Below are 72,089 nucleotides of genomic sequence, written 5' to 3' on the forward strand. Positions count from 1 at the left end.
ATGTCCCCAAGAGAGCCCCTCTACGAGCTTAATGTATCTCTTAATGTGTCCATACAAAATGACTAATATTATTGTGGCACTGTTGTGGCACTCTCGTCCTGTTGTACATCGATTTGTTCGAGCGGGTACCAGTAACAACTCTATTGTGAGACTTGTTTTACTGTTTTTTGCATATTGAATATGCCCTGAGGAGCTTGCCAGGCTCTGCCATGTAGGCAGGATACTCTCAGTAGCTTGCGGAGCTCTCCGAGAGGGACGGAGGAATTGAACCTAGGTCAACCACGTTCAAGACAAACGCCTTATCTGATGTGCAATCGCTATAGTCTAACTAATATTATTAAGAAGTAGAAATAACATGAATGTTTAAATGGTTGTTGGACCAAGGAAAGGAGAAGCACACCCCCAGATGGTATTTCCCCTTGAGCAGATCTCAGAGTATTTCTTTGTCTTATCAGAAGGAAGGTCTTTCATATGTTGATTGTGCCACCTCACTTCTGTGTAGTTGCTACCCCAAATGCTTGAAGGTTTGTCAGGAGACCAAGGCTGTGAGAAGCAGAGTGCATGAGGGACAGTGTGACACTGGAATGGGGCACTTAGTGAGGTTGGAACAGGTTCATGTGGAGAATGGAATAAACTGCCACTGGTCACCAACCACCCTGGCCCTCTTTTCTTTCTTCGTCCACCTATTGCCATTGGCAGTCCAAGGTGTAAGAAGCGGCTCCAAGACCATTGAATGCAGAAGGTGATAGAACGCAGCAGTTTTGAATTTATTTTTTGAATACACAGTTGAATCACGTGCAAATAAAATCATGATGCCTTGGAGTGTGTTCTATACACTTGAAAAAGGTTGATGATTTCATTTCATGATGATTCCACTCATGTTTAATATGTGACATTACAGCTAAAATTCATAGTAACATGGGACAACTCAAGAGGTTATTTACTTTTCAGATAATGGCAATAAACCAGGGACCGGGGGTTATAAAATATTTGCATACAAAATAAATATTCTAGTTCCTATTAGATATTAGACTTTCTAACAAGAAAGTTATAAAAATCACACTAAAATAAGTAAACCTTCTCCCTATGAGTCTGTCTAGTGTACCTTCTCACCACCGATATTCCCAATTTTCTCACCCATAAGTCACGTGGGATATACTTGATGTTACATTTCTTGATATTGCTCTAAAATTTTCTTCCTATCAAAGTAGAGCTCAGAGACATTGCACACAGTACCAATATTCTTCTAGAAAGCCTTTGGAGTATTGAATGTCATGCCAGACTTTCTGGAATATGTAATGGTGAGTAGAAAACTCAATCGATAGGTAAATATTAGATGACTGTGCTGATACCTAGCTGAGTCTGTAAAAAAAAGTCAGTGGTAGGTTTTGCGTTTTCAGAAAAAATATAACTTCTATAGGAGATAGAAAATGTAGCTTTAGTATTGATAGGATTCCTCCATTTGTTTCATAGAATATTTTCTTCACACTGTCCAAGGTGCCTGAGATAAGGGAAGAAGAGTTTCCTCTGTGAGTTCAAATAGAACATCCACGTATAGAGAGATCAGTACAGATTGGAAGAGAACTCTGGAAAATGTTATATAACCTCTCCAAATGGGTCAAAGGTAAGTAAAATATGACATATTACTTCCGATTTTCCCAAAATTTTAAGCATCTCTGAGGACAGGTCAACCCTACAGATAGTCAAGACTGATAGTCTGTGATTTCGGGGACTTGTTCTTGTACAATTTCGACTCACCTTGTGAGTCTCATGAGTCTGAGGGATATAAATTCCTTAGAATGGTCCCATCCTTAGTGTTGACAACATTGATTTTACGAAAATGGGATTTTGAGGACAAATTTTATTTTGGGGTAAATATCTCAAAATGGAGATTTGGGCTTCAAATAGGAAGATACATTGAGATGTCTGGAACTTGCACCCCAGTTAAAAGTGAATGTGCCGAAGGAGGAACACTGATTGGCTGTAACAGGCTGAGATATCAGGAATCCTAGACAATCACTGCTGAACAGTGAAAGGAATTGGAGGCAAGTTCTCATAGATGTAGACAACCAGAAGGCTAAAAACAAATAATCTGTGATCATTTATTTCATCTTGTTTAATGATGCTAAAAACCATGTTGGGCTGGAGCGGTAGAGCAGCAGGTAGGGCGTTCCCCTTGCTCGTGGCCTTCTGGGGTTTAATTCCTCTGCCCCTCTGGAAGAGCCCGACAAGCTACCAAGAGTATCTCACCCACATCAGAACCAGGCAAGCTACTCGTGGCCTATTCGATATGCCAAAATCAGTAACAACTCTAACAATGGAGAAGTTACTGTTGCCCGCTTGAGCAAATCGATGAGCAATGGTATGACAGTGACAGTAAGAGTGATAAGCCATGTTGTTCCAAGTAATTTAATTTTTAAAAAAGATATAATAAATTCCTATATGGCAAGAAAAAAATCTTTGTAACTTGCCATGTATTTGTATATAACTAAGCTCTACAATGGAATACAGTCAAAGAATAAAATCAATTTCTTAACTTCTATATTTTTCTTCTTTGCTTTTCTATGGACATTTCAGTATCTTATAATTGTCATCCACTTCACTTAATTTTGTCTCAATTATCTGGAATTTTTCAAAAGGAAAGATATTTTGATTAAATTCTATCATTTGATAGAGAATCCAGTCCAGAAAACAAAAAGAAAAAAAATTATCTGATACATGTGGACTTCCTTCACCCTCAGAGTACTGAAGCTGAAATCAAAATCTTAATATCCCAAACAACCCTGAATAGGTGGTAAGATTTAAATTTATTTCTGTCCTTTAAAAACTTAGACTCATCTACTGACCATGGCCTAACCTATGTAAATATCTATGCAAATACCACTATCTACAGTATATGGAACAAGATGATCATCTAAATGGAGATTTCAGATAACAATGTGTTAAATCCAATGATTAACTCCATATATTTTACACATGTGGCATTTTGTATGTATTGCCCATCAGGACCCGTCATTTAGTACCATGAACTTTATTAGAAAGTGTCAATGTAAGACAATGTGAGTTATCTCTAAATAGAGTGCTAGAAATGATGCTTTTAGTGCAGAGTCGCTAAATTAGAATCACAGAATGAAATAGTACCCTTAAAAACCATCTGGTACAGTGCTGGGAACATGAGCATAGCCAGGTATAGCTCTGGTAGGCTTTCCTATTGAATCAGACCTCTGGACTATTATTGCAGAGTGACACCCAGACTGGCAGAATTCTGGGAAGACAACTCCCAGAAAAATGAAAAAACATAAATGCAATATCTACCGAATAATGTCATCAAGATTTGAAATGTTTCAATATCAAGCTGTTTTTTTTTTCCTTTTGGTTTTGGGCCACACCTGGCTAGTCAAGTATCACCTCTGGTGGTGCTCAGGGGTCACTATGGGGTGTCAGGGATAGAATGCGGGTTGCACCATGTACTAGACAACCATCCTCCTTGCTCTACTATCTCTCCAGGCCCACAGAACAAGACTTTAAGTCATTTTTCAAAAACAATTTGTCCCTTCTTTAAGGAGAATGTTTTAAGGAAAACCAATTTTCTATTTTCCAACAGGAATCAATTGTTATCGTGCTCTACAAATCACATATAATGTATATACTCCTTTATGAGTATATAAGTATACTCTTTAATTCTGCAGTAATGTCAAATAAAAGGTGTAGGATGACATTACTTTGTCCTCTCCCCCCATTGCCAGGAGGAGCTTGTCCTGGTTTTTCCCCCAGTTTAGGCTTACCCCAGTCAAGGTGTTCCCGAATGTCTCCCATCCCGTTGTTTAGCTGTAATCACAACTCTATGCTATCTTCGCCAAAAAGAGTTAATCAGCTTCTTCCCCTAATCTGACTCTGCTAATTTGTAAGGTCAGACCTTCCTAGGATACCGAATTTATATATATTAATATTGTTATTCTCCTCCCCTTATGGCTTTTGAATAATTTACTTTAAATCAATGTCCATTTTGTATAGACACGGGAAGACAATATTATGCTTTTGTAACTTGAGACTTAATTGGCTTCGAGTATTATTCATAGCCAGGCATCTACTTTCTCCACTTAAGCCTCAGTTGCCTCAGTTACTAGCACCCCAAAAGCAGGGTCCCGACAAGGGACGGGATGGATCCAGGGCAAGCAGTGAAGTTATGTGCTACCCTGGCATCGAGATGGGCCTGGCCAAAGTGCCTAATTCTTAACTATAGGTTAAGAGCTTGATCATAGACAAATGCTGTCATGATCCAAAAGTAAAGATGAGACTAGGACCCTGCTAGGGATACGAAAGACTGATCTGGCCTGAGCACTGTAGTATGAGTTTGAGATGGCCCCAGGAGAGCAATTCTTTAAGCTTTAATGCATTTCTTATTGTGTCCACACAAAATGATTAATATTATGCATTCTTATATGTTTACTGGTTGAGGAGAGGAGAAACACTCTCATGGGACTCCACCCTTGGGTGGATCTTCCTGCTGAAAGAGAGTCAATCCTAGGAGAAACATCCCATGAGGGAAAGGAACCTTACCCTATTGATTGTGACCACACCTTTGTGTACGCCCCAAACCCCTCATGCTGGGGGGATTTAACTACGCTGTAAGAGTGGATTGGGGGGCCAGATCCAGAGATCCACTTTGACTGTGTGTGTACAGTTGCTTTGAGCAAGTTGTTTTACTTAGGAACAGAGAAACTCATTCTTAGCATATATGTACATTTTGACTCTTTTCTTTTTAAGTGAATTACCTTAAGATACACAGTTACAAAGTTATTCATGATTGAGTTTTAGTCATATAATGTTCCAACACCCTTCCCTTCACCTGTGCACATTTCCTACCTCCAGTGTCCCCAGTTTTCATCCTGCCATACTGCCATCACCTCCTCCACCCAGCTTGCCTCTACAGCTCGAACTTTTACTGTTTCTCTCTCTCTCTTTCTCTCTCTCTCTCTCTCCATCTCCCCGTCTCCCTGTATCATTCTGCCTCCTTTTCCCTACCCCTCTTCCTCTCTCTTTCTCTCCATATTTTTCCTTTTGGGCCTTATATTTTGCAATAAAGATACTCAAAGGTTATCACTACTTGTTTGCATCCACAGTGATCATCTCCAATTCTCATTGTCACCGTGGTCTCCACTGTGTCCTAACTTCCACCCTGAACTCCACACTGCCACACACACTCATGGCAAACTTCCAACCATAAATTAGTTCCCTGGCTCTCATTTCTCCTGTCCTTGGGTATTAGTCGCATACTATATTTTGCTTATATCCACAAGTGAGTGAAATCTCTACACTTTGTTCTTAAGTGAATACTGTTCTCTAACAAAACTCTGTAATCTTTATTATTTGACCTGAGTTTGTATTTACTATTGTGGGACATAAAAACCTGTCCTAGTATCACGGTATCACTGTCATCCCATTGGTCATCGATTTGCTCGAGTGGGCACCAGTAACATCTTGATTGTGAGACTTGTTACTATTTTTGGCATATCAAATACACCACGGAGAGTTTGCTAAGCTCTGCTGTGCAGGCGGGATACTCTCGGTAACTCACTGGGCTCTCTGGAGGAATAGAAGAATTGAACCAGGGTTGGCTGCGTGCAAGGCGATTGCCCTACCTGCTATGCTATCGCTCCAGCCTTTCCTGTCCTACTATCTGTTATTAAATGTTTTAGTCCTGAATGAATTCTCCCAAAAATTGCACAAGACACTGCAAGGGACATTCAATGGAGGATTGTTTCAGCATTTCCTGCTCAAAGAAAAGGTTTTTATTAACTAAGAAGAAATAACTGGTGGGAATTTACCTAGGCTGAGTAATTATTTCATAAAACTGAATCCATTGAAAAGAGGAAAACGGGTTAGTATATGTCCTTTGTAACTAAGTAACTTCCCGCTAAATCATCTTTGCTTTAGGAGGAATCATTTTTTGTGCTATTTGCTTAGAGTCTTTATAATCATTCATTTAATGCAAATCTATTAGATATATACTAAGCTTAGCATCTGGCTAGGTTATGTAAAAATATGTGAAGAAAGCAATGAAAATATCTAGTCACAGATTTTGAATGCTTTTCTTTGAACTGGATACGAGCATAAAGACATTGTGCTCTTTTTCTTACAAATACCACAAATCCTTTTTACAAAGTTTTTAAAAGCATGCTGACTATGTGTACAGATCAGAATCTTCACCAATACAGAAATAAGGCCTGAGAGGCTCACAGAAAGAGGCCTTTGGGAAAGTGAAGATGTGGGAGCCAGTTACCTCATCATAAAAGGAGACAAGTCCGGCCTCATAGTGCACAAAAACCGCTATATAGTTAACATTCTGCAGAGGAAGAGGAGTTAGGGGAGATGTAAGAGCTATATAGCCATCATCTTTGCAATGTCTGATGGCCCAGAATCCAGACTCAGGATCCCATCTCATGTCTTTGTCTCTTGACACGTTTTCCAGACAAACTCCGACATCCCATTCAGGTCCGCTTACACTATATATTCCAAAGTAATGTTTCCCTGAGGTGATGGTCTCACATCCCAGGACACAGGGTAAGTCTTTAAACCTAGTAGGAGTCTCATGCTTCACTTGGGGGGATCCGCCAGTTGCCTTTTTTTCATCCTCGTTCAGAAGTAGGTTATTGTGAGCTGTATCTGGATCTAGAGTGACTTTAACTGCAAATATTAAATAAATTAAAAACATTAGAAAAGAAAATGGCATGGTTACTTCATACTTATTACTCAGTATATTCCAAATATCAGCCCATGCTCAAAAGAAAAAATTGCTCTGATAGCCATTCTAGACATTTTATCAAAAGTCATTATCACCTGTCACTTGTCATCTTGTTGTTCATTGAATTGCTCAAGCAGGCTCCAGTAACGTCCCCATTTGTCCCTGTTGCGTAATCGTGTAGTACAATGGCGTATTGAGGACTCTTTTTGGGTCACAGGAATGAGATCCATTATTGTTACTGTTTTTGGCATATCAAATACATCACATCACAAGTAGCTTTCCAGGCTCTGCCGTACCAAAATTCATTATATAAAGTAAAATAGAAATCATATTGTTAACAAACAATGGTGAGGATGATAGAAGAGCTAGTATATGATTAATATTGGGCAGGACTATCATGTGGCATTATAAAATATCTGGTAATATCAGCAATATACTACTAAGGCTATAATTTACTCTCCTATTCTTATTCAACATTATTTCTATCTTTCTCACTGTAATATCAACAAAAGAACAGATGAACATATTTAACATCTTTCCTTACTCTCATCTCCTATGCCCTCCAATGTTTCCAAGTGACACTAACACAGAATCAGAATGGGGAAAGACAGATATTTAAATACTTGGTTATTGATACATATGATGCCATTAGGACACATGGGCAGTCAGCAACTTTAAGGATACACGCTCTTTGGTTTCTCATGAACCATAAGGGTTAGTACAAGATGATGTACCAAGCACAAATATCCACAAAAATAATCTGAGTAAAGAAAGAATAAACTAGGATAGTCATAGAGGTACTACCCTACAGAACAATTAAAAAGTAGAACATGATAACAGATTGAAACTAGTGACTTAGTCACGTGGTCACCTAATGTGATTAAACACCTTGATTAACACCAAGCAGGCCAGAAGCATACAGGAAATAAAGAATGCAGAAACACTCCTTAGCTGTACTTTCTCTTGTGTTTTTCTCCAGACCACTCCCCACCTTGTAATGCCTTGGCTATATGACCTCAGGATCTACAGGAAACCAGATTCCTTGCTTCTATCTTAGCTCTTTTTACTCAGCCAATGAGAGTGCTGTGGAGAATGTGTGAAACTAAGAGGTGGAGTGGCAGTCATTACTATGGAAGCTTCTCCCCAGTGCTCTGAGGGTCTGCACTTCTCTCCTCAGTCACACTCTCTCCTGTTCTTCAGATTCCTCCACCTGTATTTGAGGCCCAGAATGGTGAGGACTCCCTGACTATCTTTGCTCTGGGTGTTTCAGTGTTCTTAAGTCATTATCAAAATCTATTTTTTTAACTCACTTATGAAACTCTCCTCAATGAATTCTTTTTTTTTTTTTTTTTTTTGCTTTTTGGGTCACACCTGGCGATGCACAGGGGTTACTCCTGGCTCTGCACTCAGGAACTACCGCTGGCCGTGCTCAGGGAACCATATGGGATGCTGGGATTTGAACCCGGGTCGGCCGCGTGCAAGGCAAACGCCCTACCCGCTGTGCTATCTCTCCAGCCCCTCCTCAATGAATTCTTAATAGGAGTTGATGGAATACATTTGGATTTTTATTTTTGTACTTCGAATGGTTAAAAAATAGACATTGTTTGAAAACTCATCAAAATTGGCTAATGCAAAGAAAATCAAAAAAGTGGGGGGAAACATTCTTTTTCATAGAAGACATGCAGATAACAAAAAAGGATATAAAAAATGATCTCCATCATTTACTATCAGGACAATTCATATCATATAGCAATGACATATCATTTTATACCAGTGAGAAAAAAAACAGCACTATTGGGCAAATGTGGGAAAAGGAAGCTTCAATGACTGTTGCTGGGCAGCAGGTTTGGTTCAACCATTTTAGAAAATGGAGAAATATCAGAAAATAAGAATTAAGCTTCCATATGACACAGTTTGTACACTTCTGGGCACCTAAGCTAAAAGCCCAAAATTTCTTTTTTTTTCCCAGAATTTTTTTTTAATTTTATTTTTTTTATTGAATCACCATGTGGAAAATTACAAAAGTTTCAGGTTTAAGTCTCAGTTATACAATGCTCAAACACCCATCCCTAAACCAGTGCAAATATTCCACCACCAAGAATCACGGTATACTTCCCCCCTTTCCCCCACCTCCAAAGCCCCCCACCCCGCATGTGTAACTGGTAAATTTCAATTTACTTTCACTTTACTTTGATTACATTCAATATTTCAACAAAAATTTCACTATTATTGATTTGGAGTTCCTCCCCCCTAAAGTCGACCTGCTGAAAAGAAAGCATTTGGTAATTTGTTTTCCATTGCTGAGAATGAAGAGATATGAGGTCAGGAGGCCACACTAGCAGCAGCATAGTTTTGGATTTCTGTATTTTAGTATTTTAGTAACTAAGTCCAGAGAAATGTCTGCCAGGAATCGCAACATTGTAAGCTTGTACCTCTCAGCTACTTTATATTCCACATATGAGTGCGATCTTTCTATGTCTGTCTCTTTCTTTCTGACTCATTTCAATCAGCATGATACTTTCCATGTTGATCCACTTATATGCAAACTTCATGACTTCATGTTTTCTGACAGCTACATAGTATTCCATTGTGTAAATATACCAGTTTTTTTAGCCAATCATCTGTTTTCGGCCACTCTGGGTTTTTTCATATTGTGGCTATTGTAAACAGACCGGCAATGAACATCGAAATGCTTTTGTTATTTGGGATGTGGGCCAGTCTCTGTGGTGTGAGATGATATCTCATTGTTGTTTTGATCTGCATCTCCCTGATGATTAGTGATGTTGAACATTTTCTCATGTGCCTCTCAGCCATTCGGATTTCTTCTTTGGGAAAGTTTCTGTTCATTTCATCACCCCATTTTTTGATCGGGTTAAAGCCCTAAATTTCTATTGAAAAATACATTATCACTCCTATGTTCATTACAGCACTAGTAACAGTAGTGAACATCTGAAACAATCCAAGTTTCCAAGAACAGATAACTGATAAAGTATTTTATACACACAAGAGAATGCTGCTCAGCTATAAGATTTAATTATGCAATTTTCAGACTGAAGTCAACAGAAGGTGTAAGACAGATACAGAATAATTTTTCTTATATACGGAACATAAAAAAACTTTGTAAGAGAATAATATTAAATATGCAAAAAAAAAAAACCCAGAGTCTGTGATATGAGCTACATAACCACGCTTACCATGGTGGGAATATGGACAGATAGGGTTTGAGGACAGTACCTTTGTAATGAAGGGGATAGTGGAGGGAAATGGACATTTTGGTGGAGTGTGTGGAGTTGAAATGCTCTATGCTTGCAATCCTATAATTGACAGCATTCAAAATGACAACGAGTAACACTGAATCTTAAAAATAAATAAAATGCGGCATTTTGTCTCTCCGGCCAACATGCCGTCCAGACCCGAAAACTCAGGGGCCACATAAGCTACTGCCACTGCTGCATCAGCAAGCCAGGAAGCACCCTGGAGGTCGGTGTGACGCTGGTGGCATGCATCACCTCAGGATCAACTTTGACAAATACCATCCAGGTTACTTTGGGAAAGTGGGTATGAGGCATTATCACTTAAAGAGAAACCAAAGCTACTGCCCAACTGTCAATCTTGACAAACTGTGGACCTTGGTCAGTGAGCAGACACGGGTTAATGCTGCCAAAAACAAGACTGGAGCAGCCCCTATCATTGATGTGGTGCGGTCGGGCTACTACAAAGTTCTCTGGAAGGGAAAGCTCTGGAAGCAGCCTGTCATCGTGAAAGCCAAAGTCTTCAGCAGAAGAGCTGAGAAGATTAAGAAAGTGGGAGGGACCTGTGTCCTGGTAGCTTGAAGTCACCTAAAAGAAGGATCATTAAATGCTACACTGCTTTTCTTTTTAAAAAATAAATTGACCTGACACCATGCACAAAAGTCAGATCAAAATGGATTAAAGACCTCAACATTAGACCACAAACCATAAGGTACATTGAAGACAAGGTCGGCGAAACCCTCCACGATATTGAAGATAAAGGTATCTTCAAAGGTGACACAGAACTAAGCAATCTAGAAAAAACAGAGATCAACAAATGGGACTACATTAAACTAAAAAGCTTCTGCACCGCAAGAGATACAGTGACCAGAATCCAAAGACTATCCACAGAATGGGAAAGGATATTTACACAATACCCATCAGATAAGGGGTTGATATCAATGGTATATAAAGCACTGGTTGAGCTCTACAAGAAGAAAACATCCAACCCCATCAAAAAATGGGGCAAAGAAATGAACAGAAACTTTACCAAGGAAGAAATACGAATGGCCAAAAGGCACATGAAAAAGTGCTCTACATCACTAATCATCAGAGAGATGCAGATCAAAACAACCATGAGATACCACCTCACACCACAGAGACTAGCACACATCCAAAAGAACAAAAGCAACCGCTGTTGGAGAGGATGTGGGGAGAAAGGGACCCTTCTTCACTGCTGGTGGGAATGCCGACTGGTTCAGCCCTTCTGGAAAACAATTTGGACGACTCTCAAAAAATTAGATATTGAATTCCCATTTGACCCAGCAATACCACTGCTGGGAATATATCCCAGAGAGGCAAAAAAGTACAATCGAAACAACATCTGCACATGTATGTTCATCGCAGCACTGTTTACAATAGCCAGAATCTGGAAAAAACCCGAATGCCCCAGAACGGATGACTGGTTGAGGAAACTTTGGTACATCTATACAATGGAATACTATGCAGCTGTTAGAAAAAAGGAGGTCAAGAATTTTGTAGTTAAGTGGATGGGCATGAAAAGTTTCATGCTGAGTGAAATGAGTCAGAAAGAGAGAGACAGACATAGAAAGATTGCACTCATCTATGGTATATAGAATAACAGAGTGGGAGACTAACACCCAAGAACTGTAGAAATAAGTACCAGGAGGTTGACTCCATGGCTTCGAGGCTGGCCTCACGTTCCGGGGAAAGGTCAACTCAGAGAAGAGATCACCAACTACATTGTAGTCGAAGGCCATGTGGGGGAAGGGAGTTGCGGGCTGAATGAGGGCTAGAGACTGAGCACAGCGGCCACTCAACACCTTTATTGCAAACCACAACAGCTAATTAGAGAGAGAGAAAACAGAAGGGAATGCCTTGCCACAGTGGCAGGGTGGGGTGGGGGGGAGATGGGATTGGGGAGGGTGGGAGGGACACTGGGTTTACGGGTGGTGGAGAATGGGCACTGGTGAAGGGATGGGTTCCCAACTTTGTATGAGGGAAGTATAAGCACAAAAGTGTATAAATCTGTAACTGTACCCTCACGGTGATTCTCTAATTAAAAATAAATAAATTAAAAAAAAAAGAATCCAAATGAAGGGGAGAAGTTTAAACAGATTTCTCAAGCTTAGGAAGTGCTCTCTGATGCAAAGAAAGGGGTTTTACATGACAAAGGAGGAGAACAGGCAATTAAAGAAGGTGGAGTAGGTGGTAGGTTGGCTCCCCCATGAACATCTTTGATATGATTTTTGGAGAAGGAGGAAGGATGCAGAGAGAAAGGAGAGATAAAAATGTTGTTCATCAACTCTCTGGAACCTTAGAAGATTTATATAATGCTGCAACAAGAGAGCTAACCCTGCAGAAGAACGTGATCTGTGACAAATGTGAAGGCCACGGTGGTAAGAAAGGAGCAGAAGAGTGCTGTCCCAATTGCTGAGCTACTAGAATGCAAATACATATTGATCAGATCCAGCCTGGAATGGTACGGCAAATTCAGTCTGTGTGCATGGAATGCCAGGGCCATGGGAACAGACCAGTCCTAAGGACAGATGTAAAAGCTGCAATGGAAAAAGAAGATTCTGGAGTTCACATTGACAAAGGCATGAAAGATGGCCAGAAGATAACATTCAATAATGAAGGAGACCAAGAACCCAGACTGGAGTCAGGAGACTTTATCATTGTTTTAGATGAGTAGGACCATGCTGTTTTCACTAGGCGGGAGAAGACATTTTCACGTGTGGACATACAGTTGGTTGAAGCATTGGGTGGCTTCCAAAAGCCAATATCTACTCTTGCCAACAAAACTACAGTAATCACTTCTCATCCAGGTCAGATTGTGAACTGCGGTGATATCAAGTGTGTGCTGAATGAAGGCATGCCAACTTACCATAGACCATATGTAAAGGGTCGCCTAATCATTGAGTTTAAGGTAAACTTTCCTGACAATGGCTTTCTCTCTCCTGATAAACTCTCCTTGCTGGAAAATCTCCTTCCTGAGAGGAAGTAGAAGAGACTGATGAAATGGACCAAGTAGAACTGGTGGACTTTGATCCAAATCAGGAAAGATGGTGCCATTACAACAGACAAGCCTATGAGGATGATGAGCACCATCCAAGGGGTGGTGTTCAGTGTCAGACCTCTTAGTGGGCCAGTGAGCTACACACAGTGCTGTCATTTCACGTGCAGTAGTGAATGAGTGAGGCTATCAACAATAACACTCACTACTCGCAGTTGTTTTGTTTTAAAATTCAACTATAGTAGTGTTTTAAAAGTTAAATGAAGAATAAACTCAAATACGAAAGCTCTAAATAACTAAGTAAAATGCACAGAACAAATATGTATGCATGATAATTGAAGTAGTACATCAAGTATGCTACTTCTTTATATGTTATATAAATATTTATATCCAGCGCTGAAGTGACAGTAAAGTGCTTAGAATCCTTTTGCAAGTGGCTGACCTGGCTTTAATCCCCAGCGTCTCAGAAGGGTTTCCGAACTCATCTAGGAGTGATACCTGAGCTAACAGCGAGAATTGGAAAAACTAAATTTTTTTCTTTTTTTTTTCTTTTTGGCTCAGACCCGGCATTGCACAGGGGTTATTCCTGGCTCATGCACTCAGAAATTCTCCTAGCGGTGCTCAGGGGGACCATATGGGATGATGGGAATCGAACCTGGGTCAGCCGTGTTTAAGGCAAACACCCTACCTGCTATGCTATCACACCAGCCCCGGAAAAAATTAAAATTGTTTTAGAAAAAATATTCAATGTTTAAAACAAAATGTTTTATAAAATAGTATTTGCCTCGTTAATATATGATGAAAATACTGCAATGGTTTCATCTCATCTAGAGGAAGAGTGCAATATTGTCATCAGGAGATCTGGTTGAACACTAGTTAGAGTAATGGAGAAAAACATTATCTGCAGAGACACACTTAACAGCATTCAACTCTTTTGGTAGGTGAGGAGGTCTGAATTATAAGAAGCTTTTCCCTCACCTAAATAGGAATTGCTTACATCATCACCCCAGTTGTTTCATGATGCTCTTAGAGAATAAAAATATGAATTTTCTTCTGTGAAACATGTGGAGTAAAGCATGTCTGAACTCAGAACAGTTTTTATGTCATAAATGCAAAACAATGTCTCTATACTCTAAGCATATGGACACACCCAGTGCTAAATCAGTGCTCATCTCACCTGCACTCCTACAACTAATCTAAGTGAAATAAAGACAAAATACTGTCCAATGAAAGCAATTTAGTTTTGGTCACTGAGGCTCTCAAACCAACAATGGCTGTAATAATCCCCCTCTGTGGGCAACTTTGTATAACAACTTTCAGGCCCAGAGATCTACCATGCACAAGTTATAGTGAACTTATACAGTAAAATTAATGGGTTCCAAAAGGAGAGAGAACAAAAGGGAATGCCCAGCCACAGAGGCAGGGTGGGGTGGTGGCCGATGGGGTGGGTGGTGAGAGTGATACTGGGATCATTTGTGGAGGAGAATGGGCACTGGTGGAGGGATGGGTAAACTATCACTGTATGAGTGAAATGCAAGCACAAAAGTTCATAAGTTTGTAACTGCACATCACAGTGATTCTCTAATAAAAATTTTTAAAAATAATGGGTTTCATGATTATTATTATAATTTATTGTACGCAGTGCTAATGATGCCATCAGATTAGTCCTAGAGACTCTCGCCTTTTGATCTCACTTTGAAGAAACAATTGACCATGTGCAGAGGCTCATGCACAAGCACTTGAGAGTTTCTTCAGGAAACACAGGGAGGCATCTGGCCTGCAACTAGCAGAGAGCTAGTGCCGGGGTCCCACATGCATCATGAAGTGAATTCTGCCAACAATCACAATGAGCTTGGAAGCAGATTGTGTCAGTTTCCAGAAAAAACCACGGCCCAGCAGTCATGTATATTGAAATTTGTTAGACTCTGTTTAAGATTCCTCTGAGCTGTGGTCATTTTACTGAAATTTGTGAGATATTCTTTTCATCTGTTTTGGGAAAGGGAGGGAGTTGATACCACACCCCACTGTGTTCAGGACTTACTCCTAACTCTGCACTTAGTGGCCAATCCTGGCAGAACTCAGGGACCATACCAGATGCCAGGGATCTACCACAAGTTGGCTCTATGCAAGGCAAACACTCGACTAGCGATACTATTCTCAGGACTGAAGCTGCATTACTATTAACTACTATGTTTTCATTAAATTAAAAACAAAATTTTTCAGAGCAGTTCTTATTTTATAGCCTAACAAATCATAAAAATATATTCGTTTTCAAAGTTTTTTTTAAGAAAATTTATTCGTAGGTTACAATGAAAATAGTTATGAAAAGAAGTAAAAACAAAGAAACAGGAAGTTTTTGACTAGGTAGCACTAAGTTTTCAAATGGTTTAAATCTTTATTGTGTTACCTGGCCTAGCCATAAAACCGCTGACAGAACAGACTTCACTTCACTTTCTACAATTACTTTGGGAATTGAATGACATAAAATTATCATTATTATTCATAACTCTTTCTCCATGATTTGCACAAAGACACTCCACTGATTATCAAATGACACCCATATACAGGTATGTGTATCAAAAATAAACATTTATTTTAATTCTCTACACGTGCATACATTTTGAAGAAACAGGGCAGCAGGCCAATTGTCCAAATTCCTCACCACACTCACTGTCACTGTAGTCCCACTGTTCATCGATTTCCTTGAGCAGGCACCAGTAATGTCTCCATTGTGAGACTTGTTGTTACTGTTTTGGGCATATCGAATATGTCTATACAAAAAGGACTTTGCTTTAAACTAAAGCATTCAAAAGACATACGGAGAGGATAAGGCAATATTTTACTCATAGATATAAAATCACAGATTTCTTAGGAATCTGACCTTACAAGTTAATGGAGTCAAATTAGGGGTAAATGGTGATAGACTGGTTGGGGAAGAAAGCATGGAGAGAAGTTTACAGATAAACACAGTGGAATGGAAGTGCCTAGGGAGCACTGGGATTAACTTGTTTCCTGAGGCAAGAGGAACAGGATATACCAATGTTGTCCTAAAGTGTTTAGAGCACAATTCTAATCAACACAGAGGAATGGAAATGCTTCAGGAGCACTGTGATGGGTATTACCAAATATACCTAAATTCTTTGTGGCAATCCCTTGGCAATCAAAGGACAAGCCAATGTTATCCTACATACATGCTGCTGGGAGTTGTTGTCATGACCCTACCCATGACTATTAAATTGAGAAAAGAAGGAAATACACTCAGAAAACATTAAAAACTCACACGAAGAGATCAGCACAGATCTCTTGAAAAGATATCTTGAAAAGATATCCTATAAGCCCCCTGACTTGTTAAATTTGAGTATAGACTTGGATTAAATCAATGTTACCAGAAAAACTCTGAGCTTCTCTCCTGTGCAGTCTGGTCAATGCAGAAATAGACCTAAGTGTGCAATTGTAGAGGTTGTTACACTATCCTCTGCTTATCCTCAGCACTTTTTGAATATGAATTTCAACTTCAGACATCTTGTTCCTCACAAAGATTAGTTTCTGAGGATGGAAATTGACCGTCCAGACCCTGCATTGTGGTAAATTCTGGGACATCTGTCTACACCTCAAACAGAAAGTACCTTGAGATGTTTAAAGCTTGTACAATAGTCAAGATGGATCTAAGGAAGGAAACAGCTAATTCTGCTTTTCCTAACTGATATTTGGACCTCTCAACAATTACTTTTGAGTTGTTAATAAAGAGGAGTTCAATTCTCATAGTTGTAGCCAAGTAGTAGTATTAAAAGAAATAATTTGGGGAGAATCAATTTAGTGTAATACAGTAGTACTATCACAAGGGTTTTAGATTAGCTTAAATTTTAAACATTTAAATTTATTGTCTCATTTTAATGACACTCATCTCATTTGTTATTTACTGTGGGTGCTGGTCTAACTGGCAGTTCAAACAGAAAAGAGATCATAGCTGCAGAAATTTTTCCTGGATATTATCTGAGAGAGAGAAAACAGATGTTATTTCTCATGCAAATTACAAATAAACAGACAGAATATGAGGAAGTTTTTTAAATACTTTACCAATAACCTAAAACCATCACAAATACTTTGTTTCCAATTAAATGCTTGTAACTAAGAAGCAACACTTAGGAATTAGGGCTGAAAATGAAGAAGATTCAGTGGATTCATATTTGACTAATGAAAATCCTTCTTTATATTAAATCTACCCTTACCTCCAAAGAACAATAATATCAGTTCAATGTAGCTAGGGAGATCCCTCTAGGGTGACAATGTAACATAAAACAACCATAAAGGTCGATTCTCTTATCCTCCCTATCTGAGGGAAGGATAATTAGTCTGAGGGGAGAAATAGGGTAGGTCCTAGATCAGAGAAGATGACTCAGAAAAAATGAATCTGCAATGCAGACTCCCTAATAAGAGCCCATAACCAAATACCTTCACCAGTTATGAATAGAATGGATGATTGAAGCCTTAGCCTCTAGGAGTGATTCCTGAGTGCAGAGCCAAAAACAAGCCCTCATTTAAATCCAAATATCATTTTTTTTTCCAAATGAGCTGGTTTAATTTCAGATGGTACAGAATAAGGGATGGACCAGACACTTGAGGAAAGTACACTTTGGCAGGGTCTGGGCTAGGTTTACTGACTTCAGTGCTACAGTAAAAATAGCTGAGAACCAGAGAATGAGAAGCCTTATGAATTCTTTCTCTTCTTTTAAAAAAAATTTTTTTTACAGAAGTTTATTCTTAAGTGCACAACAGGTTCCAAAACACTTCATTCTAGGTACTGCTGGCAACCGAGGTTACACAGGGAATCCAGATGTTTAATCAGTAATAGAATTAAAGATCACCATTATCTCCAGCACAAGAAACAGCTTACTTTTTGCCAGACTTCTTAGTTCCACCAGGGGGCCCTTCCCCATGGCCTTGGCTTTTAGTTCCTCGAGTTTCTTCTGCTCCTCCTTCTGTTTCTGCTTGAATGCCTTATCTTCCTAGTCCATTTCCTTGGCCTGTTTCTTGGGCTGCTTCAGGGCCTTCTTCTTGCCACCTTTGGGGCCCGACGTGACACCTGCCGCCCCTCACCCAAATCCAAATACCATGATCAAAAAGGCAATGGCAATGTAATGAAACCACCAGAAGTTCAAATCTCTTTCATTATGATAACAGCTGGCAATGCTTATTTGGACATAGAACTTCAAGCAAGGCACTGTGGAGAATATCCACATATGACCCCTTCCCACAGTCATTCAGAGTTCTTTATCCTCTAGAGAAACTCACAGTCTCTTCTAAACATGCTCCTTTCTTTGTCTTTCCTTATAATTAAATTATTTCATTTAAAGCAAACAAAAATACAGTGATAACAGCCTTTAACCTGTGTACACTTTAAATAGTTGACGATTCCATTTCATGGGGATTTCATTCATGTTCAATAAGTGACATTGCAATTAATATTTATACTAAAATGGGACAAAGAGGTTATTATCCTTTGAGTTTATGGTAATAAGCTGTAGGTCAAGCGCTTAAAGTGTTCGCACACAAAATAAATATACACATTCATATTTAGACACTAGAGTTTCTAAGAGGCATAGTATGAAAATGATATTATAATAAATAAACTTTCTGTCTATGAGTCTGTCAAGGAAACATAAGTAAACTTGTTTGCCTAATAATCCTCCACATAAACACTCCTGTACCATCTGGGAAATACTTTACTTTATTTTTAATTTCTATAAATTTGTTCATGGTGATTTATTACATTCAATATTGTAGCACAAATCCCACCACCACTGCATCTTCCCACCACCATTATTTCCTATTTTCCAAATCACAACACATTGGGGTAATTCTTGATGTCCCATAACTTAATATCCATCTAAATTTTCTTCCTATCAAAGTAGATCCAGAAACATTGCACACAGTACCAATATTCTTATAGAAAGAATTTGGTGTCTTGAATGCCATAAGAGACTTCCTGGAAAAAATAGAGTCCAGAAACTTCATCACTGGAACATTCCATTACATCTTATGTCCCCACTCCCCTTTCCACCTAAATTCATAGAGCACTTATAAGTTCAAGGTGTCTGTCACATCCTACACAGAAAAATTATATATATGTGTATATATATATATATGTTGGTATGGAACATAGCATTTCATGGGAATTTTCTCTAAAAACTAGCCTTTCAAATTATAAATACAACAGATCCAAACTCAGATAATGATGGTTTCTCAGGGAATGATTCTCAGTGTCTAGGATACTAACCATATGACTTAGTGCCATTAACCACACAGTGTTTATGCCTTAATGAAGCTAAGAAGTTGTAGAAGCAGCAATCACATTTGTCTGTGGGCTACTTGGGGAAACAGTCTGGGAATTTGCCCTTTTGCAAATTTGCAAGTTTTGAATCCAATAACCTCCTTCGTCAGAGGATCCCATACTAGACATTGTTCACTACAAAGATCCTCTTTGATGAATCCATGCCATGGTCTTGAGACTGATTCATTGAAGTGGTGGATGTGGGAAAATCCATTTTACATTTTCAATCATCAATGGAACTACCAGCGCACTTATAGTACTTAGATGAAAGAGTGCAAAAGAATGGCAGGAGCCATAGCACAATAGATAGAGCATTTTCCTTGCACGCATCGTACCTGCGTTCAATCCCTTACATCCCATATGGTTCCCACACCACTGACGAAGTCATTCTAGAGCGCAGAGACAGGAGTAGCCCTTGAGCATCACAGGTATACACAAAAAGTAAAAACTAAAAATAAAAATGTGCAAAGTATTTCTATAAGGGACTAAACCTTCAATCTAGCTAAAAGAAGGTCACTGACCATACATTAGAAAAAGACACAAGAACAAGTTGGGGGAAGGGTATCAATCATTAAGGCTGCCCAACTTTATCCTCAACTAGCCCTATGAAATATGTTTCATGATAAAGTCTGACAGTGAGTATGGGCAGGTGAGACCAGAGTTATGAAACTATAGTCAACTTTCTCTCAAGGAAAAATTCTTTGATTAGAATCTGTCAATTTGAAAATATTTATTATTATCAAACAGAGAATCCAGGTCCTCAAAACCATAGACTATTATTGAATATGTGTGAGCTCCCTATACTTTCAAAGTTCTCTACCTGGAAGCTGTCAGTGAAATAAAGAACTTGATCTCCTAAACAACCCTGAATTGCTGGTAAGATTATTAATTTCTTTTTTGTCCCTTAGATACTGAGATTCATCTGCTGACCATAGCCTATGCTATTTACATCACTATACTCTTTTCAGAGAAAAACTGTACATGGGGCAAGATAATCATCTAAAAGGAGATTTCCTATAATAATGTGTTGAATCCAATGACCACTAACATAGTTTGGCACATGTGGCACATTGTATGTAGGACCAATCAGGAGGTGTAGGTTCATGCTATTAAATCTATGAGAAAGCAACATCAGAAGGACAGTTTGTGGTGTATGAAAGAAAGGGCTGAACTGATGGTTTTTGTGCAGAGACTCTGATTTTGAACCATAAAACCACACTGCCCCCTAAGCACCATATAAAGTAGTACAGGGGCGCTTATCATTGCCAGGTAAAGCTCCAGGGAGTGGGCCTTTCTCTTGAGAATTCCTGGATCTATTATTGCAGAGAGTGACATCGGACTACAGAAGAATTCTGGAAAGACAACTCTAAAAAAATGAGAAGTGCTGAAATACAAATGGTATATATAATAATGTTATTATGATTAACTTTTAAATATTTCAATGTCAAATGCCTTTTTACTCTCAGTTTGAGCCACACCTGGCTGCAGTTAAGGACCACCTCTGGGGGTAGGAAGAGAACTGGATGGGGTGGCAGGTCCATGCTCTACTATTTCTCCCGCCTCGCAGTATAAGTTGTTGAGAAATTTTTCAAATACAGTTTCTCGCTTCTTCATGGAGTACATTTTAAGGTGAGCCAATTTTCTTTTTCCTCAATAGCAGTTAATTGTTATTATGCTCTTCACTGTAGCACTGTCCTCCCGTTGTTCATCAATTTGCTTGAGCAGGTACCATTGTGAGACATTTTACTGTTTTTGGCATATCGAATACTCCACGGGAAGCTTGCCAGGCTCTGCTGTCTGGCGGGATACTCTTGGTAGCTTGCCGGGCTCTCCGAGAGGGACGAGGAATTGAATCCTAGTCGGCCTCATGCAAGGCAAATGCTATACCTGCTGTGCTGTCAGCTCTATAAAAACAATATAATGTGTATATATATATATATATGTGTGTGTGTGTGTGTGTGTGTGTGTATACACACTTGTATGAGTAGATAGATATGCTCTTATATTCTCCATTACTGCAGAAATGCTCTGTGACCTTTTCTCCGGAACAGTGTGTTGTTCTGCAACAGGCCAAGTCCTTTACATAAATGAATGTCAAAGATTATGACAACATCCTGACTGCGGTCATGTGGATGCCCTGTACTGCATCTGGTGTTCACCATTTCAAAGGGTTGTGTGATGTGCTCCAATTCTTGAGCTCCTCTTGAATTTAACATCCAGGTACAAGAATGCATCATTCGAATCTTAGCATTCGGGAGTCCCCTCTCCACTCCAGGATCCAGCAGGAGCATCAGCTTTGCAAACACAAGTGAGACACTTGCCATTCTGGGGCTTCTCTGTACCTCAACTCGAAATGTCCCGTTCCTTATTTTCATTTTACAGGGTAGCCTCAGCTCTCTCCCCTCTGGAGAAACCCAAATCTTCTCTTGAAAACCTGTTTCTCTCCCCTGCTGATTATCCTATTGCTATGGGGAGGCTGGAGGGAGAAAGAGAGAGGCACGCAGATGTCTAGGTCATTTAGCTGATCATTTTACAACTTGCCAACACAAGGAACAGACGCTCAGAAAATCAAAACAGATAAAGAGGAGACACAGAAAACATAGAAGGGATGCAGGAGAGGAGATTTCTCTTTGATCCTTCACATAGGCGTGTCAGAGAACAGGAAAAGCACTCTGCCTTCTTCCTTTAGGGGACCCTGAAAATTCTGAAATCAGTCCAGGTTATTCCTTTATGTCAAGTGCAGAAGAATTTTCTTTTCCGTTGGCAGCGTAGGCTGAGAAGAGACAAACAGGTCCCCATTCTTGGTGGATCGCCTGCAACTTCCAGCATCTTGGCTGAGCAAAGGCTCAATTTACTCTGCCACATGAGACCGGAAATTTTCTGGGTCAGTCAATGGGACCCTTGAGGAAAAAGCAATATTCAGGGCTGAAGAGAGAGTACATCAGGTTTAGTTCTCTGCCTTCACACAGCCCAGAGTTTGATCCCAAGAGCACATATGTGTCCCCAACTCGCAACAGATTGATTCCTGATGCAGAACCAGGAGCACAGCTGTGTATGGGCACACCCTACCATTGCACATGCTCCTCCTCCAAAGGGAAAAAATATTCTGCACCTGTGTCTCCTCTCCTTATTAATTCACCCTAATTCTATCACTGTTTGATAGTAACCCTAAGTGTTTTAGGCTTCATCAATCAATTGCCCCTTTTCCTGGCCCAGAGAAGCAGCAGTGCTCTGGTGAGAACCTCTAATCCCCAAGTTTATCTTCAACCTTTCCTTTCTATTAGTGACTAAGTGAACACTTCTGGTAATTTCGGACTTAGTATTGTCAGTTAACTACTTGCTTTTCTATTTTCCCTATATTTTTCATTTTATTATAGAGCAATGTTGTTCATACAAACACAGAAAGATCGTTCATGCTATGTTCCTAATATCTGGTTGTTGATTGACTCAGATATATCTACTCTTGGGTAGCCATACTTGATTTAGGCTTTGGTTGCCATAGTTCCTAACATCCCACAAAAGGAGGCTCTACTATGGGACTCAGATAGACCCAGGGCAAGCAGATTCCATACCCTGACATTGAAACATGACAATCTAGAAAGCATAAAAGCACAGTCTTAATGTGTTTAATTAATTATTAAATCATGCAAACCATCAGGATTTAATAATCAGGACATCCAAGTGGAAGATAAGCTCTCCTGTAGTGGGGTCCTAGTCTGGGATTTCCAGCAAAGCCCAGAGGGCTTTCCCTAGGTGCCTAGGGAACTAAGTCTTGGAATCTATATCTCTTTAGTGTATTTATCTAGATAACTTCAAGTATTATTAAGAAGTAAACTTAATTTTTTAATAGAACAGATGAGAAATGGAAAATCAATATGGATGTTCCTGGGAGACAGGGTCTCCTTGAGTTAATCCTCCCAAGAGGATTGCCTCCACTGAAACCGTTTACCTCTGTAAACATCAATCACACCTGCATGTAGTCCCATACCTCAACTGCTACAGATGTTCTGTAAGTATTCTAACAGCTCTGCATTAAACAGGCTATATTGATGATTAAATTGTGGCCCCCTGTCTATTTGTTCATCTGCTGGGGAGACCTGGGAGGCGGCTCGCTGCCACCAAACACATCGCACATCCTCATTGTGCAGTCACAGGTATATAAATTAGAAATTGGAAATAAAGAGTTCTTCTTTCTCTGTTTACGTTATATTTTTATTTATTTATTATTGAATTACTATGTGAAAATTTACAAAGTTTTCAGGCTTAAGTCTCAGTTACACAATGCTCGTACACCCATCCCTTCTCCAGTACACATATTCCACCACCAAGAACCACAGTAAACCTTCCCCCAAGGCCCCAGCCCCCCAGCCCCCCACCCCACCTGTGTAGCTCATAAATTTCACTTTACTTTCTCTTTACTTTGATTTCATTCAAACAAAAAACTCACTATTATTGTTTGGAGTTTTCCCCCATCCCCCAGAGTCGGACCTGCTGGAAAGGAAGCATTTGATAATTTGTTTTCCATTGCTGAGAATGAAGAGATAGGAGGTTGTGTGGCCACAATAGTGGCTGCGAGGTTCTGGATTTCTGTATTTTAGTATTTTAGTAACTAAGTTCAGAGAGATTTCTGCCCGAAGTTGCATCATTGCTAGATCCTACCTCTCTTCTAATTTATATTCCACATATGAGTGCAATCTTTCTATGTCTGTCTCTTTCTTTCTGACTCATTTCACTCAACATGACACTTTCCATGTTGATCTAATTATATGCAAATTTCATGACTTCATGTTTTCTGACAGCTGCATAGTATTCTATTGTGTATATGTACCAGAGTTTCTTTAACCAGTCATCTGTTTGGGGGCACTCTCAACATCAGACCAGAATCCATAAGGCACACTGAAGACAAGGTCGGCAAAACCCTCCATGACATTGTAGCCAACAGTATTGTCAAATCTGACACGCCACTGGCCAAGCAAGTGAAAACAGAGATAAATAAATGGGACTACCTTAAACTAATAAGCTTCTGCACCTCAAAAGTTACAGTGGCCAAACTACAAAGACAGCCTACAGAATGGGAAAGGATATTTACCCACTACCCATCCGATAAGGGGTTGATATCAAGGATATACAAGGCACTGGTTGAACTCCACAAGAAGAAAGCTGCCGACCCGATCAAAAAATGGGGTGATCAAATGAACAGAAACTTCCCCAAAGAAGAAATCCTAATGGCTGAGAGGCACGTGAGAAAATGCTCCACATCACTAATCATCAGGGAGATGCAGATCAAAACAACAATGAGATATCATCTCACACCACAGAGACTTGCCCACATCCAAAAAAACAAAAGCGAGTGGTGTTGGTGTGGATGTGGGGAGAAAGAGACTCTTCTTCACTGCTGGTGGGAATGCTGACTTGTTCAGCACTTTTGGAAAACTATATGGGCGATTTTCAAAAAATTAGAAATTGAGCTCCTATTTGACCCAACAATACCACTCCTTGGAATATACCCCGGAGAGGGAAAAAGATATAGTGGAAAAGACATTTGCATTTCTATGTAAATTGCAGCACTGTTTACAATGGCTACAATATGTTACATTTTGACTCAGACTGTGTAGAGTTGCTTTGAGCTGTCCTACTTAGGAACAATGCTACTCATTCTCAGCATATATGTACACTCAGTTGAATTTTTCCTTTATATCAATTTACCATAAGACATAAAGTTACAAAGTTGTTCAATATTTCCTTCAGTCATACAATTTGTCAACTCCCTGTCCCTTCAACAATGTACCTTTCTTACCTCCAATGTCCCCAGTTTCCATCCTGCCATACCCCCACCACACCCAGCCTATTTCTACAGGAAGAACTTTTACTTTTCTTCTCTGTCTGTCCTGTGTGTATGTCTCTTCCCTTTTGGGCATTATGGTTTGCAAAACAAATGCTGGAGATTACCATTTATATCTGTGTCCCTCCTTTCAGCTCTTGTTTGCATCCAAAGTGATCACCTCCAACTATAGTTGTCACAGTGATCTCTTCTCTGTCCTCACATCCCCTCACACACCCTGCTTCAACAAACACTTCTGACAAGCTTCCAAAGATGGAACAGTCCACCTGGCCCTCATTTCTCCTGTCTTGGGTTTTAGTCTTATGCTAAGTTTATTTTTTTTAATCCCAGAAGTGAGAGCAATCTATACACTTTCTTTCTTTCTTTCTTTCTTTCTTTCTTTCTTTCTTTCTTTCTTTCTTTCTTTCTTTCTTTCTTTCTTTCTTTCTTTCTTTCTTTCTTTCTTTCTTTCTTTCTTTCTTTCTTCCTTCCTTCCTTCCTTCCTTCCTTCCTTCCTTCCTTCCTTCCTTCCTTCCTTCCTTCCTTCCTTTCTTTCTTTCTTTCTTTCTTTCTTTCTTTCTTTCTTTTTTTCTTTCTTTCTTTCTTTCTTTCTTTCTTTCTTTCTTTCTTTCTTTCTTCCTTCCTTTCTTTCTTTCTTTCTTTCTTTCTTTCTTTCTTTCTTTCTTTCTTTCTTTCTTTCTTTCATTTAGTCACAGTGAGATAGTTACAAGGTTTCATGTTTGTGCTATAATCAGACAATGATCAAACACCCATCCCTCCACCAGTGCACCTTCCCCACCACCAATATCCCTGGTATACTCCCACTTTCCCACCCTCCCCGAATAGAGAAGGGATCACTAAGAAAATGATAGTTGGAGGAATCAGTCAGGATGGGAGATGTCTGAGGAAAGTAGATAATGCACTTTCTTTCTTAAGTGAATGCTATTCTTTATTAAAACTATATTTTTATTTCTCCAAACTGAGCTTGTATTTACTCTTGTGAGTCACATAAACCTGTCCTGGAATCGGGGAGGACCTGCTTTAGTTCTGACTGTATTCTCCAAACATTTTCACAAGACACTGTAACTGTAAGGGAGATTGAATGGGGATTATTTCCACATTTTCATGATCAAAAAGCTTTGAATTTCTAAGAAATCACTGTTGTGAATTTACCTAGGCCAAGTATTGATTTCATAAAACTGAATCCAATATATGGAGTTAAATGGACAGTGTATGGTCTTTGATATTAATTCATTTCCCTCTAAAGCAGGTTCCTCATTCGTGGTACTTGCTTAGAGTCTTTATATATTCATACATTTGATGCAAAACTATTACTGTTAGGGACAGCAGATCTCTGCCCGGGGGAGGCTCGGAGAGATAAAAGAACAAAACCAAGACAACTCTTTCTGCAAATGCATGGGGTTTATTTAAGCCAATATAGCTATATTGGGACCTTCAATTGTGCCTCAATAGGGTGGCATAACTGAAGGCCTGAACCTCCAAAAAGCAGGCTGTATTTATACCCTTTTGGGGGAGAAATGAAAATCTCACATATCAAAGGGAATCACATAGGTCACTTAATTTGCATATCTAAACATTTGTTGACAAATGAAAATCTCACATATCTATATATCAAAGGGGATCACACATATTGGGGGAAAATTACATGTATTGAATCAAAGGAGAATCATACATATCAAAGAAAATCACAGGTATTGGATCAATAGGAAAACCATACAAAAGGGAAAACCACACCTATTTCACTTAATATGCTAATTTCAACATTTGTTGACTGTTCTGAGCAGATGTTTGTTTACAGTTCCTTGGGGCAGTTTGTTGGCCCATTTGGTGACAGAGTCCTGCCCAGCAGTAGGTCCTGAAAACATCTTTCAAAGCAGTCAAGTAGTTACAAAGGGCAACTTCAGTGGTTAACCCTTAACCTGCCCTTCAGTTCTTGACTCTTAACTTGCCCTCCTCTTCATTACGTATCTACTAGAGCTTAGCAACATTCTAGGTTATGGGAAATAATGAAGGCAATAATCAAAATTTCTTTCATCACAGAATTTAAATCATATTCCTTTGAACTGGATACAAGAATAAGAGCACCGTACTTTTTCCTAAAAATCTCAAAATCTTTCTCTTTTAATTTTATACAAATATGGATTAGTTAGTGAATGAAAATACAAGAACCTCCACTGATACAGAAATAAGGCCTGACAGGCTCAGGGAAAGAGGCCTTTGGGAAGGTGAAGATGTGGGAGGAAGTTCCCAAGTCGTAAAAGGAGACACGTCCAGCCTCATAGTCCAGGAAAACTCCTATACAATAAAGGGGCTGCTGCATATTGAGAGGTGTTAGGGGTGACGTAAGAGCTACATAGTTATCATCTTCGCAGTGTCTGATGGCCCAGAATCCAGTCTCAGGAACCCGTGTCTTGTCATTGTCTCTTGGCACATTTTCCAGACAAACCCCGACATCCCACAGAGATCCAGTTATTTCAAACTTCCCAAGGAAATTTTTGCCTGAGGTGAAGGTCTCACATCCCAGGACACAGGGTAAGTCTTTAAACCTAGCAGGAGTGTCAGGCTTCACTTGGGGCCTTCCACCAGTCACCATGATTTTATTCATCTCCACAAGTAGGTCACTGTGAGCTGTATCTGGATCTAGAGTAACATTAGCTGCAAAAAAATTAACAAATTAAAAAACAACAGATAGCAAATTAATATGGTTACTTCATGCTTAATACTCAGTAATATTCAAATTTTATCAGTCAATGATTGAGAAAAAATTTATGTCTGACAGCCTTGATGAAAATTTAATGAAAATTATTGGTAAGAAATGATATAAAATCAGATCTGACACAAATACTGGTGTGTAGGATTGAAAAGTGAGTATGTGCTTAGAACTGGGCAGGACTGTATTTCTGTAGGATTGTAAAATATCTGGTGGTAGCAACAATAGACCAAAAAAGCTCTGATTCCTACCTGTGCTTATTTAACATGATTTCCATCTTTCTCACACTAATAAATGCCAAAGATAAGATGAATGTATTTGACATATTTACTTATTCTCTTCTCCATAGTCCTCCCTATTTTCCCAAATGACAAACACAATATCAGAATGGAAAAATTCATTTAATTCCATACTTGGCTATTGAAGACAAAGAATGCTATTGGGGCCTTAGAGCACATAGATACAGATAGACTTTAAGGATTCATTCTCTTGGATTTCCCATACACCATAGGATAGGTTCAAGGTGATGTCCCAAGGACAACTAAACCAAAAAATTGATGTCAGTAGACTTAAATAAAGAAAAAAATAGAATAGTCAAAATGCTACTAGCCAATAGCACAATGTAAAAGTTAAAACATAATAAGAAGTTGTTCTAATAGAAAGCTAGTCACTTAGTTGCCTAAAGTGTCCTTGGTTAAAGGTTAAACACCAAGCAGAATAATAAAGAATGCAGACATACTTCTTAGCTGTATTTTTTTTTCTCCAGATCACTCCCCACCTTTTAATGACTCATTTTTCTAACCTCAGGACCATTACAAACCAGCTTTGTTCCTTCTACCTCACTTCATTTTTCTTAGCCAATGAGAGTCCTGGGGAGAACTTGTGAAACTAAGAGGTGGAGTGGCAGTCACTACAATGGAAGCTTCTTCCCAGTGCTCGGAGAGTCTGCACTTCTCTCTCTCAGGTCACACTCTCTCCTGTTCTTCAGATCCATTCACCTGTATTGAGGCTCTGCACGGTGAGAACTTTCTGACTATCTCAGCTCTGATTGCTTCAGTATGCCTTATTTATTGTTCTAAATTTATTATTGTTTAGCACATTTATTAAACTATCCTCAATGTGTTCTTAACAGGAGATGACTGACCACATTTGAATACTTTGAATGGTAAAAAAATAAACCTTGTGAGAAAACCCAAGCAAAATGAGGAGATTAAAGAAAAACCAAAATAAAAAGAGGGGGGTGGTGTTCAATCGATAAAAGACAACAGACTTTTCCTCACAGAAGTCATGCAGATGACAAAGACATGAAAATGTTCTCCATCATTTACTATCAGGGAAATTCATATCATAATTATATGATGTAATTATGATATAATTACGAGCAATGAGATTTCATCTCACATCAGTGAACCTGACAAAGAGTTAAAAAAGCAAAACAACCAGTATTGGAATGGATGTGGGGAAAAGGAATATTCTTCCATTATGTCTGGGAAGGTTTTTTAGTTCAACCTTCTGGAAATGGACACTGTCACTGCAACTGTCATCCCATTGCTAATCGATTTGTTCGAGCGAGCACCAGTAACGTCTCTCATTGTGAGACTTATTATTACTGTTTTTGGCATATCGAATACACCACGGGTAGTTTGCCAGGCGCTACTGTGCAGGCGCGATACTCTAGGTAGTTTGCTGGGCTCTCTGAGAGGGGCAGAGGTATTGAACACGGGTCACCCTCATGAAAGCTGACCGCCCTACCGCTGTGCTATCACTCCAGCTGGGAAATGGACAAATATAAAAAAATAAGAATCAAACTTCTATATGACACAGTCATTACACTTCTGGGCATCTACCCCCAAAGGCCCAAAAACTCTATCCGAAAAATACATTTGTACTTCCATGGTCATTTCAGCACTAGTAGCAATAGAGAACATCTGGAAACTACTCAAGTTTCCAAGAACAAAAAAACTGGATAAAGAAAGTGTGTCACATATGTACATAACTGTATCAATTTATCACTGTCATCCCATTGTTCGTCTTGACGTCACTTTGAAGAGACAGTGACCTTGTTGGGAGACTCATGTGTAAGCATTTGAGTTTTCTTCAAGAAACACATGGAGGCATGCAGCCTGCAACCAACAAAGAGATCTGAGATCCTACAGGGATAAAAACGTAAATTCTGCCAAGCATCACATTGCGCTTGGAAGGGGATTGTGCTGGCTCCCATTTTAAAACAGCCTAGTTATCAAATTAGTACAGTATTTTGTACAGTCTAGGCGAGGATTCCTCTGAGCTGTAGTAAGATTACCAAAATCGTGTGACTTGACTGTTCTTATTGGAAAGGGGGCGGTGTTGGTACCTCACCTGACTACGCTCAATACTCGCTCCTAACTCTGCACTTAGGATCACTCCTGCCTGAACTCAAGGAACCATATAGTTTGCAGAAATCAAACCCGGGTTGGCTGTATACAAGACAAACACTCGATCTGCCATGCTGGGCTCAGACCTGAAGCTGCATTATTTTTAACGACTGGATTTTCATGAAATTAATGGAGAATTTTTCATAACTGTTCTCTATTTCATAGCCTTACACATCATAAAAAATATGGGTTTCAGAGTTTTTTCAATGTAATTATAGGTTATTTGGAATTAAAGTAATTATGAAAAGAATAAAGAAACACACAGAAAAATTTTTACTAAGTAGCACGTGGTATTCATATGGTTGAAATGCTTATTATGCTGCCTAGTCTTTTCCTAAAACCACTGGCAGAACAGTCAGTTTTCACCAAACTTTCTGGACTTACACTGGGAATTGAATGACATAAGTATAATCATTATGTGTCCAATCCTCTTCTCTATACTTTGTGTAGTTGATGACTTGTTTTAAATTTATCATAGTCCACTGGAAAGGGTTTATGTTTTTATTTATTTATTTATTTATTTACTTTTGGTCTTTGGGTCACACCCGGTGATGCACAGGGGTTACTCCTGGCTCATGCACTCAGGAATTACTCCTGGCAGTGCTCGGGGACCATATGGGATGCTGGGATTTGAAACTGGGTCTGCCGCGTGCAAGGCAAATGGCCTACCCACTGTGCTATCACTCCAGCCCCCTATGCTTATGTTTTTAATTTGGACAGATATAGAGGTTATTTCCCTGGGAGACATCACTAGTGACCTGGAGAGAAAGAGTTTGAAGGGTTGTCAAGAAAACCAATACTCTACATAGAACCTGTACAGGAAAGAGTAGTAAAATGTGTTGCCCATCTGTATTATTTAGGGAAATATTCAAGTCACATACCATAATCAGTCTCAAACAATTTTATCAATTCACGAACAATTCTATCATCATCAAGCATAGTGTGAATTTCCAAAGAGACGTCCTCTGGTGCATTTAACTGCATAGAAGAAATCCTGATAAGAAGAGTCCAGAAATTTCATCAGAGAAGCATTCCATTATGCTCCATATAGCTACTATCCCTCCCTCCTGAATCCAAGGAGCACTCACCTGTCCAAAGTGTCTTTCGCATCCTACAAAGTAAGAAAATAAATTGTTGGTATAGAAAACTAGCATTACATAAAACTTTGATGGATGGACGTTTATAGCTATGCCAAAGAGTAAATGGAATGGTTTTAACTCCATTATTAGTGAATTTCTAGGGAATGATTCCCATCCTATTCCCTAGAAAGAATTCTTCTACATATTACACCTGTGGTCCCATACCCATCTGCATAACTTTCCACAGACTATCAGTTATAGGCACTGTGATAGACCATTGATATTCAACTCAACCCTTTCTTACCTTCTCCAGTACATGCACAGCTTTTGAGAGAAACACTGACCCATTATAATACCCCGACAGGACCTGATCAACCTCAGAGTATGTTTCATTATTTTTGGAACATGCAGAGTTATCATTTCAACAACCAGATGCGATCTGTTTGAGGGAAGATCAGAATTGTCTCAAACTTGCTCACTAAGCACTTTTTGCATTCAGTGATCTCATTTCTTCTGAAGAGGTCACAGTGGATATTGTTTCCCATAAAGGTCCCTACAAGAGAATTCCCATAGAGCCCTGGAAACTCACTCAGTAAGCGGGTGGCAGCAAGTATGCACTGAGGTGGAAGGTCTTGCTGTGCCACCTCAATCCTTATTGAAAATAGAATAAAATATCCAGGCATTTATCACAGTATACAATATCCTTACTATAGATAAACTCAAACCTATCTTGCTCTGTTTGAGCAAGATACAGGAGCAAATCTTGAAGTAAGTCTATCATTGATTTTGATGAGCCATTTTAGCCCCCAACAGTCAACATGAATATCTCTGAGGAGGTCATTTGACACCCTGAATCTCTGCAATTGAGACTGAGGCTAACAGGTGCCTACCAAAGTTCTCCCATGGTTCCCAGAATTTCCATATCTATGGAGCCTCATTTGTATCCCCTTATTTACACAGAGACACTCTACAGACTATCCCCGGATATCCATATATAGGCATGTATATCTTAAAGAAGTACTCATTTGCATTCTCCTTACTTGTGCAAATTTTTGAGAAATAAGAATTCAAGCCCTTTCTCTGAATTCCTAAGCAGTCTCTCTAAAACCCCAGGAACTGACGCCTTTATCCACTCCTCTACATGCACAATTTTACCTTCAGTATCTCCTGGACTGAGCCCTGACATTTCCTCTCCAGTTCAAGCATGAGTTTGTTGAGTTCTTGGCTTTGCTTCTCCAACTGGGCTTCACTGTCCTGCAGTCTCTTCAGAACTTGCTCTTTTTTATTCTCTAGTCTCCATAGGTAAGATTTCTCCTGCATGTGTAGAATCATGTGGTAAAGCTTAAAACTAAGCTTGATGCGCTCTTCTTCCTGCTGAAAATCATCCTAGAATAAAGAAAACATATTCCAAAAATGGGGGAATTTTATCTTTAAAAAAATAAACAATCAAAATATAGTAGTTCCAGTGAATTAGAATTAAATAGAAATATTATTGGGAATAAGAAGGTTAATTGTCAGGGATTTTGGTTTCTCTACATGTGACTTGGACATTTTTCTCTCCACTACCCATGACTGTTATACTGAAGGAACAAAGAATACCCTCTGTGAGTCCAAAATAATTAATTCAGACAAAGATTTCAGGGCAGAGGTTTTGGGAAAAAAGCCTCAAAATGCCCGAGCCCAGTCCCCAGCCTCTCACCGGGAACTGCACTCCCAGGCCAGCCGCCACCCCCCAGTGCACGGAACCCACTTCTAAAACACGTTTGTTGATCCATAGCGTTGCCTCCCTACATCTACCTTTCATGGCATGACTTAAAAATCTCTATCCACAAAACTGTGTAGACAAAGAAGTTGCTGTGTCAAAACCCCACATATTAGGCACTAGTTGACCCAGGCATCACATACTTAACCTATCAATATGCCATGATAACACACAAAGATAGCCTCCTTTTAGGCTTAAAAACACACAACAATATGGGACAAAATTCTAAAACGAAAAGGTCACAATGGTAAAACAATGCAAAGACTCACGAGGCTTAATGATTGAAGTTGCTAATCCAGATAATTCAAACAGTGATAATTAACCATATAAACTTTTAGATAAGGAATTAAAAATAAAGCTTTTAAGGATGTATCAAGATCTCAAAGAAGCAATGGAATGCACTGCTGTTAATATCAAAATAATATGAGAGTAGAAGTGAGGAAAATGCAAATGAAATCACAAGCAGAGATGGCAGACCTAAAATAAATTGGTAGATGAAATAAAATACTCAGTAGAAGGCCTCAGCAACAGATAAAGAGCTGCTGAGGACAGAATCAGTGAGCTCCAAGATGACATGAAAAGATTCTCCAGACAGGGGCTAGAGCGATAGCATAGCAGGTAGGGCATTTGTCTTGCACGCAGCTGACCTGGGTTCGATTCCCAGCATCCCATATGGTCCCCTGAGCACCGCCAGGAGTAATTCCTGAGTGCATGAGCCAGGAGTAACCCCTGAGCATTGCTGGGTGTGACCAAAAAAGCAAAAAAAATTAAATAAAATTAAAAAAAAAAAGATTCTCCAGACAACAGCAGAGAATGGAAGGGAGCCTTAAAATTAACCAACAGATATCCAGAGAAAATCGGGATGAAGCCAAGAGGAATAACAAAGGAATCATTGGAGTCCTAGAGGGATGGGAAGAAAACCCTGATGAAGAAACTATCAAACACATAAATGCTGAGACATTTCCAGAGCTGAAGACCACATGCACATAGAGTCAGGAGGCTTGAAGCATAGCAGCCAAAAGAAATCCAAATAAAAACACTCCAAAACACACCCTTATCAAAATGATGAAAACCAAACAGAGAGATAAAATTCTGAAACCAGCAAGATCAAATAAAGAAATTTCTTATAAAGGAGCATTTTCAAGATTCACAGCAGATGCATGTGATGAAACACTAAGGGCCTGATGATAGTGGTGAGATATAGTTACAAAAGTCAATGAAATAAAAGCCTCACCTCGAACACATTACTGAGCTATACTCTCTTTCATATCAGAAGGAATAACATATAGGTTCACAGACAAACAACAACTCAGGGACTCACAACCTCAAAACTTTGGTTACAAGAGCAACTAAATGGGCTACTTTAAGACAAGGCAGGCCCCCAAAATGCACCAAACTTTGGCAGAGAGATGGGACAACACCCCATAACAATAATATGTCTCAATGTCAATGGGCTAAATGCACCAATTAAAAGACATAATAACAGGATGGATTGGAAAATTGAACCCAACATTCTGCAGACTGCAAGAAACACATCTGAAACATCAGGGTAGACACAGACACCAGTGAAAGGATGGAAAACTATTGTACAATCAAACAACTCCCTCAAAGAAGCTGGAGTGGTCATACTAATATCAGATCACATAGACTTCAGAATGAAGAAGGCTACTGATAGTATATAGGGCGCCACTGCCCCTACACTGATTACACAGGTTACAAGAGACAGTTAAGGCCATTTCCCTTTTTTCTTTTTACTTTTTAAAGTCTATCTCTTTTTTTAAAAATTTTATTCAATAACCATGGGGCTGGATTGATAGCACAATGGGTAGGGCATTTGCTTTGCATGCGGCCAACCCAGGTTTGTTGCCTCCTCTCCTCTAGGAGAGCCTGGCAAGCTACTGAGTGTATCTTTCCTGGATGGCAGAGCTTGGCAAGTTACCCATGGCCTATTCAATATGCCAAAAACAGTAACAACAAGTCTCAAAATGGAAACGTTACTGGTGCGCACTCGAGCAAATTGATGAGCAATGGGATGACAGTGACAGTGACAATCATCCTGATATAGTTACAAGCTTTTATGTTTGGGTTACAATTACACAATGATCAAACACCCATTGCTCCACCAGTGCACATTCCCCACAACCAGTATCTCTGGTATACCCCACTTTCCCACCCTCCCCCTGCCTCCATGGTAGACAATATTCCCCATACTCTCTCTATATTTTTTGGCATTAGGGCTTGCAACACAGACACAGAGAGGTCATCACGCTTGGTCCATTATATTCTTTGAGCACACATCTCCCATCCCGACTGATTTCTCCAGCCATCATTTTCTTCATGATCCCTTCTTTATTCCATCTGCCTTTTCCCCTCCACTCATGAAGCAGGCTTCAAGCTATGGGAAAGTATTCCTGGCCCTTGTATCTACTGTCCTTGGGTGTCAGCCTCATGCTTGATACATCTACACAATGAAATACTATGCAGCTGTTAGGAGAGATAAAGTCATAAAATTTGCTTATAAATGAAGACATGGAGAGTATCATGGTAAGTGAAATAAGTCAGAAAGAGAGGGCCAGACATAGAAGGACTGCACTCATTTGTGAAGTACAGAATAACATAATATGAGGATGACACCCAAGGCCATTTCTTAGTGACCAAAGGATCTGTACATCAGGAATGACACACACTCCTAAATGTATATGCACCTAATGAGGAACCAGCAAAACACTTACAACAAATCCTCACAGAGTGGAAGAAAGATATTGATAGTAACACAATAATAGTGGAGATTTCAACACCACTTTATCATTTCTTGATAGATCAACCAGACTCAAGCTGAGCAAGGACATACTTTATTTGAGGAAATAAATGGAAGACACGGGCTTAGTACCTATATATGTATATATATGACATTTCATACTTCAAAAAACATTCTTAAGAGCACATGGATCATCTACAAGATAGATCACATGCTGGGCCACAAAACATACCTCCATAAAATTAAAAGAATAGAAATTATATCAACAGTCTTCTCAGACAATGATACACGGAAAACAGAAATAAATCACCCGCAGAAACAGAAATTTAAATCGAACACCTAGAACTTAAATAACTCATTAATGAAAAATGAGTGGCTTAGAAAGGAAAACAAAGAGAAAATCAAAAGTTTCCTGTAAAGGAATGAGAATGAAGACACTAGTTACCAGAACTTACGGGACATGGCAAAAACAGTTTTAAGAAGAAAGTTTATATCTCTACAAGCAATCCTCAGAAAGGAAGAGCAAGTCCACATAAATAGCTTAACCTCACAACTTAAAATCTTGTAGAATTGGGGGGTATGGTGCCGCCAGCAGGTCAACCTGTACCTGTGGTGTGTGTGCATTAGCAGCCTGATGGTGCCTTCAGGCTTCCCCAAAATTGCCACTGTGCCATTGGTCAGACCCCAGCAACTTGGGACCAAGTTGACCAAGAATCTAAACAGCCAAAAGTTAGGTATGTGCGAGTTTCACACAAAACAACCTCCAACATAGCTATACAAGCTCATTTATTTGCCTTATTTCAGAGATCCATAGATAAATCTCAAAAGAGATCAAAAGCCACAGTTAATCTTTGCCCGAACCATGGCAGAACATACTGGGGTAAATCAGAGGAGGGCGTTGGCCTAGAGGTCCCCCCAAGCAGAGGCCCCCACAGTTGCTGCTTTCACAATCCAACACTGCTGCCACACCTCCAGCCTGGCTTCACCTTCTGCGGATAGACCTCACCAAGATATAATCTGCTGAAAATTTTGTAATGTGGATCTTAGCGCACCAATAGCCCTGATCCAGAGACACGCAGTGAGTCCCAGAAGACACCACAATATCAACGATCTCTCCAGGCACCACACTGAGCCAATTTTAACGTGGCACCTTAGCTGGAGCAGGTGTGCTCTACCCACCCACTCCAGATGGAATCCCAGTGATCAAGAGCTTCCACGAGCAAGGCCTAAGTGTGTGGGTTCCCGTACTAAATCTTCAGGCCACATGGTGGCAGAGCACCCAGGCTGTCCCTCCCAGGGTCCCTGATCACCCAGCAGACTTGCTGTCAAGCCCACAATTTGCCTCTGGGTGTCATCTTAACACACTAACAACCCTGGTCCAGAGACACAGCAGTGAGTCCCAGAAGACACCACAGTGCCAAAGATCTCTCTGGCCCCACACTGCACCAATTTCACCAGGGCAACCCTATTGGCACAGGTGCAGTCTCCCTGCCTACTCCAGATGGAATTCTGGTGACCAAGAGCTTCCATAAGCAAGGCCCAGGTATGCAGGTTCCAGAACTAAGTCTCTCAGTCCCATGGTGGCAGAGGATCAAGGCTGTCTCTCCTCAGGTACCTGCCTGCCCAGCTGACTGGCTGTCACACCCACAATTTTCCTTTGGGCACAATCATAGTGCACCAACAGCTCTCGTCTGGAGACACAGCAGTGTGTCCTGGAAGACATCACAGTGCCAGAGATCTCTCCGGGTCGCAAACCAAGCCAATTTCACTAGGGCAATCCAGAGTGAGTAGGTGTACTCTCCCCACCTACTCTGGATGGAATCCCTGTGACCAAGAGCTTCCACAAGCAAGCCCCAACCCCACTCCTGGTATGCGGATTCCAGCACTAAATCCTCAAATCACATGGAAGCAGAGGAACTGGGCTGTACCTCCCTGGGTCTCTGCCTGCCCAGCAGAATGACTGTCATGCCCATAGTTTGCCTCCAGGTGCCATCTTAGCACACCAACAGTCCTGGCCCACAGACTCTCAATTGAATCCCCAAATGGATTAGTGTCATACAGAGATGTCTCTGGAACCCAACCATTTACAATCTAGAAATTTACATTTACAATTGCAGCCATGCAAACTCTCATGATATTCAAAATGAGCAATCGAAAATAAATCTAGTGTCTTCCCACACAGGTAGGCCTGAATGGTGGTGGGAAATTTTGAGCAAAACATAATGTCCAAAATGAGAGAGAGAATATTTGGGAAATTGTCTGCCATAGAGGAAGGGTGAGGACTGGGATGTGTGTGGTGAAAAATGTGCACTGGTGGAGGGATGGGTGTTTCATTATTATATGGCTGATTCTCAAACGTGATAGCTTTGTAACTCTATCTCACGGTGATACAACTAAAAAAAATGTAATGTGGAGTTCATGCCCAATTCAATCAGCTTAATCAATGGCTGAACAAATAGCAGGACTACTACATTCATCATCATCATCATCATCATCGTCACCATCATCATCATCATCCTGTTAATTGGCGAATTTCTCGAGCGGTCTCAGTAACATCGCCATTCATTCAAGCCCAGAGATTTTAGAAGCCTCTCTCTATTTATCCTTCCAACCATGCTGTACTAGAGGCTCTTTCAGGGTCAGAGGAAAGAGACCCAGCTTGTTACTGATTTTGGCATATTAATACACCATGGGAACCTTGCCAGGCTCTCTCATGTGGGCAGGAAACTCCCAGTAGTTTGCCAGATACTCCCAGAGGGAGAAGTAGGCTATAAGACACCCTAGGCGGTCATACCCAGGGACTGCCCCCAGTGCCAGGTAATCCTGTCAATGGCCAGCATCCAGAGTCTTAAAAGCCAGCTCCCAGAAGAGAGCGATGCAGGGAGTCTCTTTCTCACACAAGTTTTGATTAGTTTATAAATTTGATAATAATAATTATTATTGAGAATCAAGGTCCAGTAAAAAAATTGGCAATTATTTAACACATGTGGATTCCCTCTACCTTGATAATATTCAAGCTGAAATAAAAAACAGCTCGATCTCCTAAAAAATCCTGAATAGTTGGTAAGATTATTAACTTCATTTCTGTCCTTTAGAAACTGAGATTCATCTACTGACCTTGGACTAATCTATTTAAACCACTATATTCTTTTCAGCAGAGTCCCTTGCCCACTCGCCTTGCTGTCTTCACCAGGGCCACCTCAGAGGGGATGGGCTCCAGCTTCCCGCCCCACCCCACCTCCACTTGGCTGAAGACCTCCAGAGCCTAGCCACAACCATGCTCAAGGCCCCTCTCCACACGTTCAGACAAGCCTCACACATGAAGGAACCGGCAGTGGAACCCAGGTGTGGGACCCGGGGCTAAGACCTCCAAGGCTACTCAGATCGGGACTGGGCCTCCTCCGCCCAGATTTCTCATCTCCCAGTAGCTAGGCGGTCACACTCAAGGACTGCCCCTGGCGCCATGTAATCCTGTCAATGGCCCGCATCCAGAGACTTAAAGGCCAGCTCCTAGAAGCGGGAGGCCGCAAAATACCTACTTTATTAAAAAACAAAGTCATTGAAGAATGACCAACAAAAGGAACACAACCAGGCAGCAAGTAGGAAATAATAAAACTTAGGACAGAAATTAATAACCTGGAACCCCCCCAAGAAATCCGAAAGATCAACAAAGCCAAGAGATTGTTCTTTTAGAAAATAAACAAGATCAATAAAGCACTAGCAAGATTCACAAGGAAAAAGAGAGCAAGAACCCTAATAAACAGAATCAGAAAAAAAATGACATCACAATAGAAACCGTAAAAAATCAAAGGATAATCAGAGATTCCTTTGAGCAGCTCATGCCACAAAACAAGACAACCTTGAAGAAATGGATAAATTCCTTGACTCTTATAATCTCCTAAATCTGACCCAAGAAGACCTGGAATATCTGAACATAACTATCTCTATCAAGGAAATAGAAATAAGAATCAACAGTCTCCCAAAAAACAAAAACCCTTGCCCAGATGAATTCACTAGCGAATTCTTCCAAACCTTCAAAGAGAAACTACTCCCAATCCTGTTCAAACTCTTCCGGTAAATTGAAGAAACAGAAACACTTCCAAACAGTTTCAATGAGGCAAATACCAAATATCACTTTCATATATAGCAGACAGAGACACCACAAGAAAAGAGAATTACAGGCCGATATCCCGGATGAATACAGATGCAAAGATCCTCAACAAAATAATAGCAAATAGAATCCAACGACTTATCTAAAAGATCCTATACCATGGCCAAGTGGAATTCATTCCATGCATGCAAGGATGGTGTAATATTCTTAAGTCAATGAACGTAATTCATCATATCAATAAAAGGAAAGATAAACCCATATGATCATATAAATAGATTCAGTGAAGGCATTTGACAAGATCCAGCACCCATTTCTGATTAAAAACTCTCAGGAAAATGGGAGTCAACAGAACTTTTCTCAATATAGACTAAGTCATCTATATACCACAAGCCCATGGCAAACATTATTCACTATAGCCATATAGTCCCGTTGTTCATCAATTTGCTCGAGGGGGCACCAGAAATGTCTCCATTGTGAGACTTGTTGTTACTGTATTTGCATATCAAATATGCCATGGGTAGCTTGCCAGGCTCTGCCATGTGGGCGGTATACTCTTGATAAATTGCCAAACTCTCCGAGAAGGACGGAGGAATTGAACCCAGATATGTCGCATGCATTGCAAATGCCCTACCCACTGTGCTATCGCTCCAGTCCAACATAATTCTCACTGGGGAAAAATTAAAGTATTCCTTCTAACATCGTGAACAAAACAAGGTTTCCCACTCTCACCACTTCTATTAAATATAGTAATGGAAGTACTTGCCATAGCAGTTAGGCAAGACACAGATATCCAGGGTATACAGATAGGAAAGGAAGAGTTCAAGCTATCACTATTTGCAGGTGATATGATACTCTACTTGGAGAAACCTAAAGCCTCTACCAAGTAACTCCTAGAAACAATAGGTTTGTATAGTAAAGTGGCAGGTTACAAAATCAATACCTAAAAGTCCATGCCATTTCTATCTACAAACAATGAAAGAGATATTTTTTAAAATCCCATTAAAAACAGTACCTAGGAAAATCAAGTACCTTGGCATCAGCTTAGTGAAATAGATGCAAAGCCTATGCAAAGAAAACTACAAAACACTACTTTCAGGAACAGAAGAGGACATTAGGAACTAAAGACATATAACCTACTAGTGAATCTGGAGAAATATCATTGTCAAAATTGCAATACTGCCCAAAGCATTATGCATATTAAATGCAGTTCCTAAAAGGATACCCATGACATTTTTCAAAAAAATAGACAAAACACTCATGAAGTTCACATGCAGCAAGAAACTCGCACGAGTATCTAAAGTAAACCTTTGGAAAAAGAGGATGGGTGGCATTACCTTTCCCAATTTCAAACTGTACTACAAAGCAGTACTAATTAAAACAGCATGGTATTGGATTTGAAACAGATCTGCAGACCAATGGAACAGAGTGGAATATTCTGACGCAACCTCAAGAGTATATGATCACTTAATTTTTGACAAAGGAACAAGAAACGTGAAGTGGAGCAAGGAAAGCCTCTTCCACACGTGGTGCTGGGAAAGCTGGACTACATGCAAAAAAATGAACTCAGGCCACTGTCTAATGCCAAGAAAAAATTCAAACCCAAATTGATTAAGTATCAGACCTGAATTCATAAGGTACATGGAGGGAAATGTAGCAGAACCCTCCATAATATTGAAGCTAATGGCATCTTCAAGGATGAAACACCAGTTATCAAGCAAGTGGAAACAAATATAAACAAATGGGTTTACATTAAACTGGGAAGCTTCTGGACTTCAAAACAGTGACCAAAAATACAGATGTGCCCACAGAATGGGAGAAATGATTAATCCAATATCCATCAGATAGGAGTTTAATATCCAGGATATTCAAGACACAGTACAACTTTACAAGAAAAAATTCTTCCAGCCCCATCAAAAAATGGAGGGAAAAAATGAATAGAAATTTCCTCACAAAAGAAACTCAAATGACTAAAAGGTGCATGAAAAAATGCTCTACGTCGCTAATCATCAGGGAGATGCAAATCATAACAACAATGAAATATCATTTTACACCACAGAATCTGGCACACATCTAAAAGAACAAGAACAACCCGTGCTGGTGCAGATGCAGGAAAGAAGGGATTCTCCTTATTATTGGTTGACATGCCACTGGTACATCCTTTATGGAAAACAATATGGACATCCCTCCACAAACTGGACATAGAGCTCCCATATGACCCAGAAGTATAACTTCTGGGAACATATATAACTTAAATATGTATAACTTCTTGGAATCTTTATCTCAGAGATGTAAAAAATACAGTAAAAATGACATCTGCTAATATATACTTATTGCAGCACTATTGACAATAGCCAGAATCTGGAAAAAAAAACCCCAAGTGCTGGAGAACAAATGACTGATTAAAGAAACTTTGTACATCTACACAATGCAATACAATGCAGCTGCTAGAAAAAAATGAAACCATAAAATTTGTATATGAATGGATGGACATGAAGAATATCATGCTAAGTGAAATGAGTGAGAAAGAGAGGAACAGACAGAATAACTGCACTCATCGGTGAGATATAAAGCAACATAATTGGAGACTTACACCTGAGGACTGTAGAGATAGTTGCCAGGAGCACTGTACCATGACTAGGAAGCTGGATTCAAATTCTAGGGGAAAGGCAGCTGGGATAGAGAAGGAACCATTAAGTAAATGATGGTGGAAGGGGTCACTCAGGATGGGAGTTGTGTGCTGAACATAGACTATGGACCCAACATGATGAACTCTTAGTACCTGTATTGCAAGCCATAGCACCCCAAAGGACAGAGATAGAGTAAGAGGGAATGTGCTTGACACAGAGGCAGGGGCAGGGGGTGGAAAGGGGTGGGGATGGCAGGAGGGATACTGGGAACATTAGAGGTGAAGAATGGGCATTGGTGGAGGGATGGGTGCTCGATCATTTTATGACGAAATGTAATCATGAAAGTTTGCAAGTCTTTAACTGCATCTCACTATGATTCAATACAAAAAAAGAATGAAAGAAAGCCTCAAAATCCAATGACCTGTGAAATTTGAGCAAAAATTTTTGGATTACATCAATGTGACCAGAAAAGTTGACTCTCCTGTGCCGTTTGGTCAATTATAGAATTAGACCTTAGTCTGCCATTGAGGATGTTCTTGCACCATTTTCTGCTACTCTTCATGAATTTTTTGAATGAGTTCCACCTGGAGAGATTGTCTTCCTCACTAAGATTACTTTCGGGAATGCAAATTACCAGAGCTAGCATCATGGTAAATTTCTCACAGTGGCAGGTCTAAACTTCAAACAGAAAGGTACTCTGAGATGTTTAAAACTTATAAACCAGTCAAGATGAATCTCAGTAAGGACACCACTTCTTCTTTTCCTAACTGATATTAGGACTCCTCAACAATTACTTCTGAAATGTAAAAGAAACGGGAGCTTAATTCTCAGATTTGTACCCAAAGAGGAGTATTAAAACAAATAATTTGAGGTTTATCTATTTACTCTAGATGAATAAGATGACAGCATCCTATTGGTTTGCCTAATTCTTCTATATGTCTCAGCTCTAGCGGAATATATTTGAGCTCAATAAACTCAAATTCTTACCTGAAATTTTTCTTTTTGGTCTATTATGTTACTTTTCCATTCCTTATTTCTTTCTTCTTGTTTCCTAAAATATGCCAAGTTTCTCTGGTAGATTTCCTGAAGGAAAAATTGTTTGATGCTGGGTTATTAATTGGGTACTTTTTCATTATATATCTCAGGAGAGATAACAGACTTTCAATCATAAAATAATATTGGGACCTTTTATAGTCCTTATGCTTTCAAGTATACTGACTGTGAAGTGAAAAATTTGATCTCCTGACAGAGGAGTGTCTGCCATCGAGGCAGGCTGGTGGGGTGGGAAGGCAGTGGGAGGGAAGCTGGCAACATTGGTGGTGGGTAATGTACATCAGTGAAAGCGATGGGTGTTGGAACATTGTATGGCCGAAACCCAGTCATGAACGCTTTGTAGCTGTGTATCTCATGGTGATTCAATAAACAAAATTTTACAAAAGTTTTAATCTCCTGAACATTCTGAGGAAATGGCAAGGTTATTCATATCATTTTTCTAGTTTAAAAACAGGTTCTACTATTGAACCATGGCCTAAGGTATGCAATACTAAAATTTTCCCAGTGAACATTATACAAAGAACAAGAATATGATGATGTATAATAATATTTTACATAACAATGTCTTAATTCCAAAAAACTAAAGGTTATTAACATCTTGATATATTTATTAGTACTATTAGTATTACTACATATAAGTAAGAGTTGGCCAAATATCACTAAAGTTTTTTAAAAGAGACCAGGGACAGATGGAGAGATGGTTCAGGGGTTAAGGTGCTTGCCTTGCAAGAGCAGACCTGGTATGATCCTGCATATGATTCCCCAAGCACATCCAGATATGGACTCTGAGCAGAGAGTCAGGAGTAAACCCTGAGCAGCTGTGGGTGTGGTCCCAAAATCCAAACACAAAGGGAAGATCAAAGGGACATGTGAAGGTCAATGAGAAAGAGAACATGCTGTGATCAGGAATCTGAATTTGATCTCCAGAACTCTACTTTCTCCAAGTACCAATGGATGTGATACTGGGATTCCTGAACATGGCCAATACGGACCTGGTGTCGCACAGCACTGCAGGGCCCTACCACTGAACAGTCAGGCCACTGGGTCTTGTGGGTCTTGTATCACATGAAGTGACCACTGGACCACAGAACACAGCTAGGAAAACACTCTGGACAAAAATAGAAAGGGAGAGGGAAAAGCTATAATATCTAATGAAAAAGTCATTATGCAGGCAATTTTAAATTATTTACATAAAGTTTTGCAAGCTTCATCTTTAGTTCTTTAAAATACCTGCTCCCATATTAGGAGCACACTTTAAGGTTGAAATTGTCTATCTTAAAAGTAGTAATCAATCTTCTAGCTCTATAAAGTTAGTGCATATTTTGACTCTGTCTGAGTATATAGGTATACCTATCAGTTGTTCAGAGCTATCAAGGATTTATGAGATTTTTTTCATAAAACACTGTTGCTTTGCAGTGGGCAAATATTTTACAGATATCAGTGTCCATGGAGATTATGACAACACTGTGTATATGCATTAATATACCTATATATGCATATATTATATAGGCAGCCATTAGGAAGGTTATCTGAAGACTAAAGTGGTGAAAGCTATAATATCATCTTGGGCTTCAGATTAAAGTATTTCAGGTCAATGGATGAAGAAGAGGAAGAGGTACTTGGTGAAGCACTCTGGGCAGTACTCACTTTGTAACATTTGGAGGCATCTTCAGCAGGGACCGTGGTGTGCCCATTGTGCTGTGGTGACCGCTCACAGCGCCAGCAGATAAGCTGAACATCATCATAACAGTAAAGCCAGAGTTTCTCTCTGTGTTTTTCACACTGAAGTTCCTGCTCCAACTTCTTAATGTTGTTAATGATATTTTCTAGCTGCTTAAAGGGCCAGATGCTCTCCCTTTGAAACTTTACTCTACATACCGGACACAGGAATTTTCCCTGGGAAGGTGACTTCTGTTGCTGTTTCTCAAGATTTTCTAATATGCAAGAATGGCAGTAGATGTGTCCACAGCCTATGAACACTGGCTTAGCCATCAGCTCCAGGCAGATGGGGCAGGTGACTTCCTCCCTCATGGTGTTAGCTATGCTCGAGGCCATGACTTTTCCTGGAAATCTTTAATACTGAAAATAGAGGAAGAGATCAAGCAGATGGGATTTTTCTCAAAGTGATGGAAATATACGTCATCTGAGTCTGATGGGAGTGACAATTTCAGAGCATGATTTGAATGTGGAATACAGTATTACTATCACAAGATTTCTAGAATAGAGTAAATTTTAAATATTTAAATCTAGTGCCTCATTGCAATTAGTTTTATGCATCTCATGATTGCTGGTGTAACTGGCAATTCAGAAAGAGAACACGTCATTACCATACAAATTTTTTCTGGATGAAATCTGAGAGACAGAAGTTAGATGTTACTGCTCACACAAACTATAGCAGAACAGAAAGAATATTAAGAAGTATTTAAAATAATTTACCACTGTACTAAACATAATAGGCAATTGCTATTTAAAGGAAGTAGAACAACTACGAATGGAACACCTACAGATTAATGAATAGCTATGACAGATAGGTATGGGTTTCAGACCTTCTTCCACCAGAGGGCCTGAAAAAGAGAAAGGATATGCCACTGACGAAAGTACCATCCCTTCTGTACAAGGTTCTAGGTCTTATAGTGGAAGAAGCAGAGGTCGTCGGGGCCCTAATTGCATTTCCAGTTATGGTAAAAAGCAAACATTTTTCATAGTTTTAGCTTGATTTTAGCTTGGATACTCTTGCTTAATGTATTTTTATTTAGTATTGTCTTTGAACATAGGAGGTAGTTCTGAGGTTCATGTCTTAAAGTCGTAAACTCTTTATAATGGCAAAAGGTAGTAAAAAATTATTTTTTCTGAGCAGCTCTATATATTTTAAGGTGGTAAGGTGACAGTATTGTCATGTTTATATTAGAAACTTTTTTTCCAAATATGCCCTTGTACAGTTTCCATGTCATTAGTAAAACACTTGTGATAGTTGTGATAATCTAGGAACCCTCTTTCTCACTCTATAGGGAAAAAAAATAATAATACCAGTTACAGTTAAGTGACTGCTACTGTGAAGTCACTGTTAAGGGAGAGCCTTGCAAACTTCCCTTGGCATATTCATATCCTAAATACAGTAACAGATATATACATACCTCTCAGAGAGTCTAGCAAGCTACCAACAGTATCCCGCCCACATGGCAGACACTGGCAAGCTACCAGTCTCGAATTCAATATGCCAAAAACAGTAACGATAGGTCTCACTTCCCTGACCCTGAAAGAGCCTCCAATCCTTGGGAAAGACTAGTATGAAGAGGCTGCTAAAATCTCAGGTCTGAGTGTAATACTGGTGCCCCCTGGAGAAAATCGGTGATACAATGATACTCAACATAATGAATACTTTGATTCTGATTGATTGCTTGTACTAGTAGTAACACGTAGGGATTAGGGCTATCAATGAAGAAGTTTCAGTGGAGTCATATTAGACTAATGAGAAGCCCGCTTTGTATTGTATCTAACCATCCCTGGAAAGAATAACAATACCGGTTCAATAAAGCCAGAGAGATTACTCTAGAGTGACAATGTAAACTCATAGGTGACTGATATGTCCATTCTTTCATCCTTCCTGATTTGAGGGAAGAAAAATTGATCTGAGGAGATAAGATTAGTAGGGTCTACTTCAGAGCTTCTGAAAACCAGAGAAAATGAACCTGTAATTGCAAGATTCTGTTAAAAAGCTCAGAATCAAATGACTTCTCCAGTGCCATGATTAAAATGGATGAAAGAAATTTTCCCTGCCAGGAGTGATCCATGAAAGCAGAGCCAGAAATAAACCTTCAGTGGCAAAGACAAAAATCAAAATTAAAAAAATCCAAGTCTATGTAATGAGAGCACCAAAGTTCAAAACTATTCCCTTTAGACAGTACCTGGCAATGCTTACATGGGCTGTGAACTTCCAGCCAAGGCACTGTGAAGAATATTCACATATAACCTCTTCCCTAAAGTCACTCAGAGCTCCTGCTCCTCTAGAGAAGCTCAGAGTCTCTTATGACTGTGTTACTCTTTTCTTTTTAATGCAATTACTTTATGTTAACATACACAAGAAAATCTTGCTAATAGTCTTTAACCACATGCCAAGGACATCATTTATTATTACAAAGTGAGTCACACCTCAGAAACAGTGGGTGTTTTACATGAGCAAATAATAAATGTAATATACAACTTCAGTGAACAGGTTTAAGTGAGGAAAATGACTGTGCAAGTACTTCTCAAAAACACTATTCCCCATATATGTAAAAAAAATCAACACCATTTATTATAGAGAAGTGAAAATTCAAATAATAATATTATATGACATGGCAATGAAAAATGGCTTTATATTATAGATAATTTTAAGGGTTGACAGTGACTATTATACAGTTTTTCTTAACATATTTATTTACACTAAAACATCAATATCACCTTTTTAAAAATTGCTAGATTGCAACCCAGAGAAAGGTATATTATAGAAAAAACTTATTTCAAACTATATGTTCATGAAATCTGACACACACCTCAGAATATTATCAAGATAATATTTTTTGACTTTGTCTTCTTGGTGCTATGGAGGGATCCCTAGAAGGAGGGTATAACACATTTTAGTTATTCCATGTTTATCCCTTTTTTATCTCTGTCTTTGTGTCTATCTCAATCATCTCTATCTGTCTTTCTATCTGCCAACTCTCCCTCCTGCCCCCTACACACAAACACACACACACACACACACACACACACAGTCACACCAAACAAACACAAGCCTTAAGTGCACTGAGCTAAACTTGGCCTTATATTTTCACTCTCTACCCCAAACACTCACGTTTTTATATTCAGCCTTGTTAGCAGCTTCTTTTCACTGAGGACTCAACACGGATTTCAATCGAACTGGATTAAACTTCCAAGTGAAACGGTTGTGAAATACAGATCAGAAGTGAAACTATTGTGAGGTTTAAAGTCTGTTTGCCACGTATGTAAGTTCACGTTCTTCTGACTGGGTGGGGACTCTGTAGGAGCAACGCCTTTACAACCCAGCAATCAATAAAACCAAGTGATTGGGCTGGAGCCATAGTACAGCTTAATGGAGTTTGCCTTGCACCTGGATGACCCTGGGTTTGATCCTTGGCATCCCTTACGATCCCCAGGACTGCCAAGAGTGAGTCCTTAGTGCAAAGCAAAAAATAACTCCTGGGTATTGCTAGGTGTTGCCAAAAGCCAAACAAACAAGCAATCCAACAAAATCCCCAAACAAGTGGCACATTAAAAACCTAGGAAGCTACTCCATGAGCCCAGGAAACCGCCAAGAGCCAGTGTTCTGACTCTCCCTTCAGATCTCTCTACATTAGTTCCAGATCTCCTAGGAATAAAGAAACTTACTGGTCCTTGGGAATTTTTCCCCATTGTTGTGATTTACTTTAAGCACATCTGAAATAAGGTGGAAAATAAGGTATGAGATAAGCAGGGCTCCCAGTGACCAGAAACCCAGCTTCCCTGTTGTTCTGTGTCTCAGGATGCTTCTCAGTCTGACTCTGCAGATCCCAATGCTGTAACCACAGCAGCACCAGCTCCCAGGACTGCACGGGAGCCACTAAAGCCTCATCAGTGGATGTTCTCAGCTGGAGCCACAGCAGCCCTGGCCATCAGTGCTCACGGAGTCTCAGTGTGGGGAAGTTCCCTGGATGTGTTTATGTCTCCTGAGAAATAAACAGGTTAGACTTAAGGACAGCAATTATTAATGAAAGTTTAGTAAACAAAGAATGCTCCGACTGGGGGTGAGACTAGGGGAGGCTAAAGCAATTCACAGCTGCTGTGGAGGACTTTTAGAGGGACAGGGTCTGAATATTTGCCAAAACTCTTGGGTGATTTCTAACCAACTCCAGAAGATGTTTTGTTTAGAATTTTGAAAAAATCCTCGCTATACACCTATCCTGTTACTGCTTTCCTATTCTTGTATCCTGTGACCCAATCTAGGGCCAGTTAATCTATCAACCTATTAAAAAAACTGAAGATCATGCAGAGTAGCATGGAATTTAAGTTGGTGAGCGTTTTCAGATAATCTCTCCCAACTATTGGCATGGGGAAAACTGAGGTTTTGCTGTCATCTGTCTGCCCTGTACTTGTGGGTTCTAGTGTGCAATGTTGAGAGACTCATCAAAAACTTCACTAATAAAAAGTAGGAGCAAGTGTATTATTTCTCCTCATCTGAGAATTACTGTTCAATGGAGAAGAGAAACAGGTGACTACCTGAAAATAAAGATTTTCCACATTGCAAACCTACATTCAAAGAGGTTTATAAAAGTGTACATGCAAGTTTCCAAGTTTCCATAGTAAACACAAACAGTGACCACTGGGGGATGATAGGGGAAACTGAGGAATTCGCAGAAGTGAAGTTTTGACCCTAGAGTTGTCTGACTCCCTTGGATGCTTCCTGTGGGTCGTTACTGCTATGAGGCTTGTGGGGGCCTGTCCTGGGCATCAGACCTGCACCAGTAGTTGGGGCTGAGACACAAAATCTGCTGAGAATCAAAATCGTGAAAATATAAACTAAGCAGAATCATCATATAACAAACTTTTCGAAGAATTTCTTCTTTTGAACAACTGCTTTGACAGTGCTTAGTTTGTCTCATTTTCTGAGACCACCTCTGCAGTTGAGGACTATAAGAGCAAATTGGCAGCAATCAGTGTTAATATGGAAATATACATAATAACAGAGCCCACCATCAACCGTCATAAGGAAAACTCAAAATTAGCCCAAAAGAGAGGTAATCTCACATCTAATGGAAATTTTGTTTAAAGAAATGAGATGTAGAAATTAGAAATGCACATGTTACTTGTGACTATGTAAAATGTGCAGCAGTGTGTTTGTGTGTGTGTGGTAGATCCAATGATGGTCAGGTTTTTCCCAGGCTGAAGGTGGTACTTAGGGAAATAGTTGGTGCTATGTTTTGAACCCTGGGCTACAGCACACAGAGCATGTGCTTTGAAACATCCAGCCATTTGTGCTATCACCTCAGACATGCAATATTTTTAGAATGCAGGTTTGTAGTTCTCTAAAATGTTGAAAAAAATCACTATGTGATGCAATAGTTCTACATGTATATATATTCTCAAGAACATTGAATGTATCATAAAACAAAAACAATGTAATATATGACAGCATTATTTAGGGTAGCCCAATTGAAAACAACATAAATATTCATCTATTGATGAATGAGTATATACGATTTGAAGCCTATGCAATGTAATATTGTTCAGTCATAACAGATAACAAATAATTTTCTTCATTTGACATTGAAATTCAGATCAGACACTGATATTTGTGGAAAAGTGCATAATAATTCTTGGTTTTTAGTCAGTAATAAAAGAAATTGAAGCAAGAAGGAGCATGGGAGCAAGGAGTATCTCTGGAGAAAAATAATACCAAGATGCAGATTAAAGTTTTACTGTCTCTGGCCTAAAGAATCCCCATAGAGCCGGGGCTGGTGCTCGGCTCTGGCCGAGTTTCGGCCCGGGTGCCCATGCCTCTGCACAGCTGGTGGATGTGGAACGAGCGGGAACCAGAGACAGCTTTAGGATTTGGGGTTCCAGCAAGTGCTTGCAACCATGTATGGAGACTGTGAACTAAGTTTTTGCTACATACTGTTCCAGGAAGGGAAATGATTCATTTTCCAACTTAAATCTCCGCAGACTTAATTACTATAATACAGAAATTGTAAACATTTTATCTCTTCATTCTCATCAGTGGAAAACTTATTATCAAATATTTCCTTGTTAATAGAGCTGTATTCTTGGGGGATAAATTCTAACAAAAATAGTGAGTCTGTTTTGAAACTCTAACAACAATAGTGAGTTGTGTGTTGAAATCTGGAATGTAATCAAGGTAAAGAGAAAAGGAAGTGAAATTATCACTCACGCACGAGGGGGGCATTGGGGGGTGAGGGGTGGGATGTATACTGTTTTTGTTTTTGTTTTTATTGGTGGTGGAATATGGGCACTGGTGAAGGGATGGGTGTTTGAGCATTGTATAACTGAGATATAAGCCTGAAAACTTTGTAACTTTCCACTTGGTGATTCAATAAAATAAACTAAAATAAAAAAAGAATCCCCATAGCAAAATGCTTAGAGATACACAACACAGGCTCAGATACTGACAACAGCCCTAGCCCAGACAAGGCCTGGATGCTTTGGAGTAATCTGCACAGAAACCAAGAGCAAATGGATGTGATGAGGATATGAAAGAGCAGCAGAAGTCCGTGTTCTTCCCTTAACAACATCCTAGGTACAGTCTCTTTATCAGCATAGAAAGTGCAAGCTGGTGAAGTTAGAGGGAAACCTATAAAACATCCTGAACTAACCAAGCACCATTCTGGTTCTTCATGTACCTGAATCTGGGAAAACTTGTTTGCAGGTTGTAGCAGGGGACCGTAGCTACTTATATATCCTCAACCACAGAACAGTCCTCCTGAGCATGCAGTTTCAGGAGAGATGACATGGAGCAGTGAAGGAGGAAGGAAACACTTACCCAGCCAGTCAGATAAGACAATCAACCCTGGCCCTCATTAGGGCAAATGACTTGTCAGCCAGATTCCTTCACATCCACATGCCCCTTAGCTTGGGGTGTGTCCCTCTGACTCTCCACTCAGGAGAGCCCACACTGGCTGTTGCATGCATTTCTCTCACTTCATCCTCTATCTCCTTTTGAAATCCTTTTCTGTGAGAGCAGGGAACAAACTCAGAAACCTAAATGAAGGACAGAAGTTTTCCCCCTTTTCTGCAAGGAGAAATCCCTCACTCAGACCTGTAGGCATGACACTGAAGAACACATGTGGTTGGACTGAGTGGACTATCCAGAAACCAACTGGGCCTCGTGTGTAGTTCGTGGCTGCCTTGTGGGTGGCACTAGTGGTAAATTAACAGCCATGGCATACAGGTGTTTGTGGCAAATGTTAGCAAGCCTATTCTCAAGGAAATTCCCCAGGGAGAGACAAGTGTTTCCAAGGCAGGTAACTTCTCTAGCTCTTTCTGTTTCCTTCTCTCCCTGTCTCACGAAAACATCAGACTTCCCCTCAAGTTTCTTCATAGGTCACTTCTGGTCCTAAGGACACAAAAGCTTTCACTTGAAAACCTTCCCTGCTGTTTAGGGTCATAATAAGTCACTGGGAGAGAGCTGTGATGGCATGTTACAAGATGCAGCAAAGAGAGGGCTGCTGCACGCGTTACAGCCATCCTTGGGTATCATCCTATTGTCGAACCTCAGTAAACTGCATCTATTGATGCCTCAGGGCTACAGCTCTGCCTGGAATGCTCCTCAGACACTTCTGTTGTACCTCCTAAAAGTCCTAAGCCAGAAGAGTCAAGGACTGGGACTTAACACTGTCTACAAGTGATTCAATCTGTCCCTGATGCAGTGAGAGGGAATAATCAGAACTGAGTCACTTATAAAAACTGAGCTCTAGGAAGTCTCCAGTGAGTTTGTTTTTAATTGAAAAAAAGAATGAGGGCGGCAGGAAAGATAGTAGAGCATGTAGGGCATTTGCTTTGCACATGGCCTCCTGGGGTCCATCCCCAGGTGCTGGTGTTTCTTCCACTTAATATATTATTGAATATTTACATTGACTTAACATGCTTAAGTGGAAGGAATCCTCTCAACTTATTCTGAGTATTCCAAATGCTGTAGAAGTTAATGGAGTTCCTCCTTGGACTGTCCAAATTTGTTCTCAACTTGCCCTGTAAATGCATGAACTTTCAGTTAATGGTATTACACTACACTTCCTGATTGGTAATACATTCAAAGTGTCAAATTTGTCAAAAATATGAAATCAGTGATTGGATTTAACACATTCTTAAATGAAAACTCCCTTTAGATGATTATCTTGTTCCATGTACAGCATTACCCTGAAAAGAATATAGTACTATAAATAGATTTGTCATGGTCAGTAGACAAATCTCAGATTCTAAAGGACAGAAATGAAGTTAAGGATCTAAGAATCTCAACTATTTGAGATTTTTTTAGAAGATAAAGATTTTTTAAAAAATTTTATTTCAGCTTGAATACTATGAAAGTAGAGGGAGTCCTCATATGTTAAATAATTGCCTTTTTTTTTTTACTGGACTTGGATTCTCTGTTAAATAATAATAACTACTGTCAAATTGATAGACTCTAATCAAAACTTATTTCCTTCGGTTAACTTCGAGAAAATTGTGAAGAAATTGGGGAAGTGGATGACAAATACAAGATATTGAAATTGTACTTAGAAAAGCAAGAAATTAAATGGAAGGTAAGAATTTCATTTTACTATTTGAACATATTTCATCGTAGAGCTTAGGTTTATAGAAATAACATGCGAATTACAATCATATTTTTTCTTGCCACATAGGAATACATTATTTCTTTTCTATAAAATTATATTACATGGAACAAAATGATTTAAAAATGATTCTTAGTATCATTAAACAAGATGAACTAAAAGAATCACAGATTATCTGTTTTTAGGCTTCTGGTTGTCTACATCTGTGAGAATTTGCCCCCAGTTTATTTCTCTGTTCAGCAGTAATTGTCTAGGGTTCCGGATACCTCAGCCTGCTGGAGCCGACAGTGCTCCTCCTTACCTACATTCATGCTTGAGTGAGTTGCAAGTTTGAAATGTCTCCAAGTACCTTTCTATTAGAAGCCTAATCCTACCACTCTGAGAGGACTATCCAGTGACCAAGTGGGCCTCGTGTGCAGTTTGAGGGCTCTCTTGTGGGTGGCACTAGGGGGACATGAATATCCATGGCATACAAGTGCTTGTGTCCTGTGTTAGCAAACTTATTCTCCAGACACTTCCCCAGTAAGATGCAAGTGGCTCTAAAAGCAGGCATATTCTCTATCTCTGTCTCTGTCTCTCTGCCCCGTCTCTCTCTGTCTCTCTGTCTCTGTCTCTGTCTCTCTGTCTGTGTCTCTGTCTGTCTGTTTTTCTCTCTCTCTATGCTTCCACTCCCTATTTCTACCAATATCATTTGAAGTGCCACTGAGGAGAAAAATAAAGAAACTTCACCAGGATCTCCAGGAGAACACCAAGAAAATTTCCTTTCAAGTATGCATAAAAATGGAAAGACTCTTCTAGTCATGCTTGGTCAAAATGTAAAGTTCAAGTCATTGGAAATTTGGTTTCTAGGCAAGAATTCTGGAGAGGTCTTTCTCTTCTCTCATTGCTCATTCCACTACTTCCTCCTTCAGTTCAGGAGCAGTATCTAGCAGGAAGTGGAATATTAATGAGAAGACAGAGGGGAAATGAGTACAGGCAGCAAGATTTAGAGATAAGAGGCAGCAGTGAGGCAGAATTGATTCTTTTCTCTCTCTATAACCCAGTGGGGAGGTCTTTCAAATTCACTATGTTAGGAGACAAGGGCTTGATACACAAACATTGTCAGGTCAGATAGAAGGTCAGAGCCAAGTTTGCTTGGGGCCCTAGTGCAGAGGTCACTGATGGTTCAACAAAAGTCCAATGACTCCCATAAATACTTTATGAGCTAAAGTCCATTCCAGTTAGAGATAAGAGTTCCCTGGTTACTGGCTTTCCTTCCTCTTTGACATATCTTTAAATATATTCACAAGTCTTAGTAGACAAGCACTCTCAAGTTATTCTGAGAATTCAAAATTTGTAAAACTAATGTAATTTTTCTTGAATTCCACCATACAACCAGCTCTATCTACATCACTCAAGATCAGATTGACAGAGAACAGGTTTACCTACACTTGTGAACCTACTGATGACTTAACATTTTTTTCTAAGAATAATTTGGTCTACAAGAAAAGGATCATGTCTTTTTCCCTCAACATGACAGTTTTTTGCCCATTACTAATAATCAGCAAATTTCCAGGAGAAAGAAGAGTTGTTACTTCTCTGCAACATGCCGATCATGTGTAAAAGAAGAGAACCTAAACTCATCTTGGAATTTTCCAACTCATTTGAGTCCCGCATTCATGATAAATTCTTTAGAATTTTATATCCATTCATTCAAAGCAGTTTTATTTACTATCTTCTAAAGTTCACAGAGAAGTATCAGTGAAAACAGACCAAAGCTTTGCCCTGAGCACGTTTGAGTATTCTGACTGAACTGAAGGAAGATATAAATGAGAACCTTTGGCAATACAAACAGGGCCTGAGGGGCTCAGAGAAAGAGGCCTTTGGGAAGGTGAAGATGTGGGAACCATTGTGCATGTTGCAAAATCATAGAAGTGCAGCGTCATAGTCCGGGAAACCTCCACAAACCAAGTCACCTCGTCAGAGAAAGCAGAGTGAAGGGAGAGGTAAGGGCAATACAGTCATTCTGTTTGCACAATCGAACTTTGAATCCAGTGTCATACAATATTTCTTGTAACATTTTCCAGAAAAACTCTTATAGACTATTCAGGTCTGTTTGGTATGGACACTTTCAAATAATGTCATCCTGCAGTGAAGGTCTGACATTCCAGGACATAGGGTGAGACCTGAAAACTCCGAGGTCTATCACGCTTCCTCTGGAGGATTCCAGAAGTCACTTACTTCCCATCCTCAGACAGATGTAGGACACTGTGAGCTGTATCTGGATCCAGAGTAATGGTAGCTACAGGAAATAAATATATTTGAAAATAAAGAAATAGGAGTGTGAAATGAATGCTTCGTTTGTGCCAGGTACAAAGCATATTCTAAATAGAACCACCACCTTAGTTCCAATGAAATCTTTGTTTCTTTCATCAATTGAAGTAATTTTCAGATTCTGTGGAAATCCAAGTAGAAATGATAACTTACATGAAAAAAACATATGGAGGATTGAGTGAAATAAAGTTTGCTTGATACTTGGCAGGAATCTAGTTAGGTAGTTCTGTCTGATATATTGAATAGTCCTGGAGCAGGAACAGTATTGCTACTCCTATGACAAGAATAACTGTTACAACTGTGTCAAGATCAACATCCTGATCATCATTTCCCCTAATACAGACCAAGGACTGGAAGAGCCCATTTAACATTTTTTCTTACTATCTTCTCTAAGTCCCTTTCTCTGTCATGAAGTACTTCATAGAATATGAAATATTGGAGGCAAAACAAGCCAATATGTTTATAAATAAAAAATCAATACTGAGGATTGGAAGAGAGAACACACTAATTTCATAACTGGTTACTAAAGACTAAGATTTTTACCAATTTCTCAGACGATGTGTCAAGTGTCATGAATTTTAAGTTAAACTCTTTGTTGCTTCATAATGTATCATCATGTAGATAAAAGGAATACCCTAAGAATCAGTATGCAAGGAAAAGTCAGAATAGCCAAAAAGACAGAAATATCTTGAAGTGAATCGCATTGGCATGGAGGGCAATTTTAAAAATAAAATCTTCTAATTGGCTGTCCTAGCTGACTTACTCACTGTGTACTTGATTCAAAATGATTATGCTGATTAATGAATAAGTATGAATAAGTACTGAAATAGAAGATTAGTCATTAATGACAATTAGATTATGAGTCTTTAAAACCCAGAAAATCACTTGTGAAGATACACTTCTTAGCTGGAAGCTCTTATGTTTCTACTCCCCATCCTTCCCTGCCTTATTCTATTCCCAGAAGAAAGACCTGTGAGGTTTCACCAACTCATTCCTTTCCCTCTACCTACCTTCTGTTTATTTCAGTCCAGGTAGACCTAGACAAGGTGGAGGAGACACAAAGTAAAAGAGTTGGACAAGTTACTGTGCACATTTTTTTCCAACTAGAGCGGTGATCGAGAAGGTCTTCATTCCTCTCCTTCTGGACACTCTACTGTTTTACTGAGTCCACTTCCTGTACTTGAGGTTCATGCCAATTAAATTTCCCTACCAATCATAGATCTGGTTACTTCACTGCATTGTCCTTTATCATCTACCTAAATTATATCTTTGTTTAACCTTTTTATTTGATTCCTTTCATTAGTTCTTCAAATGATTCGATGGAAATATTTGCAGTTTCATATTCTTTGAATAATCAATCAATAATGTTTGAAAATGTTTGAGCCCTTATAAGAAATATTATTGAAGCAGATTATATCATTTGGAAATTTTTAAATCCACATGTATATAAAAAGTTTGATATAAACATAAATGTTGAGTGTTTGCAGATGGATAGTATAGGTTTTCAATTGTGGTTCAGTGATAGTGTAGTCGTGGCTGATGGAATCATGAGACAGAGAGTCTGAGTTCTGAAGACGATAATGCTGACATTTCTAGAGATTTAAGGCATTATGTATTCTTGGATGTAGGAAAACATTGGTTTGTTGTTTCGCCCTAGCCTCAGAGAGCTTAGGTTTACTGGATTTTACCATTCACAGTGCTCCCAAGGCAATCCTATTCCTCTATATTTATCTTTAACTGCTTCTCTGTCTCTGCTTCCACAACTGGTCAATGACCTTTCTTTCCAAATCATATTCTGTTGACTTGGAAGGTCAGATCCTTCTAAGGACTCTGGGTTTTGTATCTGTGAGTGAAGTATTGCTTTTCTCCTTCCCTTATGTCATTTTGCATAGTTTATTTCAGAGTAATGTCCTTGTGTATAGACACAGGAAGGCAGTTAATGCCATGCATTTGTAACTAGGGAGGTAATGGAATTGAATAATGTTGACTGCTGGGCTTCTGTTTTCTGAACTTAAGCCTCAGTTGCCCTTAGTTCTGAGCACCCTAAAGGCAAGATCCTAAAGAGGGACTGGATGGATCCAGGACAAGTTATGAGCTAACCCTGGCATGAAAAAGGGCCAGGCCAAGTCCCATAATACTTAACTCTTAAGTTAAGAGCATGGTCTTGGACAAGTTCTTTCACAATTCAAAGAGTAACCACTGGATTATGACCTGCTAGGGTTAGGAAAGATTAAGCTGGCCTGAGCACTGTAGTCTGGGATCTAAAGTGAGATGTCCCCAAGAGAGCCACTCTACAAGCTTAATGTATCTCTTAATGTGTCCATACAAAATGACTAATATTATTGTGGCACTGTTGTGGCACTGTCATCCCATTGTACATAGATTTGCTTGAGTCGCTATTAGAAACATCTCATTGTGAGACTATTGTTACTGTTTTTTGCCTATTGAATACGCCATGAGGAGCTTGCAAGACACTGCCGTGTCAGCAGGATACTCTCAGTAGCTTGCTGGGCTCTCTGAGAGGGACGGAGGAATCGAACCTGGCTTGGCTGCATGCAAGACAAACGTCCTATCCACTGTGCTATCGCTTAAGTCTGAGAAATATTATTAAGAAGTAGAAATAAGATGAATGCTTAAATAGAGATCTACCATGCACACGTTATAGTGAACTTATACAGTAAAATTAATGGGTTCCAAAAGGAGAGAGAACAAAAGGGAATGCCCAGCCACAGAGGCAGGGTGGGGTGGTGGGCGATGTGGTGGGTGGTGAGAGTGATACTGGGATCATTTGTGGAGGAGAATGGGCACTGGTGGAGGGATGGGTAAACTATCACTGTATGAGTGAAATGCAAACACAAAAGTTCACAAGTTTGTAACTGCACATCACAGTGATTCTCTAATAAAAAATTTTAAAAATAATGGTTTTCATGTTTATTATTATAATTTATTGTATGCAGTGCTAAAGATGCCATCAGATTCATCCTAGAGACTCTCGCCTTTTGATCTCACTTTGAAGAAACAATTGACCATGTGCAGAGGCTCATGCACAAGCACTTGAGAGTTTCTTCAGGAAACACAGGGAGGCATCTGGCCTGCAACTAGCAGAGAGCTAGTGCCGGGGTCCCACATGCATCATGAAGTGAATTCTGCCAACAATCACAATGAGCTTGAAAGCAGATTGTGTCAGTTTCCAGATAAAAACACAGCCCAGCAGTCATGTATATTGAAATTTGTTAGACTCTGTTTAAGATTCCTCTGAGCTATGGTCATTTTATTGAAATTTGTGAGATATTCTTTTCATCTGTTTTGGGAAAGGGAGGGAGTTGATACCACACCCGACTGTGCTCAGGACTTACTCCTAACTCTGCACTTAGTGGCCAATCCTGGCAGAACTCAGGGACCATACCAGATGCCAGGGATCTACCACAAGTTGGCTCTATGCAAGGCAAACACTCGACTAGCGATACTATTCTCAGGACTGAAGCTGCATTACTATTAACTACTATGTTTTTATTAAATTAAAAACAAAATTTTTCAGAGCAGTTCTTATTTTATAGCATAACAAATCATAAAAATATATTTGTTTTCAAAGTTTTTTTTAAGAAAATTTAATTGTAGGTTACAATGAAAATAGTTATGAAAAGAAGTAAAAACAAAGAAACAGGAAGTTTTTGACTAGGTAGCACTAAGTTTTCAAATGGTTTAAATCTTTATCGTGTTACCTGGCCTAGCCATAAAACCACTGACAGAACAGTCTTCACTTCACTTTCTACAATTACTTTGGGAATTGAATGACATAAAATTATCATTATAATTCATAACTCTTTCTCCATGATTTGCACAAAGACACTCCACTGATTATCAAATGACACCCATACACAGGTATGTGTATTAAAAATAAACATTTATTTTAATACTCTACATGTGCATACATTTTTAAGAAACAAGGCAGCAGGCCAATTGTCCAAATTCCTCACCACACTCACTGTCACTGTAGTCCCATTGTTCATCGATTTGCTTGAGCAGGCACCAGTAATGTCTCCATTGTGAGACTTGATGTTACTGTTTTGGGCATATCGAATATGCCACGGGTAGCTTGCCAGCCTCTGCTCCTGCAGGCAGGATACTCTCAGTAGCTTGCCGGGCTCTCCCAGAGGGATGGAGGAATCAAGCCAGGTTGGCCTTGTGCAACGCAAACAGCCTATCCGCTGTGCTATCATTCCAGCCCTTGCACACACACACACACACACACACACACACACAAAAGAATTTGCACAATTTGAATTTGAACTTGTGCAAATTCCTCACCAATTTCTCCAAAACCCTGGGAACTGATGCCTTCATCCAATCCTGCATATGCACAGTCTCACCTGCAGTAAATCCTGGGCTGAGCCCTGACACTTCCTCTCCAGTTCCCAGATATGTTTGCTCAGTTCCTGGCTTTGCTCCTCCAGCTGGGCTTCAGTGTCCTGCAGTCTCTTCAGAACTTGCTCTTTTTCATCCTGCAGTGTCCATAGATAAGATTGCCTCTCCATGTATAGTATCATGTGAAATATCTTAAAGCTACACTCGATAAATTTTCTTTCATTCAGATATTCAGACCAGAGTGAAGAAAGAATATTTGAAACACAGAGGAATATTAATATTTCTATGAAGAAAATCAAATATAATAGTTTTATTCATGTAGAATTTAAAAGAACTTATAGGAAACAGGATGTTTCTATCTCTCCAGATTTGTTTTTTTTACATGTGTGTAAACACAAAAAGAGGCAGTGGTGTTCTATCACTCCTGCCACCTGCATTTGGTAGTCTCATGCCGCTTCCCCAACCACAGGGAGGTCGATGGCGATGGGCAGGCGACAGCAGGAGCGGGAGCCAGGCTAGTTGGTCTCAATTGCCATTTATTCCATTCCCATCTCCATTCTCCTCTGATTCTCCTGCTTCTTCCTTCCCCATGCGACTTCATTGTTCTTCTCTCTCCGGATCTGGATCTGGATCCCCCCAGCACACTCTTACAGCCTAATTAGAATCCCAAGCATGAGGGGGTGGGGCTTACACATAAGTGTCATAATACAATCAGTGGTTCTAAGGTCCTTCCATCAGGGGAAGCTACTTCCAGGACAGATTTTTATCCAGCAAGATGACTGGCCTAAAGGTAAATATGGGTGTGTTTCTCCTCCCCTTAGTCCAATAAACATATAAACAATTCATATTAATAATCTTGTATGGAGACAGAAAAAGATACATTAAGCTTATAGAATTGCTCTCCTGGGGCCATCTCGATCTCAGACAACAGTGCTCAGGCCAGGGTCCTAGTCTCGTCATTCCTTTTGAATCATGACAGCATTTGTCCATGATCAAGCTCTTAACTTATAGTTAAGAATCGTGGCGCTTTGGCCTGGCCCATTTCCATGCCAGGGTATCTCAGAGCTTGCCCTGTGTCCCTTCAGTCCTTCACCAGCCTCCTGCATTTGGGGTGCTAGGAACCAAAGGTTCCTGGGGCTTCAGTCAAGAAAGCAGATGCCCAGGAGTGAATAACATTCTAAGCCAATTAAATTCCAAGTTACAAAAGCATAGTATTTTCTTCTTTTGTCTATACAAAAAGGACTTTGCTTTAAACTAAACCATTCAAAAGACATACAGAGAGGATAAGGCAATATTTTACTCATAGATATAAAATCACAGATTTCTTAGGAATCTGACCTTACAAGTTAATGGAGTCTAATTAGGGGTAAATGGTGATAGACTGGTTGGGGAAGAAAGCATGGAGAGAAGTTTACAGATAAACACAGTGGAATGGAAGTGCCTAGGGAGCACTGGGATTAATCTGTTTCCTGAGGCAAGAGGAACAGGATATACCAATGTTGTCCTAAAATGTTTAGAGCACAATTCTAATCAACACAGAGGAATGGAAATGCTTCAGGAGCACTGTGATGGGTATTACCAAACATACCTAAATTCTTTGTGGCAATCCCTTGGCAATCAAAGGACAAGCCAATGATATCCTACATACATGCTACTTGGAGTTGTTGTCATGCCCCTACCCATGACTATTAAATTGAGAAAAGAAGGAAATACACTCAGAAAAAATTAAAAACTCACACAAAGAGATCAGCACAGATCTCTTGAAAAGATATCTTGAAAAGATATCCTATAAGCCCCCTGACTTGTTAAATTTGAATATACACTTGGATTAAATCAATGTTACCAGAAAAGCTCTGAGCTTCTCTCCTGAGCAGTCTGGTCAATGCAGAAATAGACCTAATTGTGCAATTGTAGGGATTGTTACACTATCCTCTGCTTATCCTCAGCACTTTTTGAATATGAATTTCAACTTCAGAGTTCTTGTTCCTCACAAAGATTAGTTTCTGAGGATGGAAATAGATCGGCCAGACCCTGCATTGTGGTAAATTCTGGGACGTCAGTCTACACCTCAAACAGAAAGTACCTTGAGATGTTTTAAGCTTGTACAATAGTCAAGATGGATCTAAGGAAGGAAACAGCTAATTCTGCTTTTCCTAACTGATATTTGGACCTCTCAACAATTACTTTTGAGTCGTTAATAAAGAGGAGTTCAATTCTCATAGTTGTAGCCAAGTAGTAGTATTAAAAGAAATAATTTGTGCAGAATCAATTTAGTGTAATACAGTAGTACTATCACAAGTGTTTTAGATTAGCTTAAATTTTAAACATTTAAATTTATTGTCTCATTTTAATGACACTCATCTCATTTGTTATTTACTGTGGGTGCTGGTCTAACTGGCAGTTCAAACAGAAAAGAGATCATAGCTGCAGAAATTTTTCCTGGATATTATCTGAGAGAGAGAAACCAGATGTTATTCCTCATGCAAATTCCAAATAAACAGACAGAATATGAGGAAGTTTTTAAAATAATTTACCAATAACCTAACCATCACAAATACTTTATTTCCAATTAAATGCTTGTAACTAAGAAGCAACACTTAGGAATTCGGGCTGAAAATGAAGAAGATTCAGTGGATTCATATTTGACTAATGAAAATCCTTCTTTGTATTAAATCTACCCTTACCTCCAAAGAACAATAATATCAGTTCAATGTAGCTAGGGAGATCCCTCTAGGGTGACAATGTAACATAAAACAACCATAAAGGTCGATTCTCTTATCCTCCCTATCTGAGGGAAGGATAATTAATCTGAGGGGAGAAATAGGGTAGGTCCTAGATCAGAGAAGATGACTCAGAAAAAATGAATCTGCAATGCAGATTCCCTAATAAGAGCCCATAACCAAATACCTTCACCAGTTATGAATAAAATGGATGATTGAAGCCTGCTCCTCTAGGAGTAATTCATGAGTGCAGAGCCAAAAACAAGCCCTCATTCAAATCCAAATCATTTTTTTTCAAATGAGCTGGTTTAATTTCAGATGGTACAGCATAAGGGATGGACCAGACACTTGAGGGAAGTACACTTTGGCAGGGTCTGGGCTAGGTTTACTGAGTTCACTGCTACGGTAAAAATAGCTGAGAACCAGAGAATGAGAAGCCTTATGAATTCTTTCTCTTCTTTTAAAAAAAATTTTTTTTACAGAAGTTTATTCTTAAGTGCACAACAGGTTCCAAAACACTTCATTCTAGGTACTGCTGGCAACCGAGGTTACACAGGGAATCCAGATGTTTAATCAGTAATAGAATTAAAGATCACCATTATCTCCAGCACAAGAAACAGCTTACTTTTTGCCAGACTTCTTAGTTCCAGCAGGGGGCCCTTCCCCGTGGCCTTGGCTTTTAGTTCCTCGAGTTTCTTCTGCTCTTCCTTCTGTTTCTGCTTGAATGCCTTATCTTCCTAGTCCATTTCCTTGGCCTGTTTCTTGGGCTGCTTCAGGGCCTTCGTCTTGCCACCTTTGCGGCCCGACGTGACGCCTGCCGCCCCTCACCCAAATCCAAATACCATGATCAAAAAGGCAATGGCAATGTAATGAAACCACCACAAGTTCAAATCTCTTTCATTATGATAACACCTGGCAATGCTTTTTTGTACATAGAACTTCAAGCAAGGCACTGTGGAGAATATCCACATATGACCCCTTCCCACAGTCATTCAGAGTTCTTTATCCTCTAGAGAAACTCACAGTCTCTTCTAAACATGCTCCTTTCTTTGTCTTTCCTTATAATTAAATTATTTTATGTTAAAGCAAACAAAAATACAGTGATAACAGCCTTTAACCATGTGTACACTTTAAACAGTTGACGATTCCATTTCATGGGGATTTCATTCATGTTCAATAAGTGACATTGCAATTAATATTTATATTAAAATGGGACAAAGAGGTTATTATAATTTGAGTTTATGGTAATGATTTGTAGGTTAAGCACTTAAAGTGTTCGCACACAAGACAAATATACACGTTCATATTTAGACACTAGTTTCTTTTTTTTTTAATTAATTTATTTATTTTTAATTCGTGAATCACCCTGTGGGCACATTTACAGATTTATACACTTTTGTGCTTATGCTTCCCTCATACAAAGTTCGGGAACCCATCCCTTCACCAGTGCCCATTCTCCACCACCAGTAAACCCAGCATCCCTCCCACCCTCCCCGATCCCATCTCCCCCCACCCCACCCTGCCACTGTGGCAGGGCATTCCCTTCTGTTCTCTCCCTCTAATTAGCTGTTGTGGTTTGCAATAAAGGTGTTGAGTGGCCACTGTGCTCAGTCTCTAGCCCTCATTCAGCCCGCAACTCCCTTCCCCCACATGGCCTTCGACTACATTATAGTTGGTGATCCCTTCTCTGAGTTGCCCTTTCCCCAGAATGCGAGGCCAGCCTGCAAGCCATGGAGTCAACCTCCTAGTACTTATTTCTACAATTCTTGGGTGTTAGTCTCCCACTCTGTTATTCTATATACCCTAGATGAGTGCAATCTTTCTATGTCTGTCTCTCTCCTTCTGACTCATTTCACTCAGCATGAAACTTTTCATACCCATCCACTTAAATACAAAATTCATGACCTCCTTTTTTCTGACAGCTGCATAGTATTCCATTGTATAGATGTACCAAATTTCCTCAGCCAATCATCCGTTCTAGGGCATTCGGGTTTTTTCCAGATTCTGGCTATTGTAAATAGTGCTGCGATGAACATACATGTGCAGATGCCATTTCGATTATACTTTTTTGCCTCTCTGGGATATATTCCCAGCAGTGGTATTGCTGGGTCAAATGGGAGCTCAACCTCTAATTTTTTGAGAGTCGTCCATATTGTTTTCCAGAAGGGCTGAGCCAGTCGGCACTCCCACCAGCAGTGTAGAAGGGTCCCTTTCTCCCCACATCCTCTCCAACAGCGGTTGCTTTTGTTCTTTTGGATGTGTGCTAGACTCTGTGGTGTGAGGTGGTATCTCGTGGTTGTTTTGATCTGCATCTCTCTGATGATTAGTGATGTAGAGCACTTTTTCATGTGCCTTTTGGCCATTCGTATTTCTTTCTTGGTAAAGTTTCTGTTCAATTCTTTGCCCCATTTTTTGATGGGGTTGGATGTTTTCTTCTTGTAGAGTTCAACCAATGCTTTATATACCCTTGATATCAACCCCTTATCTGATGGGTATTGTGTAAATATCCTTTCCCATTCTGTGGATAGTCTTTGGAATCTGGTCACTGTATCTTTTGCGGTGCAGAAGCTTTTTAGTTTAATGTAGTCCCATTTGTTGATCTCTGTTTTTACTAGATTGCTTAGTTCTGTGTCACCTTTGAAGATACCTTTATCTTCAAAATCGTGGAGGGTTTTGCCGACCTTGTCTTCAATGTACCTTATGGTTTGTGGTCGAATGTTGATGTCTTTAATCCATTTTGATCTGACTTTTGTGCATGGTGTCAGGTCAAGATCTAAACCCATTTTTTTGCATGTAGTTGTCCAGTTGTTCCAGCACCATTTGTTGAAGAGACTTTCCTTGTTCCACTTCACATCTCTTGCTCCCTTATCAAAGATTAGTTGATCATACATTTGGGGTTGTGTGTAGGGATATTCCACCCTGTTCCATTGGTCTACGGCTCTGCCTTTGTTCCAGTACCATGCTGTTTTAATTGTTACTGCTTTGTAGTAGAGTTTGAGGTTGGGGAGGGTGATGCCTCCCATCATCTTTTTCCCAAGAATTGTTTTAGCTATCCGTGGGCGTTTGTTGTTCCATATGAATTTTAGGATTGCTTGATCCATTTCTTTGAAGAATGGCATGGGTATACTTATAGGGATCGCGTTGAATCTGTATAATGCTTTGGGGAGTATTGTCATTTTGACAATATTGATTCTCCCTATCCATGAGCAAGGTATATGTTTCCATTTTCTCATGTCTTCTTTTATTTCATGGAGTAGCGTTTTATAGTTTTCTTTGTAGAGGTCTTTTACATCCTTGGTTAAGCTGATTCCGAGGTACTTGATTTTCTGGGGCACGATTGTGAATGGGATTGCTTTTTTCGTGTCCCTTTCCTCTGCCTCATTGTTTGTATATAGGAAAGCCATGGATTTTTCCGTATTGATTTTGTAGCCTGCAACTTCACTGTATAAGTCTATTGTTTCTAAGAGTTTCTTAGTAGAGGCTTTGGGCTCCTCTAGATATAGTATCATATCATCTGCAAATAGTGAGAGTTTGATTTCTTCCTTTCCTATCTGGATGCCCTTGATCTCTTTTTCTTGTCTAACAGCTATCGCAAGTACTTCCAGTACTATATTGAAGAGAAGTGGTGAGAGTGGGCATCCTTGTCTTGTGCCTGATCTTAGAGGAAAGGCCCTTAGTTTTTCTCCATTGTGAATAATGCTTGCCGTAGGCTTGTGGTAGATGGCTTCGACTATCTTGAGGAAAGTTCCTCCAAAACCCATTTTGGTGAGAGTTTTCATCATGAACGGATGTTGAATCTTGTCGAATGCTTTCTCTGCATCTATTGATATGATCATATGGTTTTTATCTTTACTTTTGTTGATATGATGGATTATGTTGATTGATTTCCGGATGTTAAACCATCCCTGCATCCCCGGGATGAATCCCACTTGGTCATGGTGTATGATCTTCTTGATGAGTTGTTGGATCCTATTTGCTAGTATTTTGTTGAGGATCTTCGCATCGGTATTCATCAGTCATATTGGTCTATAATTTTCTTTCTTTGTGGTGTCTTTGTTTGCTTTTGGTATTAGGGCGATGTGTGCTTCATAGAAACTGTTTGGGAGAGTTCCTGTTTTTTCAATTTCCTGGAAAAGCTTGAGGAAAATTGGCAACAGGTCTTCTTGGAATGTTTGAAAGAATTCACCAGTGAATTCACCTGGGCCTGGGCTTTTGTTTTTGGTGAGATTTTTGATTACAGTTTCAATTTCCTTAACATTAATGTGTCTATTCAGGTATTCCAAGTCTTCTTTGTTCAGTCTTGGGAGATTGTAGGAATCAAGGAATTTATCCATTTCTTTTAGGTTCTCTTGTTTTGTGGCTTATAGACCTTCAAAGTCGTCTCTAATGATCTTTTGAATCTCACTAGTTTCTGTTATGATGTCCCCCTTTTCATTTCTGATTCGATTTATTAGGGTTCTCTCTCTCTTTCTTTGTGAGTCTTGCTAGCGGTTTATCAATCTTATTTATTTTCTCGAAGAACCAGCTCTTTGTTTCATTGATCTTTCGGATTGTCTTTTTGGTTTCGATGCCATTAATTTGGGCTCTAATTTTTATTATTTCTTTCCTTCGGTCTGGTTTGGGTTCCTTTTTCTGGTCCTTTTCTAAGGTCTTGAGCTTTGAAGTCGAATTCTCTATGTGGGCCCTTTCTTCCCTCCTGAGGAATGCTTGGAGAGCTATAAATTTTCCCCTTAACACGGCTTTAGCTGCGTCCCATAGGTTTTGATAACTCGTGTCCTCATTTTCATTTGTTTCTAAGTATTTCTTGATTTCTTCTTTGATTTCCTTTCTGACCCACTCATTGTTCAGCATTGAGTTGTTTAGTTTCCAGGTGTTTGACTTGGTTCTCCGTGTCGGTGTGTGGTTGGCTTCTATCTTCAGCACTTCATGGTCTGAAAAGATGGTTGATACAATTTCTATTTTTCTGATTCTATTGAGGTATGTTCTGGGGCCCAGTACATGGTCTATTTTGGAAAATGTTCCGTGTGCACTGGAAAAGAATGTGTATTCTTTCTTTTGGGGGTGTAAAGCCCTGTATAGGTCTATTAGGCCTCTCTCTTCAATTTCTTCTTTCAGAGTCAGTGTTTCCTTGCTGAGTTTTGTTCTTGTTGATCTATCCAGAGGTGATAGGGGGATATTGAAGTCTCCAACTACTATTGTGCTGTTAGTGATGTCTTCTTTGAGGTCTGTAAGGAGTTGTTTTAAGTATTTAGCCAGTTGTTCATTGGGTGCGTATATGTTTAAGAGTGTGATTTCCTCCTGTTGTACATATCCCTTGATGAATAGAAAGTGGCCTTCGCTGTCCCTTCTAATCTTTCTCAACCTGAAATCTATATTGTCGGATACTAGGATGGCCACTCCAGCTTTTTTAAGGGAGTTGTTTGCTTGCAGGATTGTTTTCCATCCTTTGACTTTGAGTCTGTGTTTACTCTGTTTGTTCAGGTGTGTTTCTTGTAAACAGCAGAATGTTGGGTTTAATTTCCGGATCCATTTTGCCACTCTGTGTCTCTTGATAGGTGCATTTAGGCCATTGACATTGAGAGAGATTATTGTGATGGGGTTTTGTGTCATCTTTCTGTGGGGTTAGTTGTTCTTATGGGGTTCCTCCTTAGCTTACAGTAGCCCCTTTAGACCTTCTTTTAAGTTTGGTTTTGAGTCTATGAAGTTCCTGAGCTGTTGTTTATCTGAGAAATAGTGTATGGTTCCTTCGAGTTTGAGTGAGAGTTTAGCCGGATAAAGTATTCTTGGTGAGGCATTCATTTCGTTGAGTTTTTTCACTATGTCCCACCATTGTCTTCTGGCTCGGAGAGTTTCCTCTGACAGATCGGCCGTAAATCTGAGGGGTGCTCCTTTGTATGTGATTTCCCTCTTTGACCTTGCTACTTGTAGAATTGTAGACACTAGAGTTTCTAACAGGCATAGTATGAAAATGATATTATAATAAATAAACTTTCTGTCTATGAGTCTGTCAAGGAAACCCAAGTAAACTTGTTTCCCTAATAATACTCCACATAAACACTCCTGTACCATCTGGGAAATACTTTATTTTATTTTTAGTTTCTATAAATTTGTTCATGGTGATTTATTACATTCAATATTGTAACACAAATCCCACCACCACTGCATCTTCCCACCACCATTATTTCCTATTTTCCAAATCACAACACATTGGGGTAATTCTTCATGTCCCATAACTTAATATCCATCTAAATTTTCCTTCCTATCAAAGTAGATCCAGAAACATTGCACACAGTACCAATATTCTTATAGAAAGAATTTGGTGTCTTGAATGCCATAAGAGACTTCCTGGAAAAAATAGAGTCCAGAAACTTCATCACTGGAACATTCCATTACATCTTATGTCCCCACTCCCCTTTCCACCTAAATTCATAGAGCACTTATAAGTTCAAGGTGTCTGTCACATCCTACACAGAAAAATTATATATATGTGTATATATATATATGTTGGTATGGAACATAGCATTTCATGGAAATTTTCTCTAAAAACTAGCCTTTCAAATTATAAATACAACAGCTCCAAACTCAGATAATGATGGTTTCTCAGGGAATGATTCTCAGTGTCTAGGATACTAACCATATGACTTAGTGCCATTAACCACACAGTGTTTATGCCTTAATGAAGCTAAGAAGTTGTAGAAGCAGCAATCACATTTGTCTGTGGGCTACTTGGGGAAAAAGTCTGGGAATTTGCCCTTTTGCAAATTTGCAAGTTTTGAATCCAATAACCTCCTACGTCAGAGGATCCCATACTAGACATTGTTCACTACAAAGATCCTCTTTGATGAATCCATGCCATGGTCTTGAGACTGATTCAATGAAGTGGTGGATGTAGGAAAATCCATTTTACATTTTCAATCATCAATGGAACAACCAGCGCACTTATAGAACTTAGATGAAAGAGTGCAAATGAGTGGCCGGAGCCATAGCACAATAGATAGAGCATTTTCCTTGTACGCATCGCACCTGCGTTCAATCCCTTGCATCCCATATGGTTCCCACACCACTGCCGAAGTCATTCTAGAGTGCAGAGCCAGGAGTAGCCCTTGAGCATCACAGGTATACACAAAAAGTAAAAACTAAAAATAAAAATGTGCCAAGAATATAGACTTGAGACTGAACACAATGGCCACTCAGCACCTTTGTTGCAAACCACAACACCTAATCAGAGAGAGAGAACAAAAGGGAATGCCCTGCCATAGTGGCAGTGTGGGGTGGGGGGAGACGGGACTGGGGAGGGGGGGAGGGATGTTGGGTTTACTGGTGGTGGAGAATGGGCACTGGTGAAGGGATGGGTTATCAAACTTTGTAAGGGAGAAACATGAGCACAAAAATGTATAAATCTGTAACTGTACCCTCACGTTGACTCACTAATTAAAAATAAACTATTAATTAAAAAAAATAAAAAATAATTAAAAATAAAAATAAAAATGTGCAAAGTATTTCTATAAGGGACTAAACTTTTAATCTAGCTAAAAGAAGGCCTCTGACCATACATTAGAAAAAGACACAAGAACAAGTTGGGGGAAGGGTATCAATCATTAAGGCTGCCCAACTTTATCCTCAACTAGCCCTATGAAATATGTTTCACAATAAAATGTGACAGTGAGTATGGGCAGGTGAGACCAGAGTTATGAAACTATAGTCAACTTTCTCTCAAGGAAAAAGTGTTTGATAAGTGTCAATTTGAAAATATTTATTATTATCAGAGAATCCAGGTGCTGAAAACCATAGACTATAATTGAATATGTGTGAACTCCCTATACTTTCAAAGTTCTCTACCTGGGAGCTGTCGGTGAAATAAAGAACTTGATCTCCTAAACGACCCTGAATAGCTGGTAAGATTATGAATTTCTTTTCTGTCCTTTAGATACTGAGATTCATCTGCTGACCATAGCCTATGTCATTTACATCACTATATTCTTTTCAGATAAAAACTGTACTTGGGGCAAGATAATCATCTAAAAGGAGATTTCCTATAATAATGTGTTAAATCCAATGACCACTAACATAGTTTGACACATGTGGCACATTGTATGTACTACCAATCAGGAGGTGTAGGTTCATGCTATTGAATCTATGAGAAAGCAACATCAGAAGGACAGTTTGTGGTGTCTGAAAAGAAAGGGCTGAACTGATGGTTTTTGTGCAGAGACCCTGATTTTGAACCATAAAACCACACTGCCCCCTAAGCACCATGTAAAGTAGTACAGGGGCGCTTATCATTGCCAGGTAAAGCTCCGGTGAGTGGGCCTTTCTCTTGAGAATTTCTGAATCTATTATTGCAGAGAGTGACATCGGACCACAGAGGAATTCTGGAAAGACAACTCTAAGAAAAATGAGAAGTGCTGAAATACAAATGGTATATATAATAATGTTATTATGATTAACTTTTAAATGTTTCAATGTCAAATGCCTTTTTATTCTCAGTTTGAGCCACATCTGACTGCAGTTATAGACCACCTCTGGGGGTAGGAAGAGAACTGGATGGGGTGGCAGGTCCATGCTCTACTATTTCTCTAGCCTCACAATATAAGTTGTTAAGAAATTTTTCAACTACAGTCTCTCGCTTCTTCATGGAGTACATTTTAAGGTGAGCAATTCTCTTTTTCCTCA

At 39.5% G+C, this 72,089-nt stretch overlaps 1 protein-coding gene and 2 pseudogenes across 1 annotated transcript; 2 read left to right on the forward strand and 1 right to left on the reverse strand.

Annotated features, from left to right (window-relative positions):
* The first annotated feature begins 7,098 nt into the window (after nt 1-7,098).
* Nucleotides 7,099-10,578, forward strand: LOC101547650 (60S ribosomal protein L27a-like; annotated as a pseudogene).
* A 1,511-nt stretch (nt 10,579-12,089) lies between these two features.
* LOC101547386 (dnaJ homolog subfamily A member 1-like) lies at nt 12,090-13,140 on the forward strand (annotated as a pseudogene).
* Nucleotides 13,141-27,331: 14,191 nt separating this feature from the next.
* Nucleotides 27,332-45,730, reverse strand: LOC101556855 (E3 ubiquitin-protein ligase TRIM38-like). The gene is made up of 5 exons (XM_055124296.1): nt 45,347-45,730; nt 32,544-32,774; nt 31,398-31,420; nt 31,191-31,303; nt 27,332-27,840 (listed from the first exon to the last, which is right to left on the reverse strand). The coding sequence occupies exons 1-5, from the start codon at nt 45,728-45,730 to the stop codon at nt 27,332-27,334; spliced, it is 1,260 nt and encodes a 419-aa protein (XP_054980271.1).
* Nucleotides 45,731-72,089: the final 26,359 nt, after the last annotated feature.

Source organism: Sorex araneus, chromosome 2 (genome assembly GCF_027595985.1).
Source record: "Sorex araneus isolate mSorAra2 chromosome 2, mSorAra2.pri, whole genome shotgun sequence".
NCBI lineage: Eukaryota > Metazoa > Chordata > Mammalia > Eulipotyphla > Soricidae > Sorex > Sorex araneus.

Coding starts and splice junctions, on each gene's coding strand:
- LOC101556855 (XM_055124296.1), bottom strand. CDS start 45,730: ATGAGGGAGGAAGTCACCTGCCCCATCTGCCTGGAGCTGATGGCTAAG. Junction 32,775..45,346: donor ATGCCTCCAAATGTTACAAA/GTGAGTACTGCC, acceptor TCTTTATTCTAG/GATGATTTTCAGCAGGAAGA. Junction 27,841..31,190: donor ATTGTTTGAGACTGATTATG/GTATGTGACTTG, acceptor ATTTTTTTGCAG/CTAATGTTACTCTAGATCCA.